This window comes from Amblyomma mixtum, chromosome 2 (assembly GCF_055824585.1).
Source record: "Amblyomma mixtum isolate Tamu chromosome 2, ASM5582458v1, whole genome shotgun sequence".
Classification (NCBI taxonomy): domain Eukaryota; kingdom Metazoa; phylum Arthropoda; class Arachnida; order Ixodida; family Ixodidae; genus Amblyomma; species Amblyomma mixtum.
Window position 1 is genome coordinate 104731274 of NC_143013.1, and position 60948 is coordinate 104792221.

At 46.9% G+C, this 60948-nt stretch overlaps 1 protein-coding gene and 1 long non-coding RNA gene across 2 annotated transcripts; both read right to left on the bottom strand.

Moving 5' to 3' along the window:
• Positions 1 to 31409: 31409 nt before the first annotated feature.
• On the bottom strand, positions 31410 to 37053 carry LOC149360377 (uncharacterized). The gene is made up of 4 exons (XR_016288322.1): positions 36843 to 37053; positions 34588 to 34726; positions 33269 to 33392; positions 31410 to 31491 (listed from the first exon to the last, which is right to left on the bottom strand). It is a non-coding gene; the product is annotated as an uncharacterized LOC149360377 (long non-coding RNA).
• A 15091-nt stretch (positions 37054 to 52144) lies between these two features.
• LOC149360378 (uncharacterized) lies at positions 52145 to 55847 on the bottom strand. The gene is made up of 5 exons (XM_089567848.1): positions 55731 to 55847; positions 54845 to 54996; positions 54459 to 54526; positions 52790 to 52873; positions 52145 to 52281 (listed from the first exon to the last, which is right to left on the bottom strand). The coding sequence occupies exons 1-5, from the start codon at positions 55845 to 55847 to the stop codon at positions 52145 to 52147; spliced, it is 558 nt and encodes a 185-aa protein (XP_089423974.1).
• Positions 55848 to 60948: the final 5101 nt, after the last annotated feature.

The following is a 60948-nucleotide window of genomic DNA, read 5'->3' on the forward strand; positions in this document are numbered from 1 at the left end:
TTACGACCATTTTACTCAGCCAAGTATAGTCATGAAGAGAAAAGGACATCAAACGCCCTCTCCTCCGCCGATTTTGACGGTTACATACATACGGCGCACGATACCCACCATTCAGGAAGATACATCCCACCTCAACTCCGGGACGAAAGAGCATGTCCTGACACACTCCACCTATCAGGGTCACCGTATCACGATTTTAAACTGCTACTGGACTCCCTCCGACTCCAAAACCAGCATCCCACCTTTGCATACGGCCCTTCCTGCCTCTAATGTCCCTACTACTTTCGTCCTTCTTGGTGACTTCAACTGCCCACACCCTGCATGGGGATACGACCGTACTTCAGCCTCCGGACGAAAACTCGACCGCTTCGCTAGTATTCATCACCTCACCCTCCTGAATGACACGTTCATGCCTACACGTCTAGGATGTGGAGCACAATCCGACACAAACCCCGACCTCGCATGGATTCGCAGCGATCTCCGCGCTTCTTGGAGTAATACGGGTGACACGATGGGGAGTGACCACTGTATTCTTCAGATAACGCTCACGTCCCAGCGACCCTCCAGACCACCCGGAACACATCTACCTCCCACTATGCTCGTAGACTGGCCAAAGGCTCGGCCGGCCCTCGACTCCTTATCAGTCTCACTCGAGGACCCCGAAAAATGGTGTAGCGCCATTATGGAGGCCGTCTCCCAACACACCAAACATATCCACCGATCTCCCGACTATCCATACATTGACACACACCTACTTGGGCTATGGAAACAACGTCGCCGGGCCATAAAAGCTTGGCGCAACTGTAGATCTAGCCACGCATTGAAAAGAAAAGTTGCTGAACTAACGCAAGCAGCCCAAGAATACGCTGACCAACTAGCCACGAACAACTGGCTTCAGCTCTGTGATGACATGGTCGAGAGACTCCACACTCCAAAAGTCTGGCACATTATGCGCACCCTACTTGGACAGGGTAAACCTCGTAACACACTTCAAAAGCTACAGTTGGCCCTCTCCGTCTCACAAGAAGAGCTGGTTGAGCAAATCCGAAATCAATTTTACCCATCCTCTACTTCTCCTGCCAGCTCCCCGTCATACCCTTACACCGAAGAAGAAGCAGACGAACAAGGAATGAATTCCGACTTTACATTCGCCGAACTTCAGGCTGCTCTACGCTCCCTTAAGCGAAACACAGCACCCGGCCCAGATAAAATTACCTATGGTATACTCCGTAATCTCCCCGATTCAAAACTAGACGAACTTATCCAGATTATTAATACTGTTTGGCGCTCCGGGAAAATTCCCGCTGCATGGAAAGAGGCACACGTAATTATGATTCCGAAACCAGGAAAATCCTCTGCGCTCATCACTAACCTCCGACCTATATCCATGACTTCTTGCCTAGGGAAGCTGATGGAGAAGATGGCCCTTACCCGCCTCGAATGGCACCTGCATACCAATCGCTGTCTTGCTCCCACTATGGTCGGATTCCGCGCCCACGTATGCACACAAGACATTGGACGGCAAATCTATGAGGATTTGTACGCCTTCCCAAGCAGCGCACAGCTTCGAGTTTTGACCGGCGTGGATATCAAAAAGGCTTTTGATAATGTCGCCCACTCCGCAATTCTCACCAACCTGGCAGACACTCGCCCTGGGGTCCGCATGTTCAACTACATCAAAGACTTTCTTACAGACAGGACCCTCCGAATCATTGGCCCCGACGGCACACCTTCCGCCCCCTTTCCCCTCACCGCAGGTACACCACAGGGATCCATTCTTTCACCTATGCTTTTCAACTTGGCAATGAAAGAACTGCCCCGAAAACTCGCTGAAATTCCTGGCCTACGCCACGCTATATATGCGGATGATATCTCTCTCTGGTCTACCACAGGAAACGCCGGGGAACTAGAATCCACTTTGCAGCAAGGCCTCGACGTCGTTCAGGAGCATGCACGCCGCATAGGTGTGAGTTGTTCCGCCGAAAAGTCGGAATACATCGTGGTTTCTAACGCTCCTCAAAAAACCGCTTCTTCCTACCGCGAGCTCATTCAACTGTCTATCGCGCAAACCCCTATTCCCCGACGGAGCCACATCAAGATCCTTGGCTTCACTTTTCAACAAGATGGCAAGTGCAACGTGTGGCTTAGCCAACTCCTGCAACAGCTGAACCAAATTCGCCACATGCTGTCCCGTATATCTCGTCAAAAGCATGGACTCAGAGAACACGAACTCCGTCGAGTTATAGAAGCACTCGTTTATTCGAGGGTCATGTACGCCTACCCCTATCAACGCCTCACATCCTCTCAAGTAAGCAAACTGGAAGCCTCTCTGCGTCGCTTCACTCGATTAGCCATGGGAGTTCCCATCTACGCCGCAAATGCTCTGATCGCAGACGCCGCCATTTTCAACTCCCTCGAAGAACGCGCAGCAGCACACCACCGAGCCCAGATACACCGTCTCTCTACCTCCGAGCAAGGCAGAGACCTCCTCAGCCTTTTCGGACACACCATTTCCCAACTACCCCCGCTTCAACCATCTGCTCCCCCGTGGAAAAGCCTCCCACGTCTTACTGTAAAACCCATTCCACGCCACATGTCTCCAACGATAAATCCCGGGCGGCGTGAAGCACTGGCGAACCATTTACACGTACTGGGCCACGACACTTACTATACCGATGCCCATATCCTCGAGCACCAAGTAGTTACTGCAGTAGTCGGCCCTCGAAGCACCTCCACACATCTCCACACAGGAGTGCCCTCCTCAACCGACGCAGAAACTCTGGCCATAGCAGAGGCGATTACGCTTCACGACCACCTGTCCTCCACCATCACCATACGTGCAGACTCTCAGGCTGCCATACGCTCATTCGAATCTCAAAAACTCCCTCCCCATATCCTAGACACTTTGCTGCAATACCTAACAGCCCACCCTACGCTCCATGTCCGCCTTGAATGGATTCCTGGTCATCAAGGTATACCGGAGAATGAGCTTGCTCATGCTCTGGCCCGTGAAAAAATACCACCGGGCCCTCCGACTACCTGGCCAGCCCATTATAATCCCAAGGCAGACCGCGCTACACACCGACAGGACCGCCGCGAACACCTTCGCAATTTGCGGCACATGCGACGAACCCTTCCGTCACCCTCCCATTTCCTTTGCCGTGCTGACGCCACTCTAATTCGACAGGCACAGACTAACTCCCTTCCCTGCGAACTGTATTCCCACTATATCCTTCATAAACCGGGCAAACCCGCCTGTCTCGTGTGCGCAGAGCATCCCTCCAACATTCATACATATTGGTTATGCCCCCGCGCAACTAACTCTCCCACCATACCTTCCTCGCATACCTTGCCTCCCCCCTTTCACCTCACGTGGGCCCGATGGACCGCTCCACCAACCTCTCTGCAGCCCACCCTCTGGCCGCTCCTCGCCGCCCACATCCGACGCATCCAAGGGACACGTGGCCCTACTCTGCCACCGCCGATAAATAGCGCCCACCAAACGGGCAACTAAGAAGGCTCGGACTTGAGCTGAAAAATAAAAGTTATCTCTCTCTCTCTCCGTGGCCACTCGTTGCAGTTGCTCAGAGTCAACCTGAATCAAAAACGGCAGAACAGTGCCAGGTGATGCAGACAAGTCGTCGTCGCTACTGCCAAATGATATGTGGAGCTCATAAAATACTATTATGGGCCTTTCGTTTTCAACAAGAACCTTTCTATGCTACGCCGTTGGTCTCGCATTACCGTAGCCCGGTTATACGCTTGTTTCGACAACAGAAGCGCTGACTTGCACCGCGTATAGCAAAAACTTCAAAAGTACAAAATTTTACCGCGCTTCCTGTGATTGCGTAAATGAACTGAGTGCAAATTAGCGCGGGGTGGAAAATACCGGCGGCATTAACACTGCTGCATGTAAGCAGTCACTTGTACCCTGCTATATATCCTTATCAGCGCGCCTTAGTTGCTCTCGCCGAAGGATGCAGTACACGTGGTTTCAGAGTATTAGGCAGGAGTGCACACCCGTGCCGCATTATCGCGCGGCCTTCGTGCATTAAAGGGTACTAATACGCCATGCTTGGCGTGCACCCATGCGGAAGACGCCTGCGGCACTGCGTGCTCTCGCTGTGCGCGGAATCCTGTTCCGAACGCCTTTCTGTGCTATTAAAGGGAACGGACGTAGGCGTACTATGCTGGCGATTTCAGTGGGCTGCAAGAAGCACCACAATCACCCAGGGACACGAGATTTGATAATGCCGAAGAGAAGCAATAATGTACTCAGGAGTAGCCTACCTGCAGAATTCGAGGGCAATGCACACGGTCCACGGATCGCAGTAAGATTCCCAAAGAATCGTGTAGCTGCGTTGAGAACCATCCAGTAGGATTTCCGAATACCCACCCGGGACGATAGTAAAATGCCTAGACCATTGCTCATTCTCATTTGCCGTTACGTTCAACTCGCAGAAATCGTCCTCCTAATGAGCGTTGGGTGCTTGGATATCGCCCCTCTCAAACCGCTATGTACCGCCAACGCTGCTTGGGCGGAAGCCATGCCCAAAAAATGGCGCAAGGCACTGACCATACTCACTGATGATGATTTCTGCTAGGTTGCCGGACTGAATTTTCTTAAGGTCTAATTCCACCCAATTTTCATTGTGACGGTTTTCAAAACGGTTGAAAAACTACTACGTTAGAGAAACAAATTTTTCAACGATCTGATCAGTAAGCCTACCTCCTAATTGGGTTCCTTAAAAGCCGGTCGAGAGAGCTGGTTCTTTTAGCGCACAACGAAATAATCATTAAAGCATTCGAAGGAAGTAAACAGCGGCTCGCCGTATATATTGACCTTTCCAACCCATTCAACTATCTAAATCATCGAACATTTTAAAGCAATTGGATTTAGGTGGCATACAAAGACTCGCACTAGCAATAATTGCCGTATAACTCCAAAATATAAAGCAGCGTGTAGCATTTCAAAAAATATTGATCTTTCAGCAAACACATTTACAGCAGGCGTACCAGACGGGAACGTTCTGGGACCCTTAATAGCTAACTGTTTTATTACTGATACCAGAAGTGTCACCTGTGTTACAAAGTTTTATTTGTGCGGACGACAACACCTTGTTATCTCATAGTCACAGTGACGCTTACGCACAAATTAATGTTAACAGACCTTTCAGTGATTCAAATATATGGAGCGTTACGAACGAACGAACGAGCGTTACGTCTTATTGGGTTAAAGGGGCAGTCACAATATCTCTATGTATAGTTGCCTACAAATCCTAATGTTCTGCGTCTTGGTAAACTTACAACCTTCGTGATGCACATCTTATCTGCCTGTGGCAATTGAAAAGCCTGTGGCTTGGCGTGCACGTCATTGATGTCCTACATGTGGGCATTCCTGTGGTAGAGGGGATTGAGTCTTCAGCCCCAGAAGAGCGAGACGTGGCCTCTCCTAGCTCTTTTCTTCTTGCTTGATACCTTTTCGCTGTGGTCGAGCTAAAATGTAAACAGTGCGAAAGATTAGAACCTTGGATCTGCAAACTGGACTTTCCCGATGGCTTCTCGCAGATACGTCCCGAAGATGGACCACCACTGCCCGTGGTTCAACAACTGCATCGGCTTCAGCACATGCAAGTTCTTCCTGCTCACACTCTTCTACCTGGTGCTGCTGCGTGCCTACATCGCTGCCAGCATGTCTCTGTACATATAGCTCAGGGGCTCCCAACGAACGCAGTATCTCTTACCAGCTGCTGCACCCCTTTTTCGTGCTGGTCTTGGCGGTGGCCATGTTCCTCTTTATTGGCTGCTTCCTGTGCATGCACGTGTCCTTCGTGATGGCGAACTTCGCCACGCTGGAGTCCACGCGGCCAGCCGCCGTCAAGGAGAGGGGCGATTCCTTCGATTTAGGCGTGTACAGAAATGTCGTCGAGGTAAGTGCGCCAGCCGCCGCTGAGCCCGCGATGCTGTACAGTAGAATTAGGCTGTGGAGGAAACGCAGCTCAATACAGTGTTTGTGCTGCCACCCTTTCGTCACCTGGCTTTACAGCCGAAATTTCGGAGCGTCACTTATTGGCCGGATAAAATAGGTACGAATGCAACAGAAAAGATTAATTCCGGTAAGTCTGTGGAAAGTGGACCTTCATCAGCTAGTGCCGCAAAATCGTCTGCATAGTATAAGTTCAAGAAAAAGTGGAGAAAGTAGTTTGCGACCAAACTTAATCCAAAATTGTACTGCAGCCTCTCGCACACCTAATGCCATTGAAATGTGTGAGCATTTTTCATCTGGCTGCAGTGATCATAAGTTAGAACATGGCACATGAAATAATTGCCCGGTACTTTATTTCTTAGGCGGCAAACATGCATATATAGTTTTATCGGACTATTTATTATTTTCTTTGTTTTTTCGTGCGCACACATCCACACATTTCTTGCCGTAAAGGAAAATGGAGCTATAAACTTTCAAGTCAGGTTCAATATCTTTTTTGCGAACAAAAATATATACCAGGCGATATGAACCCCGCAACCCATGTACAAGGCAAACAAATACACGTCTCTTGTACTTTCATCTCCAGTGCTCGGCACGCATGCACAATTTACAATTTATTGCGCAAAATTTTTCATCGGTATCAGAAACCATTACCCGAAACTCAAAATTCGGTTACAAATGTATGGCTCCAGATATTCGCGTCTTTCTTGAGCCTTTCTTTTGAGGGAAAGACTTTAGACTCTACCATCTCTTGGGAGCCGCACAGTTTCTCTCGTACAGCACCTTATGTTGGTCGAAGCTACTGCATTATCTCCCGGGCGATGCGCGCGTCGAACGATGGTATCCCTGGCATGGAGCGTACTCTCACTTCTGTGAACCTCTGTTGCAGCGTACTTTTGTGCGTTATTAATCCATTCACTTCTTTATCATCACCGTTTGGCCATGTAAGAACCTTTCCAAATAAAGTTTGCTACTCCATTGTAAACTTCCACAGTTTTTCTCTGCCGTAAACTATGTTTTCTGCCTCTGCATAGTCCCGACACCACAACTCACCATGAATATTTCGTGAACAAATTGCACAGTAATAAAGAATGCCACAAAATTCTGCCACTTTTACCATATATTGAACCTAACAACATAGAAACGACTATCAACTGTCGGCCACAGATGTTCAATTTAAATGACCCTGCTTTCTCCTCCCTGTGACGAACTGTAAGCGAATGCTGTAATCCTGTTCCTCCTCACTCTTCACACGGGGCTCCATGCTCTCAAAGGCATAGCACTGCAGCCAGGCAAGGCGTGTACTCTTGTAAGGGCTGCCAATTTTTGCGGGATTTTGGCTGCGTATGGCCCTTGCAGCAACGGGTATGCCCCTTCCTGCAAGGGGATGTCTACAAAGGGTACACAGAGGAACGTAGATTACACGTATCCATACCTAGTTTTTGAAGAATACCTAAATTTTTATATTATTAGCACTGGCCGGAAGAGAGCGGGGATGGGGAGGAGGGTTAGAGCTAGCGCATTAATAGTCTGTATAGATAAGCGAATCAAAGATTAAAAATATAACGGTAAATTTTGTGCGCATATTGTGAGGGCATAAAAAATTACCCACTGTACTGACGAAGGAACACACAACACCAATGCTGGCATTCAATCGGTGATTTATTCAGAAGTAACAGCATTCTACACCCAAGTTTCATCGCTGATCCCACCAGGGAAGCAGTTATTCAGGAAAGCATTGAAATCAGGAAGCATCACTACGCAGAACGTAACCTGAAATCCTCACCAGGCTCTATGTAACTTTTCAAACTCCGCGGCTTTCTTTTTGTGCTGTCATAACGACGGTGCCAGTTTGGTGAACTAGCAACAAGACCGAAAAGAGAAGAAAGAGCGAGTAAGAGTTTCGGACGTCATCACCAACTCGGATATGCCAGGCCATCTTTAGTGAGATGCTTATAACGAGGTCAGTGAGACATTGTTTGCGCCTCTTCCGCTTTAATTCTGTCTAGAGAGAGCCTGAAAGATTTTTCTGCAGTACTGATGTTTAAAACTATTCCAAATATGTCACACAAGCCTCACTGAATGTTAACGTTCAAGGGGTAGCGGCAACAATCAACGGCAAAATGGCCACCCGTTATCCTCTACTCTAATGCTACGCAGTGCTGTCGCGATCATTAATAAAGACATCCACCCGTTTGTCCAGTTCAGTTCCCACATAAGTGCGGTATCTTCCATCCATATTACCCGTGCAGCTCGTGACACAAAGCTCCCAGAGCGGTAACATTTTCGTATCTTTATAGAAGCTGCACCGGGGCAACGGGCTGTACCACCGTTTTCGAATAGTGCAATTACTGCGGCTCCCTCCGCGATAAAATTACGTCGTCTTTGAGAACAACCACCGCTTGCATAATATGCTTTGTTCACATGAGTTTCTGTTGAGTGACATTCATGTTAACGACAGTGGGTTCGAATGCCCATAAGCTGTAAACATAGAGCTGTGACTCTGGTTTCATTCACAGACATGATTTGAAGAAAGCGCACCAGAAAAATACTTGTCCGCTACGCGGCTACTCATCCCTAAGTGTGCATGCAGCGCGCATGTTCGGCAGCGAAGGCGCATTGCTGTACCTTTTAATAGCGCACGCTTTGTTCTGCTCGCCCTGTTTTTTTACTGCTAAGAGATGCAAGAAACAGAAAGATGTCCAAAAAATGGCTCTAGCTTAGCCCAGCTAACTGTGGTTATGCAAGCGAAAGTTGCGTTTGCATAACCACCGTGAAATCACGCTGTAGCCTATTCCAGCAGCGCCGCGTCCCTGCAATAACGTTGTGAGCGTTAACACAAGCAGTCCACATCTCTCCATCATCACCGCCACGTAGCAAAGGCGAGACACGCTTTCGATGGAGACGACGCGGAGTTTATGGACAAATTGGTAAAAACGTACGTTGGGGAAATCCAACGTTCCCCCTCCCTATCTATGGTGGGGCGTCGGATAAGGCGCTGAACAGAGGCGGAAATACGGCGGAAATACGGGCACAGAGGCGGAAATACGGGGAGAAATTGTCAGACTAAAAACGAAATTGTCACCGGACCCTGACCGAGTCACGAATAAGATGCTAAGGAATTTAGACAATGACTTTATTAGACTCTTAACCGAATATATCGGAGAAGTTTGGAATAAAGGGAAGCTACTCGAGCAATGGCAGACAGCCAACATCATACTCATACCGAAAGCGAGCAAACCCCTGCAGCTAGGCAACCTACAGCCAATTATGCGTTATGCGCAGCCAAATTGATGAGCACGTGTTCAAACAAGGCTAACAGGCGTTATGGAGGAAAACAACCTCTGCCCGCACGAGATGGTCGGTTTCCGGCCACACTTGTGCGCGCAGGACGTGATGCTCCGACTTAAACACCACATCATAGACTCGCGCTCCAAAGACGCAAAAGTGATTTTGGGCCTACAAGTTTGCGTTTTATGCAAGCATTGAATACAGAGAAGTTGCTTGTAAACAGACAGGAGCAGTTTCTGCTTCTTTTTCTTCAAACGTCATCCTTGTCGTGTCCACAAGACTCCTTCAAGTATGCTTCCATAGTGACGTCACAAATGTCTTCAAGATGTTTCAGGCAATGGTCTGGGACGTTGTCCTTAACACGCTTTGAAACCCATAGCTGACACTCTGGAAAAAAAAAGTCAGGAACAAAAATTTATTTAGGTGGCGCTGCAAGCAGCCGTCTCGAACAGACGCACGGTCGCATCGCTCCGACTTTTTGAAGCTTTTTGGCCCGGACGTTTTTGGGCTTGGCTCCCAAAAATGAATGGGCCACCCCCATCGTGTTCCTCGCCACCTGTGGACGACGGTTTCAACGCTTCCGCGTCAACGACTACCCCAGGAAACCAACCGGATGCATCGGATACGCCTACCGCCGAAGCCGCCAACATGGCTTCGCAGCAGCCTCGGCAAGACGCCGCGGTAACATCGCTTTGCAGCGGCACAGATAACGCGGCCCAACCTGACGCCGTGCTCGGCGCCGACGAAAGCATGGCAGATGACGAAGCCATTCAAGTGGTTGCGACGATACCTGTCTCCAACCCATTCTCTGTTCTTTCCACGGAAAACAAGCCGGGAAGCGCCCCTTCCGAGGTAGGATCTTGCACTTTTCCGTTTTCGAAATTTGCCAAGCAACCTAGGATGGGGTCAGGCACCTCGCGGATGACTCAAGAAAGCACTCGCTTTGAGAACAAACGACACGGCGTAAAACATGCCCACTCGCAGATAGCTATAAATGCTCGCTTCACGGATGCGCATTATCGATCGCTAGGCTGTGCCTCAGCGTCCATAGTCACCCCAATGGGCAGAATCGATCACTTGGCTGATAATGAACATACTGAAGAAGATGACTGGCAGCCTGTTAGGCGAAAGAACAAGGCCGCAGCCGCCGATCCAATCAGTGTTAAATACACTGTGATAATTAAGCTAACCTCACCTGGACAACTAGGGACACTCCCCGCACACTGGCTGCACGAAGCTGTTGCTAATGAGCTTCGGAAAATTCATTTTCACTCTGGCTTTCAAGTACGGCCTCTTGAACGAAGCAATCAGTTTGCTGTCGACATATCGCATATGCATGCCAGAGACCATTTGATTGGACTGCAGTCTCTCCTAATTTCTGGAAAGGAGACACCTATCCAAGCTTATGAAACCATACGCCCCGGCCAGATCCGCGGGGTCATCTATCGTGCCAACGGGTTAACAAGCGAACAGCTCATGGCAAACCTCACGTGCTACTCGTGCAGGATAATAAACGCCAGGCCTATGGGCAAGAACGGAGCAGCTCTAATCACGTTTGAGGGCTCCAGACTTCCCCGAAAAATTCATCTGTACAGCATACTCCTTCCGGTGACACCTTATCACCCGAAGTCTATCATATGTGAGACCTGTCACAAAATCGGACACAGGGCAATTTCGTGTCCACTAGTCGACCAACGTCGATGCTCGTACTGCGGTCGTCTTGCACATGGAAACCTCGAGGTTTGTCCGATAGAACCACTATGCCGCAATTGCAGAGGTCCCCACGTAGCCACGGACCCAAAGTGCCCTGCTCGGCGGCAGGCCACAAAAACCTTGAGGAATGGCATTTTCCGTCGTATCCGAGTATCGCTACGAAAAGAACGCAAACAACAAGCCGAGATTCTACGTGGTAACCAAACGGTGTCGACGACGGCGCACAAGAGCCCTGTCAGTACACAGCAATCAGCCTCGGAGTCAATTTTGCTTGTTAATCAGGACTTCCCTCCACTACAAAGTCAGCCCTTGCAGAAGACACGAGACAGCGAAAATAAAACTAAACGGCAAGGCGCGCACAAGCCCTCCACACAATCTGAGAGCAATAGTCAAAGGAATGCCAACTCATCTCTAACCGCAGTTTTTGAGCATACCGCGACGGCACCAAAGCAAGCGCGCATTCATCGGGTTTACGCTGATACACTCCGTGATACGCAACGCGGCGCGCAAACGAATCTTGCAAAAGATAGTTCGCGTACGCTACACTTGGATGAAAACCAGCTCACGCGCATTATCGAACTGGTCACTGCTGAGGTGATCAAGCGTATGCTCCCACTCTTGGGAATGTCACAGGTTTCTCCGAATCAAGAGCCCGAAATTGGGCACACATCATCTTCACTTCCGCGTACTTTTCAGTTTAATAATGGCAGGAATTAGCGCGAAACCACATGACATTTTTGCTTCGGACTCTCCTATATGGTTCTTGCAATGGAACTGCCGGGGAATCCGTCGCAAACAAGCTGAACTTCAGAGGAGACTGTCCATCACGCCAACGCCTCCTCTAGCTGTCCTGCTTCAGGAGACTGGCAATAATAAGCCCAATCTAATAGGGTACAAACCTTATTGCACCCCTTCCATAGAGCACCGGCGTCCGGGGCCAGGATCGCGATCTGCGCCTCCAATGGCCAATGGGCAAGCATGCGTTCTTGTTCTGTCGCGCACGGCCCACGCTGAACTAGATACTTCCACATGGTGCACGCAGACGCAGGAGGTAGCGGGAGTACGCCTTAGCTTAGATGGCGACCAACAAGCCTTAGTTTTTTCAATCTATGCGCGATCATTCGGTACTACGACATATCGAGTAGATATGTCTTTTGTAGAACACTTCTTAAGGATATATCACCAGGATCGCGTTGTCGTTGGGGGTGATTTTAACGCCATGCACAGCAGCTGGGGATATCATCACTCAGATGCTAGGGGAAGGCACCTTTGGCAGCAAATTGTCAGAGCAAAACTGACCATAGCCAACGACCTCACGCTACCTACTCGCCTAGGCCAGCACAAAGGTCAACAAGACACTTCCCCAGACTTGACACTAGTGTCTCATCCCAGTGAGATCCTGTGGTTGAGGGCTGATGATGTCATGGGCAGTGATCATTATCCCGTGGTTGTCTCATGGGCTCCTCGAGGGCGAAAGTCATTACAGCGGCAACAACGCCGTCGAACAGAGGAGCACGTCTCATGGGACGATTTTCGTAGAATGCTCGGTACGGTGAACGCTCCCACAGGGTTAGACGAGCTCATTACTCAGATCAGCGATGCCAAGAAGAAAGCTACAACGAAGCTTTCAGTCAAGTTTGATGCCCCAAAGCCGGACTCCCACCTTTTGAATCTGTGGAATCGTAGGCTTCGGGCTCTCAAGGCGTATCGTCGATCAGGCCGGACACCCCATCGGAGGCGTGCTCTCACTCGCATCAGTCAAGAAGTTGAGAAGTATACTCTGCAGCTCGCTCTCCAAGACTGGCAGCTGCTGTGCCACTCACTCAATGGAGCAGCTAACTTATCGAAGGCCTGGCACATATTTCGAGCTATCCTTGGACGCAAGAAGCCAATTTCCCCTGCCCAATGCATGGCCTTGAAATTGAATGTCTCCCCGGAGAAGTTAGCTATACAAGCAGGGAAGGTATTTTTTCCCCAACCTGAAAATGCAGATGCCTTGCCTGCGGACCCCGTATCAGGTACATCAAACGATTACGACGTTCCCTTCACATTAGACGAACTGGAGGCAGCTCTGTATGACTCCAATCACAATAGCGCCCCAGGGCCGGATGATATACGCTACTCAACACTTTTGAACCTTCCCAAGTCACATAAAATTGCCCTCTTGACAGAGATAAACAAGTACTGGGCCAACGGTGATCTTCCTCTTGCCTGGAAGAAGTCAGTGGTAATACCAATTCCAAAACCTGGCAAGCCAAGTCTAACATTACAAGACCTCAGGCGAATATCGCTGACGTCCAACCTTTGTAAGGTCATGGAACGTATGGCTCTAAGAAGACTTGAATGGTACTTAGACAAGTACAACGTCCTGTCTCCTATGCAAGTAGGTTTTCGTCGAGGGCTCTGTGCCCAAGACATTCTCAGAAGGCTTTATAACGACGTTCTCGCATACCCTAGCAGCGCACAGCTCCGAGTGGTTGTTGGGGTAGACGTCAAAAAGGCGTTTGATTCCGTGCCCCACTCGACCATACTTCGCCGGCTACAGGAAGTGGGAATAGGCGGCAACCTCTACCGCTTCGTTAAAGCCTTTCTTGCAGAAATAACGTTCTCAGTAAGGGTTGGAGATACTCAGGGTGAATGGCAACATAACCAAACAGGTGTCCCCCAAGGCGCTGTCATATCACCGGCTCTTTTTAACATTGCTATGTCAGGTCTCCCGCCAATGTTGTCGTCGATACCCGGTCTTAATTTTGCCGTGTATGCGGACGATATAACGTTGTGGACTAATTCAGGGTCCCCTGCAGAGCAAGAACTAGCCCTACAAACAGGCCTTAATGCCGTCCATGAATACATCAAGAAGTGTGGAATGGAAACCTCTCCCGAAAAAACCGAGTATGTGGTTTTCTTAAATGGTTCGCGGGTACGGGCCGAGGCCGAACGCAAACTTATCTCTCTTCATTTAGGGCACTCAGTTATCTGCCGGAAACAAACAATCCGTATACTCGGCATGCTTATTGACGAGGATGGAGGAGCCAAAAGCTGGCTTCATAACACGATGCATAGCTGTCATCAGGCTTTACACCTTATGCGCCGCGTCTCTGCGCGTGGATGGGGACTCAAGGAGGTGGGGCTCCGTCAGATTGCCCTGGCACTCATAACATCAAAAATCCTGTACGCATATTCGTACATGCGGCTTAACGCAACCCAACGCCTTCAGCTTGAGCGAATCAATCGCAAGGCGATGCGTCTGGTTACTGGTCTGCCGCAGTATTGCCCAGTAGTGAGCCTACACGCATGCAGCAAAATCAATGCCCTACAGGATCTGGCAGAGCAGCAATCGCTATCCCAGCGAGTCCGTCTCTCCACAACGGCGGCTGGCCGACAGATCCTGCGGGCATTAGGCTACAACGTTGACAACTTAGAGCCACTTTCGTCCGCTGCCCCGCCATGGGAACTGATCGACTTAGTAGATGGTATGCCATTACCAAAGAATATGAGTTCGGCTAATCCTCAAAGGCGCAAAGCTGCCGCCAAACGGCACGAGAAGACATCATACAAGTTAGCCCAGGAAGGAGCCATCCAACTATACACAGACGCCGCTCAGTTTCAACATTGCTCCGCTATAGCTTGTCACGATTCTGTGTCAGATACCTCTGTAGTTCAACGGCTTTCCGAGGAACACACCGTAACCAATCTCGAACTCATTGCCATACGACTTGCCATTACTCGAATAGTAGAAAGGCAAGATCCGGCTCCTTGCACCTACCATGTTTACACAGATTCACAAGCAGCGTACACCGCCTGCCGCGCAGGGGGAGCTGACTATGCCGTTCTCAACACTATTCGAACAGAAGCCCGTCGCCTGCGAGAGGAGGGCTACACTGTCATTATCAAATGGATTCCTGCGCACGAAGGAATCACTGGAAACGAAAAGGCACACCAGGCAGCGCGCGCAGCAGCTCTTTCCGCACCTTTGCCTGGATCCACATTCGTTTCCGCTTCTTGGCCCCCTGATGACGTTGCGCACCCGTCGTCGCCCCATATGGATAGCGCGGAGACATGGCATCGCGCACAACGCTATCGTCGCAGCATACTCCAGCACTTGGCCAACCCTGAGCAACTATATCGCCGTCCACATAGCGCATTCCGGAGAGTGGAGGCAGTGCTCCTTCGCCGAGCCCAGACCGGCCAGCTTCTATCACCAGCGAAGTTGCACCTCATAAACCCGCGCTCATACCCGACTCCTCAGTGCCCGACGTGCCCTGCCAGAGGCACGGCCGAACATCTCCTGTGGAGCTGCCCTACCTTTGACGCAGTACGGGAGAGAGCACTCAAGTCCCTGGGCGGGCTTCGACCTGGAACCCTGCAGGAATGGGTCGATCCGCCATCGCACATCGGGCCATCAGACGCACTCCGGCTCTGGCGAACTTTTATTTCCTACTTCAAGGAAGATGAAGGGCCAGGCCATCACTTCGCGGAGCCGACCTCGGGACGACACTACCTCGAGGAAGAAGCGGACACCGGTCCCCCACCCGCACTCCGACCTTCACCCCCACCCCCATCCTCACCCCCACCCTTAAGCACTCCCCCACCCCAACCTCCATGAAGCACCTTAGTTCTGCCGCAAGGTATCGGCCTACTAAATGCAGAAATAAAGACGTTAAAAAAATTATTTACGTTCAAGGGCACTGCCCACCGTCCCCGTAAAAATGTACTTATGCTATTACGTGCAAAAATGCCTATTAGAAAAAATGTCGCACAGTAAGAGAACAAAGTGCACTTGTGAGAAAAAGAAAAAGAACAGGAAAACTTCCTCACCTAAGTGCTACTGGTTCGATAGCTTTCAGCAAGGTTACATATGAGATTTCTTAGGATTTCTCTCAAAAAGTGTTGTGAAGACAGTAGAGGAATTCATATAAATCACAAAACACACCGCTACTGATATACTGGCATCTGAGCACAATTTCTTGCGCGTGTTGCAAGTGGTCAGGCACTTGGAGATCACACGAGAAGGTGTGCAAGTATGGAGCTGAAAAACATTTCTAAGCACTGTCGGAACCATTATGAAAACATAAATCCCGGTCGCGACTGCAATTGTCCACGGGAAGCGTTACTTCCACGAACCCTTTAAACCACCCACTAAACCGTTAAATAAAAAAAAACCTTCCCGCATTTCTCCTGCAGAATCGGTCAGTAGTACGCTTAGGGACACGTTCGGCCTTTGCCCACGGTGTTGGCGTTTTTTCCCCTTGGTTTTTATTTTATTTCACCAAAATAAAATATACATAGCGAAAAAAGGGGTTAGGAGAAAGAGCCGCACAATAGCAGCTTGACACAGCTCAAACCACCCTGGCAACAATGACAGCACTGCAACAGTTTAATTTCTGTTCATTTCAGAAGGAAAAGAAAAAAAATCACAATGAAAAAGATAGTATCTAAGAATAGTCTCTAGTTACACTAACGGTCGCTAACAAACAACTGCCAATATATAGATATAGCTAGGGCAGTGAACAAACCTCTGCATTTAGCCTTCCTGGGCATAAGCGGTGTGTACAACATGAATGGGCAATACCTGCGCAACATACTGCAAGATGAAGGTATCGGTCATGAGAATATTGATTTTTAAACGAAATATATCGATATAAACAAGGGCAAATCGCATGGAAAGGATGAGGAGTATGACAGCTCTCGAGGTACGCAAAAAATTAAGGCAAGGTTTTCCCTAGCGCCGCTGCTGTTCTTGCTTCATCAATAAGTAGAGAAGGCTACAAGAAATAAATCTTGGTTGTAATTTGTCGTACAGATTAGGTGAAAACGTCATAGAGCTTTTGCTCCCGTTTCAACGTCTACAAATGGCATTCTACTCTGAGCTGATGACCAGGAAGATTTACAGTCTCTGGTTAAATCTTGCAGAGACGAAGGAGGCTCCCTATTCTTCACTTTTTGCGCAGTGAAGGGTGGTCTGATGATATTCAATGATTCTAATGATCAGGTGTTTTCAGTACAAGGCCATGCAATACCCAGAATGGCAGAATACAGATATATGGGGGTGTGGGTAAACGAGTGACAAATATGCATTGAAAAGCACGAACACAACGCTAGGTGAAACGGTGAATATGTGCCGCGGTTAAGAAACATAAGGCATTATAATGAGTACATCAAATATGAAGTGCTGCGAGGTATTTTTAAAGGCATAATGGTGCCAGGGTTTATGTTTGGGAATGCGGTTGTGCGCAAAGGCTACATCATCATACTGCTTCTCATACCGCCGAACTAGAAAGCATCGCAAATAGAGTTGAAAAAAAAAACTCGTACTCCTATCTTACGAACAAATTAACATTGAATATTAAAAATCTCAATTCATAATGTTCCAGTGACGCAAAAAAATCCCTGGATTCAAGTGATATTAGATTGGCTCTTGATCAAACCCAGCATGAATCAACCAGTCTCTTTACGTACTTTGGAGTGACCTTAGATATGATTACGTCGGATTGCTACGCTCTGCATGAAACAGGGGAATATTTTAATGCCAACGATGTGTGAGTGTTTTAATTCCAATTAGTATATATTCGCCTTTCATAATGCATAGAATGGTGGGGTTTTACATATAGTACTTGCCTCGCACTTATTAGATGATCAAAAAGGCGAGCACTAACAAATATCGAGTTTTCTCACAACACTCGACCTGGCAAGGCACTCTTTACTAAACTACGCGTGTACATATTGATCTAATTCGTGAGAAAAACATTGCTGAATACATCCACAAAACAGTTAGTAACATCCTCCCATTTGATATATCTATATTTACTATCCCGTCACAAGTGACACGGAGACATGCCTGTGGAAGATTTAACTTACACGTAAAAATATATAAAACAAAATCGCAAAAAGTAACAAGTGTATAAAATAAAAGATTATGGTGAGCGTATGCTACAGTTTACTGGCGCGAGAATCCGGAATAGTATCCCGCATGACCTATAGCTTGCCAACAACTTTTCAATCGCAATAGAAAATCACTACCTTAGTATGAATGAAATGTCTTTTCTTCACAGCTGCACTTTCCTCCCTTAACTTTACGTTATTCGCCTCATAATATCTTCACATAAACCCATACATGTAGTCCTATTTAATGTGCATCAATATTTGTGACGTATGATATTACGCATTCTTTGTGATCTGGTGAAGTGTTATTATGAATCCTTACTGATCTGTGTGATGTAATATAATTTGTGGCCATTTTCGGGTGATATCATGCATTCGTTTTTCATTGCTCTCGTCCTTGTGTAAGTTTTACTCGTTTTTATTTGAGTTGTAAGTATTTAGAGTATATTTTCTTTGACTTCTCTTGACTGGTACCTTCAGGAATGTTTAGAGCGATAACTAACTTCTTCACGTTTCCTGTAGTTTTTTTTTTGTACTGAACTCTGTAACAATGGCTAATGGTTGCCTTCAATTCATGCAATTTTCTACATTCGGTCCAATCCTAGCCGCTGGCTATGGTTCCAGGCAGTGTGTCGACGTATTTCTTATAGTGTACCAAAGAACTTCAAAAGAACGAAAGCAGAAAGTTCCGTCGGGACTACAAATAATTTAGCTGTTGGAAGATGCCCACGGCAAAAACTACAATCCAGGCAGTACAGGGAACATGGGCTGGGCACCGTTCGAAGCCCGAGGAGCAGAGAGCAAAGAACTATATGTAGAACGCCTGAACAACTTGGACGGAAAGAGATCGGTAGCTAAGGTATATAATTTACATTACGGAAAGAGCTTTGACTCACAGTGGCGTAAAATGACTGAGAAAGTAACCAGTAAGTAAGCAGGAAAGAGGATCGGAGATTCACAAGAGCAAGATGTCGGGCTAGTTGGTACTGCATACCTAGAAGACCAGCGCTCAGAACAAGGCGACAGACGAAAGTAAGAACAGAAACTTACGCTCACTACGCCTCTGAGGTGGCTCAGTGGTTATGGCGCTCGGTTACCGACCCGAAAGACGTGGGTTCGACCCCGGCCGTGGCGGTCCAATTTTTATGGAGGCGAAATTCTAGAGGACCATGTACTGCGCAATATCAGTGCTCATTAAAGAAACCCAACTGGTCGAAATTTCTGGAGCCCTCCACTACGGCGGCCCTCATAGCCTGAGTCGCTTGGGGACGTTAAACCCCTTAAACATACACGGGCACACTAACAGCTAAGTAGTTTTAGTCTGGAGTGCTGTGTTTAGCTTCATAGCATGTTTTCGTGCAGGCGGCCGTGCCACGAATGATTTCTGATACAATATCGCCCATGCCAGTTTTCTAACAAAAACTCACAAAGACATGTTATGCTATGTACCGTATTAATTATTACAGAGTCTTAGTATAGGGTCAACCTATCGCTTTAGGGCGTAGAGGAATAGCGGGGCGCTACTGCGCATGCGCAGAACGCTAACGGCCCTTCGGAGAGCGGGCGACGCTAGCGCTACATCGGCGAAATAGTATGCGCCCCAACGCCGCTTTACGTTGGGTCAACATGGCGGCGCCCATCGAAGCGAAGCCTCTCGCTTCATCACCGATTCGTCGTTGCCGCTACAGAAGCGGCTCACGTTCGCCGCAAACTAAAGGCGCACGAAGCTTTCAGTTTGACTGGAGTTGCCTGAACTACAATATTTAGATGATAAAACACGCCAAATTTTCAGCTTGCTTACTTGTTTACAGATCTGCTAGGCTTAGCGAGTTCGCGTCGATTGACGTCAGAAAGCGCGGGAGATGCCAACTACTGATCTCTACAAACAGGTTTGAAATTTTGATTCAAAAAAGGGTCCCAAACAATTGGCATCCCGGTGCACACTTTTCTTATTTGCGCACTATATATTACTCGCACGGACGTAAACAAAACTGAAAATAATTACATTTGCAAGAGTTACCGTTGCGGGTTCCGCCCTGGATGGTGCTGCACGTCGCAAACAATAAAAATATGCGAAAAGCATTTCTCGTTTGTAATGATTGTTTTAATTATTCTATGCGAATTTAACGCTGCGGAAAAGGAACCAAATATATGAAACAAAAAATATTTTCATTCGTCCATTTTCATTTTTTTAGCATTTCTCTTCTTGGCCGCAGTGGTGCTGCAGTCAACGAACCCAAGCTTAGCGTCACTGCGTAGAGACGGCCCTATTCGAAAATCAGCGGTGTACGCGTCCGTACAGTTGGAGCGCGCTGCCTTTTAGGGTCCCCAATCCTTGGGGCCCCCTGTTCTAAAACTCTCTATTATTCGCAAAGTCCGCCACGTACTTCTCAGATAGAGACACGGCGCGTATGGACAAAACAGTAAGGTTTCGCTGTTCTTCTTTGCGAAAACAAAATTTTTCAAGCGCGAGTGAAAATTTAAATTTATAAACATATTTCTCCCTGTTGATATCTTGGATACCAGAAAACGCTACACACTGCTGGTCGCAGTATCAGAAGCAGCCTGCTTCTTTCTTCGCTCTCTCTTTCTCAGCTGCGAACGCCATCTGAAACGCGGCTGCAGTGCCGGGGGAAAAAAGAAACAAGGAAACGACAAACTCGCAACCGTCGCGCGAGGAGGCTATCAGGCCTCACTAGATTGCTCTCCTTCTTTCGTCTCGCGCTGTCTTCGCATATGCAGTAAATTTGATACCACTAGATACCACTTTGTTCACTTATTTTTACTTTTTTTTCTAGCGGCTATGTACTAATTGCGCCACGTTTCTTGATGGCCGATTTTCCTCTCTTCGTTGTTCCCTGAGGTTATACGTGAATGGTAGGCGAAAACGCTTAGCTCGTGAAAGCAAATTCTGAATTTACACAAAGAACGCGCAGATAGAATTCAACCAATCATTTCTCTACTCTTAGTAGGGCAAATCATAATTCCTACTTTTTTGCCGCATTTTCTCTAAAGGCGCATAAATCCTGAGAGCGCTTTCAAACTTCACGCTGGAGTGAGAAAAAATTTGGTCCAGACTTCAAATTACGGGTTTCCTTTAGTCTTCCTGACACATATGTATAGAACAGAAACAAAGCCCTCTTGTGCGTTTTCATCCGCGACATTATTATTTTATCGCATGGGTGCAAGACAAACCAGTTGCCTCAAGCACCAAAAGCCATCCTTCACCAAAATTCCCCAGTAAGGAACAGACGAAGTTTCTATATTTCCAATGTGGACGCGGCAATTCGCAAGAACTAAAGCGATAAATAACAGTACGCAGTTTCAGTCTAGCGGACACGGACATACGCGAAGAGATAGCCTAAGATTATGTGTATTGTCGTGCGCATGCGCCAAACGCTATTTAAACTCCAGCCTTAAAAATATTCCTACAGACCATGCTATACGAACCGTACATAACGCTTGCGATGCATAACGGTAACACCGTTAAGTACGCTAACGCAGCAACATTACGTGCGGTAACTCATGAATTACGAACGCTATTTTCCAATTTCAGCATGCGTGACTCTTGCATACCCCAAAATACCGTTTAAAACATGCCGGCGCACATCGGAGTGATGTCGTCTCTGATAGCCGTTATGCAGTGTATTCAAGGAAAATAAATGAAACATCGAGCTTTCACTTCTGTCTTCTCGGCCATAAGAATACCATTCACATGTTTTGTTTTTTATTTAGGGTAGCCATTCTGCAGCGCTTACGCTTAAACTGGGGCGTTAGTTGGTTGACAAAACCTTGCTTCCGTTCTGAACACCAGATAGTACCACTAGGCTGTAGTTGCAGTTGCGTCCTCGTTCGCCTACGCTGAACTAAAGGCGCAAATAAGACAACAACGTAAAGTGCCGCAAACCGCTTGCCGTGGGCACACCTAAGCGTGGCAGACTCACTCTAAAATTGCCTAGTGTCCAAAGTTATCCGTCGCGCGAGGAGGAAGCCTGTTCCAAAAGCGTTGTCAGTACGGTGCCTTTCGTAGCTGGAATTTGGGAGAGCGGTCGAGTTCACTCATTTCGTAAACCACGTAGCGCATGAGCTTGAGAACTCAGTATATATGCGCCAACACAAGTGATGACGTTCACTCAAAAAAGCAAAACGGAGAACAAATAAGCTGTTATTTCAGCTTTTGCTCGGTGCACAAGGTGGCCAAAGATCACCTCTAAAATTTCTATGCATCAGCAAGGGTCTGGTCCCTAAAACAGTTATTGAATGTTCCGATAGAGGTGATTCTCGTAGATATAAAAGAAGACAGGCAGACCAAGCGCGCTTGCAGCCTCGATGAAGGTTAGCACGTCCAGCTAACCTGACCAATACTCAAATGTGGCTGCCACCAAATTTTAATCAAGCCAGAACGTGGCACACATCGCCCGTGCTTTTCCATGCCATGCTATGCCCGTCATTTTTCGCTTACAAGGTCGACGCCGGTGCCGACTACGTCGACAGCGGATTTTGTGCTGAGCGGGGCCTTTAACGTTATCGCGTTGATACGACGGAGTGCGAATTTCCAAATTCGGTGCACTCAACCTCAGCTTGCTTTTTTTCACTAAGGAGCTTGGTAAGGATAAAATTAAAATACATTGAGTCAGCATCCTCCATTCCTCTTCCATCCTCCCTCTCATTTATTGTAATAGCATGTCAGAGATGGATTTTATGTTGCACACAGTTTTGATAATCCAGTGTACTAGAACATTGCCTTCTTTACTTTTTCTTGCCGCAGACTTTGCTTGAACCACGTTACTTGGAGAACTTCACGCGCTTATGTGCCAGAGGCGGAGGGTGACAGGGAGGCGACCGTTCAGAAAGCTTGCCTTATGTTCCACCTCGCTGTCCCATAGAGCCATCCTCGAGGCGACATCTCCTGAAGAGAAGGCACGCATCAACAGTATTAACAAGACTAACGCAGTGCAGGTCCCAGCAGCCTGTCACTGTGCGTTGGTATATGGCTCGTCAGCACCCCAAAAAAAGTAGACAGAAACCGCATTTTCTTTTATTCTAGAAGTGTGTGACAAATCATGATAGCAGACCCCAAGCGCGCCTCAGCCGTGAATATTTTTGCATGAAGAGAAGTAAATTTCTCTAATATAAGTAAAATTTTATTGTACACATGGCACTCGACTGAGTGTTTCTTTTTTGCGATAATGCCCCTGGGAGGTGCAGGTAAATAATATCGCCAAATTATGGCACCACTGTAACACAAAACGGTCAGCGGAGCGGTCTATTCCAGGTTCACACTTCTGTAACAACCGCTACATTTTCTTTCATACAACCATTTTTCACGGCTTGTCTTTTAAGACTCAGGAGTACCGGCCCCCGTTCAGCAGATACAATATTTCTCCTGAAATAAAAGTAAAATGTTGAATAACGGTTCCAGTTAATTAGGTAAAAAATTACCGACGATTACGTTACTTCCTAATGCGAAATATGAGCGCAGCAAATAAGCTGTTTCACCTTTTCGATAGATTGAGGCAAAGAAATCGAGCAACACATGTATGCGCTATCACAGAATTTTTTTTTTATTTTTCACACGTATTCCTTTAACAAAGACTCCACTAACAGTTCTTGACAGTCATGAAGGAAGCTTTGTGGTCGGAGAAATAGACTGATATATGTTCGAATTGGTACACCAATGCTTGATTCTCAAAGACGAGATCTATACAAGTGCCTCGCGAGGTTGTCACAGCCGTGGGACGCGTTACGAGCGAGAGGAACGGGATGTTCTCCCGCATAAGTGTTAGGAAATTGCTGTTTGTCTTTATGTGAACATTAAAGTCCCCCACTACTAACATCGGTGTGGATCGATGGACGGTTAATGCGAGTTGCAGGAAGTGCACGACGTCTTTCGTGAGTGCGGTAGGGGCGAAGTAGGCAGCTACTACCAGCAAGCCGTTGGGCAACTTTGCGGCGCACAGTTCGCCAACTTCATGTGACGTGCCAAACATTTCAACTGGTATTGCAGAGAGACCTGTGCGCAAGTAGATAGCGACTCCCGCCGCTCTGTTGTGGTCTCTGCGAGCACCACAGCAGTATAGGAAATCTATGATTTCGAGAGGCTCTTCGGGATCCATCCAGGTTTCAGCAAAGCAAAGTACAGAGGAATGGCGCAGAATGTGATCGTGGTGTACGTCCTTGGCATGTGCGGCAAGGGAGCGTACGTTAAGAATGTGGTTGTGAATGATGAATCAAGTGCTGCCAGCGAATGACGCGTCCATTGGCTGTCTGCGTGTGTTACTGATGTGTGGTTAACATGTTAAGCTTCGCCTGTAAGAGTGGAACGCGACAGCGTCTTGCAACGCTGCCAGGGAGTCCACAGAACGGCATCGCCAATTCGGCTGTACGCCTTGCTGGACGGTAAATTTATTTGTTGAGGAAAGGAAATGTATCTCTCTCGCATATCTGGGTGGACACCTGCACCTCGCCGTAAGGGAAAGGGGGAAGATGGGAGTGAACGAAGACGCCGTATTAGCTAGACGCGCCTTTGTTCATTCCAAACCATTCAGCTGGCATTACGGAGTGGCTAGCGTGCTCGTATCGCACTCCGGAGACCCTGGTTCGATTCCCCAACTCGACCAATTTCGTTCTCGGTTTTATTGATTTATGCGGTCTAACTAGAAACGTTAATTAGGCTATTTCATATTTATATTATTGAATTTCTATCCTCGTGTTCTGTCATTAACCTGTCAAGTGTTGGAACTGTCTAGGATGTTCGACACAACGTATATGAAACGAGCAACGTCTTACTGAGTGGGGAAGTGCGTGGTGGTGGAGGGAACGCGGCTTCGTACTTATCTGTTTTTTTTTCAGCAGCGTCTCCTTCCGCGGACGCTGTTGTCGCTGCGGCGCGCGTCTTTCTTTTCTTTTCTCGTGACCTCTTCATTCTCCTCTATATTAATTAGGCTAATTGATTAATTAAGCAATTAACTAAACTCAGTCGAACTTAGTTGCAGCATCACTATACGATCCCTTTGATTGGTTGCATGGTTATTAGCCAAAGTACAATTGGCCCCATTTGAAATTCGCGCACTGTGACGTCACGAGCATTTCGACCAATTGAAAAGCGTGACATTGGGGGCGGAGCTGGTTACGAGGCCGACGCCGACGTCGACGCGAAACCCAGGAACGGACGCCAAAGAGCTGCGCTCTAAAATAAAACATTCTGCGTGTCTCATGGGACCCGCAGCAGCCGCTATGTAGGCCTAAGAATAAAATAAATACGCAGCGAGACTGTTTTATGCGAAGCATATTAACGTAGGTTTCGGGCCTTCGTGCGACGCCCGGCGGTGGCCACCATTGACCTTGAAGTGCGATCACATGATGTGAAATCACGTGATGACGTCACACCGGCTGCAGATGGGGCCTCATATCGCGCCGTCGGACGTCGCCCGGCGGAGGCCTCCACGCTTCGGTTCGCGCCGTCGCGCGCGACGCGGCGGCGGCGCCACCATCGCTGCATCACGTGATATGTGACGTCACGCCAGGGATGAAGCGGCGCGCGCCCCCCGTCGCGTCAGTCTCTGTGCCCGCAACCGCGCCAGCGTCTTTGCGCCGGGCGTGTATGCGGTCAAGATGCCTCCAAACGCTAAGGACGTTAATAATAAGAATGCAAAACGAAGGCTGCTTCGCATCCACTGGGCTTAACCTTTTTTCCTCAAATTTTGTCACATATAAAAAAACACCCTGCATATGTTTGTAGTATAGTGCGCAGCCAAACTCATCACATGAATGCATTTATTGCCTCTTTAAGTAATGTGTCCTCAAACCCGCGTTTCTGTGCTTCGGCTGGCGCTGAAGGCCGGACAAATACGTAAGGTGTCTGCTGCTTTAGGAATCGGAACTACAATTTTGAAGCGAAAAGCTTCACTATGCTCGTCGACACCGGGTCTGGCGTGCGCCGTGATCAATTTTAGCCACTGCTGCGCATGCGCGAAACCGAGCGACGTCACGCGGAGCGCAGGTGGCCGCTGCTGCCGCAGCCGTCATCGCCGCCTCGCGCTAACTCCGTCGTCTGAGCGTCGCCGCTTCTCCTCCTCGCCACCGTTTTACAATTCGCCAATGCCGCGCGGTCGCCGCCGCCTTCCCAAGAGGAGAAGGTTATTTTGCAAGGCGTTGCGAGAACGCGTGAGCGGCGGCGGCGGCCATAGAAGAGGCGGCCGTCCTTGCCACCGTTTGACATTTCGCCGCAGCCGTGCGCAGTGCACATTTGAAAGGAGGGGTATATAAGGCGCGCTTGCCCATAGAACAAGCGCAGACACTCGCCATGGAAGGAGAAGCAACAGACACACGGCGCAGAAACATCGATCCAGAAGTGGTAGCTTGGGAGTTGGCTGAAAAGCAGCGAGAGCTTTTCGCTTATCCAGGCTTAACCTTAGCTAAGCCACAGCCAATTTTTTTTAGATAAAGAGCACCTCGCCGAGAGGGGTGTGTGTATTTAAAAGTCGGCAAGCGCTTTATCTACCGATGTAGATCCTAAAATCAACTCCATGCTTGATGGCTCGGAGAGCACGTAATCACTGGTGACGAGTCTTGGGTGTACGGGTACGATCCGGAAATCAAATCCCAGTCGTCACCGTAGAGGCATTCCGCGTCACCAAGACCAAAGAAGGCCAGCCAATGCGCAGCAACATCAAAGTGATTCTGCCTGCTTCATTTGACTCCCGCTGTGTTGTACACCACGAGTACGGACCACAGGGTCAAACAATCACCTAAGAGTACTACCGGGATGTCCTCCGTCGCCTACTTGATGCTGTGCGGCGCAAGAGACCGGACTTGAGGTCAACAGGAAATTGGCGCATCCATCACGACAATGCTCCTGCACATTCTTTGCACTTGATTCAGACTTTTTTGGCGAAAAACCACACTCTAGTTCAATAGGCTCCTTACTCACCTGATTTGCCCCCTGCGACTTTTGGCTGTTTCACAAAATCAAGCGGCCATTGAAAGGAGCGCGATTTCAGACGAGAGAGGACATTATGGCTGCAACGACAGCCGAGGTAAACTCCATTCCGAAAGAGGCATTTTCGGAATACTTTCAGCAATGGCAGCATGTCTGGGAGAAGTGTGTGGAGTCCCAAGGAGACCTTGAAGGTGATTAGGTTTCCAACGCTCCAGTTATGCCAGTTCTTTTTCTTCGGCCAAAGGTCGGATACTTTTCTAATAGACCTTGTAGATGCACCGCTTCTGTTAACACTTACAGCGTTTATGTTCGGTCATTAATATTACTTTTCTTGTACTGGTACTTGTACTTTGTTTTGTATGTTGTGTACTGTTTGTGGTGTTATGTTATGTTGAACTGTATATCGTCAGACCAAGTGATTTCTACGAATTAGTGAAAGAGTAGCTGGAGCCGCTATGCGGCACTAACCTCTCCTTTATTGTTCATATAAATAAAAAAATACCGACGATTACGTTACTTCCTAATGCGAAATTTGAGCGCAGCAAATAAGCTGTTTCACCTTTTCGATAGATTTAGGCAAAGAAATCGAGCAACACATGCATGCGTAATCACGGAATTTTTTTTCTATTTTTCACACGTATTCCTTTAACAAAGACTGCACTAACGGTTCTTGACAGTCATGAAGGAAGCTTTGTGGTCGGAGAAATAGAGTGATATATGTTCGAATTGGTACACCAATGCTTGATTCTCAAAGACGAGATCTATACAAGTGCCTCGCGAGGTTGTCACAGCCGTGGGACGCGTTACGAGCGAGAGGAACGGGATGTTCTCCCGCATAAGTGTTAGGAAATTGCTGTTCGTCTTTATGTCAACATTAAAGTCCCCCACTACTAACATCGGTGTGGATCGCTGGACGGTTAATGCGAGTTGGAGGAAGTGCACGACGTCTTTCGTGAGTGCGGTAGGGGCGAAGTAGGCAGCTACTACCAGCAAGCCGTTGGGCAACTTTGCGGCGCACAGTTCGCCAACTTCATGTGACGTGCCAAACATTTCGACTGGTATTGCAGAGAGACCTGTGCGCAAGTAGATAGCGACTCCCGCCGCTCTGTTGTGGTCTCTGCGAGCACCACAGCAGTATAGGAAATCTATGATTTCGAGAGGCTCTTCGGGATCCATCCAGGTTTCAGCAAAGCAAAGTACAGAGGAATGGCGCAGAATGTGATCGTGGTGTACGTCCTTGGCATGTGCGGCAAGGGAGCGTACGTTAAGAATGTGGTTGTGAATGATGAATCAAGTGCTGCCAGCGAATGACGCGTCCATTGGCTGTCTGCGTGTGTTACTGATGTGTGGTTAACATGTTAAGCTTCGCCTGTAAGAGTGGAACGCGACAGCATCTTGCAACGCTGCCAGGGAGTCCACAGAACGCCATCGCCAATTCGGCTGTACGCCTTGCTGGACGGTAAATTTATTTTTTGAGGAAAGGAAATGTATCTCTCTCGCATATCTGGGTGGACACCCTCACCTCGCCGTAAGGGAAAGGGGGAAGATGGGAGTGAACGAAGACGCCGTATTAGCTAGACGCGCCTTTGTTCATTCCAAACCATTCAGCTGGCATTACGGAGTGGCGAGCGTGCTCGTATCGCACTCCGGAGACCCTGGTTCGATTCCCCAACTCGACCAATTTCGTTCTCGGTTTTATTGATTTATGCGGTCTAACTAGAAAGGTTAATTAGGCTATTTCATATTTATATTATTGTATTTCTATCCATCGTGTTCTGTCATTAACCTGTCAATTGTTGGAACTGTCTAGGATGTTCGACACAACGTATATGAAACGAGCAACGTCTTACTGAGTGGGGAAGTGCGTGGTGGTGGAGGGAACGCGGCTTCGTACTTATCTGTTTTTTTCAGCAGCGTCTCCTTCCGCGGACGCTGTTGTCGCTGCGGCGCGCGTCTTTCTTTTTTCTTCTGACCTCTTCATTCTCCTCTATATTAATTAGGCTAATTGGTTAATTAAGCAATTAACTAAACTCAGTCCAACTTAGTTGCAGCATCACTATACGATCCGTTTGATTGGTTGCATGGTTACTAGCCAAAGTACAATTAGCCCCATTTGAAATTCGCGCACTGTGACGTCACGAGCATTTCGACCAATTGAAAAGCGTGACATTGGGGGCGGAGCTGGTTACGAGGCCGACGCCGACGACGACGCGAAACCCAGGAACGGACGCCAAAGAGCTGCGCTCTAAAAGTGCGTATGTTTCTTTCAAAAGCTGTAAATTCATACTTCGCGCCACAAGCTACATGCAGTACTCTCTACGGTTGCATTTTAGGCTCGTTGGCTTCACACAACAAAGATATGGCAAAGCTTCAAAGCATAGCCAAGGGTTGGAAAAGCTTTCCACAATGACGTTACCACAATAATACAATTTCCTGCATTCAGTTGGTTTTCCAGCTTAGGCAAGTAATTTTGTCCGATGTAAGTTCTCGCACTTTCCTGGCTTTCATGACCTTGTCTCTAACTCTGTGCTGTCTCTTACACGATGTCTCTCTTCAGTGTTCTCATTTCAATGAAGTCGAATATTTTTCACAAGGACTATTTGTTGCAATGAAGCGTTACATGGTGGCAGTTCCTCCCGTTATTGCAGCTTTTCGTAAATCAGGCGCTTTGCCTTAGGCTGAGCACTTCCTACCGTGCCGCACAGAGCGCAGTTTGACTATGATCTAGAATTAGGTGGCAGTTAGCCGTGTTTAGAGTGCCGCCAAGATAGAGCAGTGCATCGGTGCAGCTGCGCGTTCTTGGCGACGTCTCAGATTGGTCTAGATGCCGCCTGACACTAACCTGTGGACACAATACGCCAGCATGAATCCCTAATGATCTAGTCTCTCAAAGACTACAGACTGGATTTACTTACCCTCAACAATGACGCCAAGGATGACGAAGTATCTCACACACTCAGCTTGCGATAGCCGTAGACCCGCAGAAGAAGAGAATCCACAACAAAGAACTGCAGAAACGGCCGCAAGTTACAGAGAGCACATTTTATGCTATGCTGAGAAGCTTCGAATGCAATGGAAGCGTGTATGTATACATCCCCTAACTTAGGAAAGCTCTTTCCACGGCGATTTCGTTGCAGACACCAAGAACGCCACATATCGTAAGCATTCTTACGATGAAAGTTGTTTTTTCAGCGCTTTCTTCATTTACACTTGCGTAATGGAACATTATGTGCGGACTGCTCAGTCCCTCGCCGCGGGAGCTATTCGACGGCTGTCACGAAATTCGAGGCATTTTCGGAATCAAAAACAGCGCCGCTTGGACGCTATCTCGTCAGCGCGGGTCATTAGAAAGGGGGAAAAGAAACCCCGGAGAGCGCCTAACCTTGTGTGTGTGGCTGCCCTTTCCCCCCATACAGTGTAAAAAAATTTGCTCAAGTTTACGTAGAAACCTGGAGGCAATGCGTTGCCGAGCACTTACCGTAATTCATAAACGGACACTTTGAGAAACACGGCAAGTCCTTATGAAGGACTCAGTGCGTACATCAACCGTAAAAAGAAATTAGTTTACGTATTCCTACGTTTAACTCTTTCGGACCCTTCTCTGTGTACTCATACGTAAGCCAACCGTAAAAAATTTGTTTACGTATTCTTACGTTTAACCTCTCTTGGACCTTTTTCCGTGTACTCAAGTGATGCGGCTTGTCGCCAATGGCTTGAACAAAACTTTAAAGCCAGACGACCATACTGGCAAGCCCTCTGAAGTCATACTTGCACTGCTTGTGCATGGTGCGGCCAGAATGATGGCATGGAGTGTTAGGTTGAATATAAGCTGTCAACCGCATACAGATTCTTAATTTGTGTAACTGATCAACTTGTCTTGACTCACGTTCAATCATGTACAATAGCAGTCCAGGTGGAGAAGAAATGAAGTACTATTACACAAGCTCTTCCTTTATGCATGTTGTGCATTGCGTACATACCGCGTGTTCCGTATTTATCTGTCCCTGTTACGAAAAATTCCGCTGCGCAATCTACTGAACTATATGGGCTCAAAACGCCGACTACAAGGTACCTTATGATGGTCTTCGTCTTTCGATAAGTAATTTAACATCTAAAATTGCCTGCATTTTCGGGAATCGGCGAAAAACTGCATTGAGCTGCGGCAGAACTTTTCGTCCAAGCGAGCAAAGAGGCCACTTTGACAGGTTGCGCCATCTGGCGAGCGGTGAGGCAACCGATGTCACGGCTTGGGGCTGGAATGCGCACCTCGCGCGGTTTCTTGGGATGTGCGTGTCGTCTGCTCCTTGAAATTAGCACCGCTCGCCAGATGGCGCAGTCTGTCAGACTGGCTTCTTTGCTCGCCTGGACGAAAAGTTCTGCCGCAGCCGAATGCAGTTTTTCGCCGATTCCTGAAAATGTAGGCAAGTTTAGATGTTAAATTACATATCGAAAGACGAAGACTATCATAAGCTACCTTGTAGTCGGCGTTTCAGCCCATACAGTCCAGTAGTTTGCGCAGGAGAATTTTTTCTAACACGGACAGATAAATACGGAACAGGCGGTACAAAGCATGTGGCTTAGAATGAAAGAAGAGTGTTTGGGTGAGTAAAGGCACATACGTTTTATTTTCATGACAAATTGCATACATTGTACGTCTGCATATTGCTGTCAGATTCATCTGAAAAGCATAAGAAAGACCTCACTTAGCAAACACAATGAAACTATTCACTATTGACCAACTGGCTTTTGTAGGGCCTTGCAAAAATATTTAATGAGACCCAAACCATTACGTTTCATTGACCAAATACACTTTTTCTTTATAGGAAAGAAAGTAAAATCCACAGGACCAGGAAAAAACACACAATGTGCTTACCTGGACAACACTGTGTGCATGAATGCCCTGAGCTGCCGAAAAGAAGGTAGCTCAGGATGGGTGCCAAAAACAATTCAATGCAGATACCTTCTTGCTGTCCATAGTACTCACTGCAAATCTTAGTGAGCAAGGAACAATGGCAACATCTTAGTATGGCCGAAAACTTGCCCACAAGCAATGTGCAAGTGCACTTCCCCAAGTCTCATGCTCGCTCACAGCTTCCATTATCTCAGCACGGGCAAGAAAATGTACAGATCTCCGATTTCGAATGAAAATGCAGTCATAGATACCGGTCACTGCCCACTGAGGTATTCCAATAAGTCTGCAGTACGCCTTACAAGGAGCGTATCCTCATGCTTTCAGAATGGGCTCTTTACAGGAATCTAACCAAATTCTGTTGCCATGTGGATCTTAATTTGTACTTGTTAACGTTTTGTTTGCCCAAGTCCGGCAAATGAATCACATAGCGCCAGGATCGAAATGACCCAAAAAGATGAAGTGTCCTCATGTTTCTGGTGCAAAAAAGGGCTAAAACGTGAGTCTTTCTGCTTCTTCATCAGCTGTGAAATGTTCTTTATTCCTGCTGCTTCGCACAGCCTCAAAGTCTCTTTTTGTCTTTTTGCAAAACCGTTCTATATCAGCAAAACATCTCCCTCACAAACATTTCAGCACCCATGAAGAAGCAGAAATACCCACGTCTTAGGCATTTTTTCACAAAATACATAAGGAAGGCTCGCCTTTCTGGGCCATTATTTCGAAAAGGTCCATGTGGCAACAACCTTTGGGACATTTTCTGCAAAGAGCACTATAAGTTCTGAAGCCTGAGAATTCATTCCTCATGAGATGCCTGTTGATATGACAGGATACCTCAATGATCTGTTACTGGGGCCTGTGAGTGCACTGGCACTAAAATCAAGGATGTGTACCTTTCCTCGCCACGTGCTGCAACAATGTATGTTGTGAGCAAAAGCATTAAAGGTATCGAAGGACTGTGCTTCCAGCTTGCTTGTGGAGGGAAGCGCAAGAGTCTGGCCATGCTCAGCTGTAACCTTTGCTGCTTGTTCATTGAGTTCTGCAGTGAGTACTAGGGACAGAAACAAGGCACCTGAATCAGCTCGTCTTTGACACCCATCCTGCGTGACCTTCTTCTCGTGCAACATAGCAGGCAACTCCATAAGGTCCTTCATGCACATGGTGTCATTCGAGTCAGTGTGTTGCATCAGCTATTTCTTCCCGGTCGTGTGGTTTGTGCTATTTTCTAGAAATTCTTTAAGAAATTACTACTTAATCATCCACTTCCTGAAGACAAAGTGCTCGACAGGGCAGTTCCACATGATGTGCAGCAACCTATCTATTTTCTCATACGTCAGAGGCACTTAGCTATCAAGCAGTGCTTACTGTATTCAGCAGTGAAGTGTACATGCGAGATATCATTTTCAAGTTCTCGCAGTGGCATCTCATGCAAGAATATCGAAATTCTCTTCAATTTGTGCTGATATTTTTAAGGATACGCACCCTTATTAGGTAAAAACAAAAGCTGGTCACATACGAAACAGCAGAAGCAGAGCACCAAGGTACTCACCAATTGCTTGAAGAGCTGTCTGCCAGTTCTCGTAACATCCCAAATATGGGTACTTTTGAGTGCACTCCTGTCAATGTCTTCATCACGTCAAGCCACTCCAGCATTTCGGTCGAAAGATTTCCCTCTAAAAAAAAGGAGTTTGTTTTGTTAGACTGGTCATATTTAATTTTACTTTGCACTAGGTGCATGGCATTTTACTGCCCTAGACTAAACAATACCAATCATGAATCTCCTTTTGAATTTTGTCATATATGATCACAAAATTTGGTGATGCGATACATTCTTATAAATTCTGATCAAAATAAAGCTGACATAGTTAAGTATCATTTCTAGAAATGTGGTATCAAGGAAGGAGGCTAACCAGATAACCTGTATGAATGTTTTTAGATGGATGCAAGAGTCGGCACTCTAGCATACAAAATGTAAAGGGTCATCCACTCTTACTGCGAACACATGGCCGCTCTTTTCAGACAGCTACTGCAAGTGACACAGCCGCTCATCGCAGCAGTGTGGCGCTGGAGAAGAAGCTGAATGTGGTGTTTCGCCTCATCTGCCACTTCGTTTCGATGGCCTTCCAATGAGCCTTTCAAAGAGCACAGCCATGCGCTCGCGTGTTTGCACTAAGAGTGGATGACCCTGTACAATATGGCAGGTTTCATCTTCTAACATGTAACTTCATGCTCCAATCACGATCTAATTATGCAAAAAAAATTTCAATCTTCCATTCTGCATAAAGGAAAAAAATCCTATGGGCTCTGTTCACAAGCCTCTGCAAGTACACGCGAACTGTGCACGTTTTGCATTCAGTTTTGATAGCTTTGATCTCTATATGACATCTTGTAGTATAAAAGAAAAAAAAATGAAATTAATTTTTCATATTGCCTGAGCTACTGAGGAGGTACAGAATATAAATGCAAAATGCCTTTTGTCCCTGCATAAAATTGTTATACAGATACAGCTGTGCTTAACTGAAAGAACTATTGTGCAGAACTGGGCTATTTGGCATTAATTCGCTGAAGCCAGAAAATGTGTGTAAAATATAGAAAATCCTAGTTCTTTCTCGTTCTTGTGTTCATTTTTCCTACTCGTTTCAACAAACCAAGGCTGAAAAAGCATTAAAAGAGGGCCATGCAAAATAGTATAAGTGTAGCAATTCATACGCCTTTATAATGTGGCCATATATCATTATGTTATAGCCAGAGAACCATATCTATTCACCATGCCGGACCACTGAAAAAAGGTGAAAGAAGTACTAAACGAAGGTTTGCTAATCCCCTAAGCACGTCGCAGAAAAAATGAGGCTGGGTGTGATGTCTCACCTCTGTAGAAATCCAAGTCATGACATTTGCTTCCCCCATGATGAAGGCTCAGCACATAATAAGGCGACAGAAGGTTTGTCAAAAGGATCCATAAATACTGCTTCCTGCTCATAAGACAGAGCGGCACTCATTGTAGATTCTACCTGCAATGCAAAAAGCAAAGTTTGTTTGAGTGGACTAAACTAGAAAAAAAGCATAAAATATCTATGGCCAAATGTCTGAACTGAAAGAAATCGAGGGTATTGTAATAGTGAATATGTTAATATATCGCATGCAAGACATGCATGATATTCAACTCAGCTACCATTGGCTTAGCTACTATCTTGTACATTATTATCACAAAAATACTGATATAGTACTATCAGCATTAGTAGTAGCAGTGAAGATTTCATGGAAATAAAGGAAGGGACTTAGTGTTGGCTGTCATTTTCCCAGCAGGCACCGGACCAATAGTTAGTGCAAAGGAAACAGGAGAAATGGCCGAAGAGAGGACCAGGAGGATGGCAGATAGCATAGGAGGCCATGGAGGACATAGGATACAACAGGAAGGCAAGGCTTGCATAAAGCAAAATTAAGACATTAGTAAAGATGTACAAGACCAACCACATCACTGTACAGAGTGGAAGACTTTCATTAACCATATTTAGCTCACAATGTGCTCTCATATATCCTTGTCGTAAAATTGGTAATTATTAATACCATAACTCAAGGAGTGAAACCAATACAGGGGTGAAGGGCAGTGAATTAGCCATGGGCGTGATGCTTGTGCCTTCCTAGCAGGAGACAGATTGATGATTCAGTTGAATATCAGGTCTCAGATACTAATAGTTCAATATTAGCAGCTGCACATTGTTTCACGCACCCTTCTAAAACATATGTGCAGCATTTTTCACAAGACAGTGCATGCTTCAGTTGGGGTACCTGCTGGGAGAGTAGTGTACAGTCAGGCTGGAATGAAATATGAGCCACGTGGATGAACAAGACAAATTATTGTGCCTGTGTGCTTTCAACTGCAGTATACAGCTAGCCTAATTCATGTTTCAGGGTAAAGAATCTACTGAAGTACTCATTTACAAGCCTTTTCTAAATGAATATCTCGCTGTAAAGTAGAAAAGTACGACATATGTGTGTTTGCATTTCATTCCGCCCTGACTGTACATGCAGAACATGTCTGTAATAAGTATTATCATCAGTGATGGCTGTTACTTCTAACACTAAGCAGATAAGTGAAACCTCCAAGCCCTCCTTGAAGGCAAGAGTCTATGCAGACAAGGTGCTAAACACGCTTTGAAGTATGTAGATTTGATATTCAGCATGGCAAATACTGCTACATTAATAGCGAGCACTCCAGGTCAATACACGGTGCCTTTGAAACTTCTTGCCTAACATTTGCTCGCGAAAATGCAAAACGCATGCAAAAGTGCAATCTGTAGGCACAATTCATGCTGTGCAAGCAACAAGAAAAAAAAATGAAGGCAATGCTGTGATGCTTTTTCAGTCATTCAAGTGTAAAAATGATAATGCATGCTGGCTGATGTTGCTACTTTAACAATGAAAAATAGCGGCTACTGCTCACTTACAACAAACGCTTTCTCTGAGCAAACAATGAAATAAGCAATGCCAGTCATGCAGCCTCTAGTCATTCCTTTTACGAAGACAGCCTTTAATGCATTTGGAATGCAAGCCTCCCCGCCAGTGCAGCGACACAAATACACGGAGGTTCGAATGCCAACGATATAAGAGTTAATTTACCACGTCGTCATTATAACGTAAACGATTCACACGCGCTCTGCACCAGGCCGCCAGTCAACGCCAATTTGATCACGTACTGCCTTGATGCGGTATGTACATGATAGTTTGCACCGAGTGTGCGACGCTACCAAAAAACACGAGCAAGCAGTGTATCCAAGTGTGCGCAAAGCAGATGTAGCCAAGCACATGCAGCAGCCGATGAGCAGCCTAGATTATGAACACGGGCGCACTAAGCCGCGCGTGAAATGGAAAGGAGCGCGACAGGCGCGCACGCCGAAGGTCCCTCTTGAAAACAATACAGCACGGCGATAATCCAGGCGACGATAGCTGAAGCAGGCTGAAGCAGGCGATAGCTGAAGCGAGCTGGCACGCTAAGGTGCGCGCGGAGCACAGCACGGACAAAATCCGACGACGCAGAAGAGTGCGCTGAGAACATGTCGAGAAGAGAGAAGAAGAAGAACCGCGGCAGAGGCATGGGGAGGGAGGCGAGCGCTTCGAGAGACCTACCGCCATGGCCGACGTTGTGTCGGGCAGCCGGACACCCGGCAGGAAGAAGAGCCACTCGGGCCACTACAGGAGCTGCGGTGAAACGTTGTCGGCGTAAGACGCGCGCAAAAACAGTTGAGGGTTACTCTGGTTGCGCGTGGAACGAAGACTGGAACGACGAAAGTGGCGCAATGGCTGGCGTACGCCGGCGTGGACCACAAAACAACCACCGGCCACCGCCAGCCATGGAGGAAGAAAAAGAAAAGTTTTTTTACCTCCATGCCGCCAGCCAAACATATACAGTGCTTGGCTTAGCTTGGCTTGTTCAACGAACGCGACAGCCGACAATAGAGGAAGTCGCATGGTACGGTCAACCTTGGAATGCAGGGGAAAAAAAAAAAAAACAGACCGCGGACATTCACCCCGAGGTTGAGAGGAGGATGCCCTCTCGCGAACGGCGCGGCGTGCTCTCTGCTCTCTGGTATTTGGATTGGAAAACGTTTATTGTCAGCACTGAGCACTAGTGGGCATTATACTAGGTGGCTTCGAGCCCATGGCTCTTGGCGACCTTGTGAGCCCACTCAGTGGCCCGGACTTGCGTCAACGGGTCTGAGCTGGCCAGTATAGCCTCCCACCGCTCTAGAGAAGGGACTGGTAGTAGGTCCGCCGGTGGCGGCGCCTTTTTGCTGCTCCATAAAATGTGGTCATATCCGGCTATCTCGCCGCATTGTTTGCAAGTAGCGTTGTATTGTGTTGGATACATGTGTGCTAGTCTCGACGGGCTAAAGAAGGCTCGCGTCTGGAGCCGACGCCACGTTACCTCCTGGCTTTTGTCGAGCTTTTTGTCTGGTGGCGGATAGATCCTCCTTTCCAGTTTAAACTGATTGGTGTATTCGTGAAATGATATGAATGCATCTCTCGTGAAATTTGGGGACTCGACCCGGCTCACTGCTCGGCTGACATAACCTCGAGCTATACTGTGAGCCAACTCGTTTCCCCTGTTCCCCGAGTGTGCCGGCACCCATATTAGTTCCACCTCTCTTTGGTCCCAGTCTTTATGTCTTAATATTCGTTCTGCCTCCTGGGAGATCATACCCCGCGCAAAATTGTTGATAGCCACCTTGGAGTCGCTAATTAAGGTGACTGCTTTGGTGCTGGCCATTGCCATGGCGATAGCCGCCTCCTCCGCTGTCCCTGAGTTTTTTGTTTTGACCGAACCGGCCGTTAATGTTTCACCTGAGTCGTTCACGGCCACGACCACAAAGGAGTCGCCTCCTTCGTATTCCGCCGCGTCTACATAGGTTGTGTGTTCCGAGCCTTCGAGCTTGGTTTCAAGGGCCTTTGCTCTGGCTCTCCTCCTGCCTTCGTGAAAAGCAGGGTGCATGTTTTTTGGAAGTGGTTTAATAGTGAGTGATTTTCTAACTTTGGTCTGTAATTTTGCCTGCGCGTTTCTTTCCGGAATTTTATCATGTAATCCTAGGTTGCTCAGGATCTTTCTCCCCGGGGGTGAGGTCGCAAGCCTCCTTAATTGCGCAAATATATGTGCCTCGCATAGTTCCGTGGTGGTGTTGTAGATCCCCAGTTTAAGAAGTCTTTCCGTAGGAGTGCAGTGGGGCAGCCCCAATGCTGCTTTATATGCCTGCCTTATGATCCCATCTATTTTGTTCTGTTCCGCCAGCCCTAGCTTGAGGTAGGGAACGGCGTAAACTATTCTGCTTATCACGAAAGCCTGAACCATTCGGCAGAGATCTTTCTCTTTGACTCCCCGTCTTTTGTTAGCTATTCGCCTTATGAGCCTGGTTGTCATGTTAATTGTGGACTTAAGCCTGTTTATTGTCTCTGTGTTCTTTCTATTGTCCTGTATTATAAGTCCTAGGACCCTGATTTTGTCAACTCTGGCTACCGGAGTCTCATTTACCAGTACGTGAATGTCTCCTGCGTTGGTATCGCGTTTCCTAGCCCTCCGGATCACCAGAAGTTCGGATTTGCTTGGCGAGCATTTTAGTCCTGCCCATTCTGCGTATTCCTGGACAATATCGATCGCGTGTTGGAGATTTTGTTCTATTTCCCCATCGTTTCCTGTATGCGTCCATATTGTTATGTCATCTGCATATAGCGTATGGTTTATACCTTCGACAGTCTTCAATAGCGGCGATAGGTTCTTCAACGCCAGGTTGAATAAGAAAGGAGAGAGCACTGAGCCCTGCGGAGTTCCCCTATCTCCCAGCTTAATAGTTTCTGACTGGATGTCTCCTAGATTTATTTCTGCGGTTCTGCCGGTTAGAAAGTCCCTTACGTAATCGTAGGTCCGCTTTCCAGGGGTAATCTCCGCCAGATTAGTTAGTATGACCTCGTGTTTGACGTTATCGAAGGCTTTATGTAGGTCTAGGCCCAGTATAGTTTTGGCGCCCCCTTTGTTGGGCGGGTCTATGATGTCTGCTTTGAGCTGGAGCATGACGTCCTGCGTGGACAACTTGCTCCTGAAGCCTAGCATCGTTTCAGGAAATACCTCCCTTTCCTCTGCGTATTCCTGGAGTCTGTTTAATATGACATGTTCCATCAGCTTCCCCAGGCAGGACGTTAGCGATATCGGCCTGAGGTTGCCCACTTCAAGTTTCTTCCCGGGTTTTGGAATAAAGATTACTTTGGCATGTTTCCATTGTGAAGGTAGACTACCTCGTTTCCATATCTCATTTAGGTAATCTGTGACTGCCGTGACCGAGACTAGATCTAGGTTCCTTAGCATTTTGTTGGTTACCCCATCTGCCCCCGCTGCCGACGTGGTTCTTAGTTGACTCATTGCTCTCCATACCTCCGCTATCGAGATGTCCTCATCTAGCTGTGTGTTCTCTGCTCCTTGGTAAGCTGGAGATGAACCCCCTTTGTCTGTGTTAAGGTACCTGCTCTTCAGTTCCTCTATTAGGTCCGCGGCTGTTCCCTGGTATTTGTGAATCAATCGTTTAAGCTGCCCTTGTGCCGCCGACTTTGTTTGTCCTGGGTCTAGTAAGTGGCGAAGAAGATGCCACGTGTTCTTGCACCCTAGCTTTCCATTCATTTCATCGCAAATTTGTCCCCAGTGTTGACGCTGAAGCTCGTTTGTGTAGTCTTCTATCTGTTTTTCGAGTGCCGATATTCTCTTCTTTAGCCTTCTATTGTGTTTCTGTTTTTTCCACCTCTTCAAGAGGCTCTCGTGGGCTTCCCACATGTGGGCCAGCCTCGAGTCTGTGATGTCATGTTCGGTGGTTGGGGTCTGTCTAGTGTGACTGTTTACGTCTTTTTTGAGTGTCTCAACCCATTGATTTAGATCCGATATCTCCCTCGGAGCGGTTCTGTCCCGTACTTTTCGGAGGGTGTCCCAGTCTGTCAGCTTCGTTTCGCGCAGCTTCCCCTTCATCGGCCTGGTTTGTGTTTCAATCTCTATGATGTAGTGATCGCTACCCAAGGTGTGTCCTGTGTTTGACCATCGTTCACCCTCGAGGTCTTTGCCTAGCGTCAAGTCTGGGGACGTGTCTACGCTGACGCTATTGCCTATCCTCGTGGGGTCTTGCGGGTTGTTTAGTAGCGTGAGCCTTAAGTTTTGGATTTCTGTCCATAGTTTGTTTCCCTTAGGGGAGGCCGTTCGATATCCCCATGCCGGATGCGGGGCGTTGAAGTCCCCCGTGATTACTAATCCCTTCTTATAAGATAGTCTAATGGCTTTACGTAATAGGTCCGCCAGCCCTGTGCCCCGGTTTTTCGGTGAGTTGTATATATTCAGAATAAAGAGACTGTTGTCCCCCTTTCTGTTTGGGATTATTTCTAACATCACGTAGTCCTCGCTTGTGTTTTCGAGTGCGTGTTGTGTTGCCGTTAGATTTCTGTGCACTAGCGTGGCCGTGAACGACTTGGGTTTGTGCTCTTTTTGCACTTCTAGCGGGGTGTACGCGGTGTAGCCATTTAATTTGACCATGCCGCTTGCCTCCTGCAGCGTGATTACGTCCGGTGTGGTTATGTTTTTTTGAATGTATGCCTGCAGGTTCCATCTTTTGGACTGGAAGCCTCTGCAGTTCCACTGCCAGATTCTAATTTGTTGGCTAGGGGCCATGATGTCCTATAGAGGCTGCTGCTGCGGTTGCAGCGAGGGGAGGGTGTTGCCGGCAACAGGGGGAAGCCTGGCTTCTATGTTTGCTAGTTGTTCCAGAATTTGCTGGAAGCAACCCATGGTTCGTTCCCTGAACGTGACGAATTCCGCCGTCAGATTGTCAGCACGTTCGGCTATTTTGTCTACCCTAGCGGTAAGGGCATCAATTCTAGCGTCTTGAGCGTCAACCCGCTTCAATAGTGTGTTCATGTCCGGCCTAACCTTGATGTGGGTTTTAGCCGATGCGTCCTCGTTAGGACTTTCTGCCGCCTTTTTGGGAGTACTGTCGTCTGTGTTTTCCTCTCTGGGTAGAGGTCTTTTCAAGGGGACTCTGGTGTCTGTATCCATTGCGTTTTGAATGTCTCCCCCTTCATATGTGTCACGCGGGGGCGCCTGACTCGCGTTTTGTGATTGTTGCAAAGGAGGTTTTTCGACCACCTTCGGCTGTTTTGTGTTAGCGTGAATGAGTTTCCTCAGCTCCGCCATTTCCTTCTTTAAGGTGTCTAGCTCTCTGTCCCTCTTGGCGAGCTGCTCTACCAGTTCCTTCTCCCGAGCGGTTTCCCAAGAAGAGGCCTTATCTGGCCAGCTCACCTTTTTGCCCGCGTCTCTGTCCTTGCTTGAGCCTCTTCCTCTGCTCGAGCTGCTCTCTCTGTCAGGACCCGAGCTGGCGCCTCCGGTCCCCGGTAATGGTGGGAAGGAGCTCGATCTGCTTCTCCCCCGGTGGCCTTGGCGGGTGCCGCTGTGGTCCCTGGTGTTCGGTCTTGGTTGGTGTCCGGAGTCAAGTTGCCCCAGGTCGTTCTTGGCTTTATAAGGTGCTTTCTTTGCCAGCCGATACTTGCAATTCCGGCTGCCGGTGTTGTGTGGCCCCCCGCATACGATGCATTCGGGCTTGCATGTCGGCAGTTCTCCCTCCGGTGGGTCTGGATGGTCTTCGCCGCATCTGCGGCAACGCTTTACCCATGGCTTATAGCACACATCCGTCCTGTGTCCCGTCTTCCTGCAGTTGTAGCAGGTCTCTACCCGTTCTCGGTACGGGTAGACGATGAACACTGATCCCCAGTAGAAGACTTGTCTGGGAAGCTTTTTCTCTCCAAAGGTGATGAGAATAGATCTGGACTTGCCAATTCTTCTGGCGTTGAGTACTTCGATGTCCGGGTTGCGTTTGATGAATCCTTGACGGACTTCTTCCGGTGTTCCGATATCATAGGCGTTGTATACCACGCCCTTAATTGCGTCGTCGGGAGCCGCGACGTAGGGTGCCATGGCGAGGGTCTTCTCCCCGATAACTATCGTCTTTATCCTCGCGTAGGTGCTCGCGCGTTGACGATTCGGTGTGCTGATCGTGTACGTGTTGTTCACGGAGTTGATTCTTGAAGTGTCTTCGTCCAGGACATCTCCGTATGGTAGTTGCGCGGCCGCGCAGGTGGCCTGCAGTAGGTGACGTGGCACGTAATCGTTCAAGTTCCAGCCTCTGGGCCTGAAGATAATTTTATAGTCGCTCTCCGGGAGCTTCGGCATTGGTGCCCTTTTTCGGATGTTCGGGTCTTGCCTCTTTTTCTGAGTGGCAGTCGATTTCTTCTCCCCGGCGCCGTGATCGCCAGCGTTCCCGCCGAAATTCGCGGCGGCGTTCGAGCCAGCGTTTCCGCTGGCGTTTCCAGGCTTCCCGCCTTTTTTCTTCATGCGGTCGTGCATGCTGAGAACGGTCTCCCACTCACCGTTCTCAAATTCCGAGGGTGCCAGTTCATCTCCGTCGACGGCGTTGATCATCGTGGTGGTCACGGGGCCGCCCCAGGGGCCGGCTCCCGTCGATGCACGGGTAGCTACGCTAGGTCTGGGCGTTAGGCCTAGCTAGCTCTCACGCGTCCGAGAGGTGAAAAGTCCCATGAAATGTGAAATAGTCCACCGTTTGCCCGAAATCCAGTGTCCCCTTGCACGGAGGGAGAATACGGATCTGTTCGCGGTAGTTTCCGGCCCGCAGGCCCAAGTTGAACGCCGAAAAACAGCTGCTTGGCGGGAGCGCATGCGACGCACGTCTGCACCGCTCTGACGCGGGTGGACGCCCTGCTCTCTGGTAGGAAAGGTTCCTTTTCACAATGGGCCCATTCCTCCCTTTCTGCTGCCTCTACCCCTGCGAAAAAAAGAAAGCTTTACCCAAGGAGAAGCAGAACGGAACTGGACGCGCACCCTCCAAAGCAGTAGCATGTAACTACTGCGAGACGCCTCAAAGAGCAGTTGTAGTGAGCAATTCTCTGCGTACTGCTTTCTTGTTTTCCAATGTGTTAACTAAATCAGTTTGTTAAAGTTTAGTCGTATTTATAATTGACCTAAAGCGAACGAAACATCTTTGCGTTACGAAAAAAAAGGTCGTTTTTCGAAGGTTGCTGGAAGCGGCTGCAAAATAAAGTTGTTTCTCTCTCTCTGGAGGCTGCTGCACTCTGCTCGGTAATCTACGCCACGCATTAGGGCATTCCGTAGTAAGCACTAAATGAACGCGAGATTCTTGTGGGCTAGTGACAACGCTTTTGCATACCTGGGACCTGGAATGTCGTTTACGCAGGAACACCGAGCTGTGCGCGCTTGAGACAGCACCTGTCTTCGCAGCGAAAGGTGAAATACGACTCCGGCACGACAAATCGTTTGATGCAGAGCAGTGAAATTACACTTACCTTTCACACATCGGTCTTCCGTGCGTCAAAGCGTACTTGCGCCACTGCGTCCACAAGAACGCAAATTGTCGTTGAAAAGAGAAGCAAAGTGGGGCCGCCACCACAGCAGCGCAAGGGGTATAAAGGTGACCCCAAGGCACCTACCGAGTTCAAAGCGAGTATCTCTAAAATTTCGGGGGAGGAGGAGGGTGTGGGATGAAAGGTGTATGAGCACCAGCACAACTTGCTTGGCTGCGCACATCCCCTGGCCTCCCCCATTTCGTTCCCAGAGATCGCAAATGTAGCAGACATGCAATTTTTTTTAAACACCAATTTTGCAAAGAAAGTGTGCTGCGTAAGCCCATTTTCACATCTGCTGTCAGACCGTAACGCTTTGCACCCCCTGGAAATGCGGCACCGTGCAAAAAAAAAAGCTGTCAGTTAACAAAAATGCTTCAAGTTATGATTATCGATTTCAGAGGCAATATTGCATTTGTAAAATAGAATTGATATTGAATTGAATGTGTCGTAACCCAAACACCACTTTTCAAGTCTTAGTAGATGCTACGGCCTGGAGTATTGCTGCTCTGTGGGCAGCCCTGAACCGAAGCTAATATTAAAAAAGCGCGCCAGTGACTTCTCCCGCTCATTTGCAGCGTTTGACAAATGCTCTAAAAAAGAATTTAACAGAAATGTCATTAACGTTTGACCAAAACAAAAACGTAACGCTGCTGTGATGGTTCCCGTATTAGCTGGGACGGCTCAGGGGCTCACCGAAACAGTGAGACAGATATTGCCTCCTTTCCAATAACAAATTATTATTGATCATGCAGGCATGAAAGTAAGCAGCGGCGTCAAATCATGACAACCTTTGCTCTGTTTCTGTTGTCGTTAATTAAGTTATTAATGCGTTTGGCGGTAACACAATGTCGAAGGAGTCAACCGCTGTGTGGTGGTAAGCTTTGCTGCCTAACAGAATGTTCAAGTTTTCTTCCCTGCAACGCCTACGGGTAAATAATGACGATTCCTCCGTTATTGAACTGAAGTACGGTCTCCTCCTCCGTGTTTTCTAAAAATGCAAATGGTCCTTTTTTTCCACGTAGTAAGTCTCCGTAAAGTCACGGAATTTTTTTACAGTGTAGCTCGCCGGTGCGACGCCAAGGGGATTGCGTCAGCGCATGTCGTTGACTTTTCTGGAATGTCGGAGCCGTTTCTACTCGATGCAGACTGGGAGGGCATAGCCTTGAGTGTGCTAAGTGATGCCCTCTCCCTCTTCACTAGCGCGTCAGCGGCGGCGCCACGCCAGAGAGATCTCGAAGCTCCTCGAAGCCAGTCTCAGCGCCTGACTAATGGGGACGCGCGCCCGGCACGAGGAGATTGCACAGCCGATACTGTGTGTATGTGCGCGCTTGCCTTGGCGCGCAGAACGAACAGACGCGGAGCTCGCCGATATATGAAGGGTGTTGACAGGTGTCTGTCAGCCCGAGCCGCCGTTTAAGCTTCAGTGTAGCGCGCCCGCTCGACTCCCGGGACATCACTCGCCCAGCCACGGTCCAATGAGGTAACGCGCACCAGACTCCTGGACGGCACCGTCGTGAACCTCTGGTCGTCGGACTGTCGCAGTGCCCGATCGAAATATTGTGTTTTTTTCTTTGCCTCTCTCTTTTGTTAGTGCACTTTAGGTGCAATATTTATTTTTTATTCTAATCTCTCTAGATTGTAACTTTGCACGAGTTGCATTGTTTTTAATCACTTTGTATGTGCTCGCACGAGTGATTGTGAAATCATTTGTATCATCTCTTTGCTGTATAAAGTTTGTTTTGTTTGTGAACCTCTGGCTTCGACCCATTTTCTGGCTAGCGACCAGCGAAAGCTGGGCACCAAACGATCAAACCCCTTGTCACTTGGCAGCTGGTCTCTTTTGAGCTTGGCACGCTGAGTCGAGGGCATCTCCTTTGTGTCCGAGACCGCTACCCCCCACGCTCTAAGGGTGTCTGGGAACGCACGCTAAAGTGCGTGAAGTGGTGACAGCAGCCCATCTTAGACAAACTGTTTCCAAAAACGTGCCACACACTTGGACTAAGGTCAAGCTTATCACTCGTTTATTGCACGGTGGTCAAGTTCATTATCGGCATTCTGTCCAATGTTGCCGGAATTTAGCTTGGTAGCCATACCTTTTTCTACCACGCTGGCTGCTGTTTTTCTAAGCACATTGGAAATCAACCTGACTCCCACTTAACTATCGGCCCATTTCCTTGACCAGTATACCATGCAAAATTTTTGAACATATCCTCTTTTGTCAGATTGCCAACTTTTTAGAAGCGAACTCATTTTTTTCACAATTTCAGCACGGCTTTCGCAAAACATACTCATGTGAAACCCAACTTGTCTGCCGCCGCGGTGGCTCAGTGGTTATGGTGCTCGGCTGCTGACCCGAAAGACGCGGGTTCGATCCCGGCCGCGGCGGTTGAATTTCTTTGGAGGAGAAATTCGAGAGGCCCGTGTACTGTGCGATGTCAGTGCACGTTAAAGAACCCCAGGTGGTCGAAATTTCCGGAGCCCTCCACTACGGCATCTCTCATAGCCTTAGTCGCTTTGGGACGTTAAACCTCATAAACCAAACCAAACCAACTAGTCTCGTTCACGCATAAACTGCATCTAATACTTGATCACTCTTCTGCAGCTGACTTAATATTTCTAGGTTGTTCCAAAGCATTTGATAAGGAGTGTCATAGTTTATTAATCTATAAATTGCATCGACTAAACCTTGATACCAAAATTCTGTACTGGCTTGAGGTTTTCCTGACTAACCGCTCACAGTTCGTCTCAGTTAATGACGTAACCTCGGAGCACTGTCGAGTTCACTAGGGTGTACCTCAAGGCTCTGTGCTTGGGCCCCTTTTATTTGTCATTTATATTAACGACTTACCTTCCTGCGTCTCCTCCCACATTCACCTTTTTGCTGATGACTGTGTAATTTTCACCGAAATAACTTGTGATGACGATGTAACCAGACTACAATCAGACCTTAGCGCTGTTTCTCCATGGTGTAAGTTATGGTTAATGGAATTAAATGTTAACAAGTGTAAATTTATGCGTGTGTCAAGAAATGCTAATGAACTTCCTGTGTATTCTCTTAATAACGCACCTTTAGATCCGCTAACTACTTACAAGTATCTTGGCCTTCACATCACCTCTGATCTAACATGGGCCGTTCACATCGCGCATATAATATCCAATGCTAATCGAATGCTTGGCTACTTACGACGCAATTTTTCTAAAGCACCATCCTCTTTAACATTACTCCTTTACAAAACTCTAATACGGCCCAAACTCGAATACGCCGCGTCAATTTGGGATCCCGGCCTAACAAACCTAACACAAGCTTTGGAAATGGTTCAGAATAACTCTACTCGCTTCATTCTTTCTAACTATACCAGAACAGCAAGCATCAGTGCCATGAAAACTAGCCTTAACTTACCATCCTTATCATCACGTCGCAAAATTTTTCGCGTTTCCCTTTTTCACAAGTTATTCTATCACCCGCAGTTTCATACCAAACTTATCTCACCCCCTCAGTACGTATCATCAAGACTAGATCACATTCATAAGGTTGGCATCCCTTTCTGCAGAACAAAAACTTTTTTTCAGTCATTCGTACCACGCACATCGAATGAGTGGAATCACCTTCCTTCTTCGACGGCCACCATCACCGATCATCATTTATTCAAGAATGTCATAGCTAACATTGTTTGACATTGGTGAAAACAGCGCGAAAGAAGAATCCCGAAGTCTAAACGAGGAAGTGACAGGAAAGACCGCTGACTGACAACTGAATTTATTGAGTGAAACTCGCGCAATATATAGGAAGGCAGTGGCAAAGATAGTCAGATGCAGTCAACGTCACATGGTGCAAACAGCCATAAAAGCGATAAAAACAAAACAGGGTGATAAAGCTAACAGTGAACTGAATCTCAAAAGGGATGGTAACAAAATGAAAACTACACTCAATGACTATACACAGTTTATGTCACATGGTGTAGAGTCATAAAAGCGATAAAAACATAACAGGGTGAAAAGGCTAAAAGTCACCAGAATCTCAAGGGGATGGTAACAAAAAAAATTAATACATGATGACATAAACAGTTAATGTCACAAGGTGTAAAGAGCCATAAAAACCGATAAAACATCCATAGCAGGTAACAAGGGTAAAACCGGTAAAAACTGGCGAAATAGAATTGTGGAAAGAATAAAAACTAACTGAATGTAACAACGTATGGCTAAAAACATGCACAGACCTTAACAATAAAACGAAGAAACAGTGACACTCAATGATTGAAACACGCGTAGTCAACAATAAAATTTTAGCAATGTTGTTCCAAAAAGGCAAGTTCACTCCTGTACAATGATTTTGACGCGTCACTGACACATTCCAAGCCCTTTCTTTTTATAAAGAAAGCCTCCTTCAACTCCCGGGTTACGCTGTCTCTACTCCTATCAAGAACAACAGTTTCGCGTAATCGAGGCATGCATTTACACTCTTTGCAATGAAGCTCTAGATTAGAGCCAGTGCCTTTTTCAAGTGAGCGCTCATGTTCCCTTAAACGTTCGTTCAGGCACCGTCCATGTAAGCGGAATCTGGTAAATCACCCCGTCCCTACACCTGACGAACATGTTGGCATGCTTTACGCCACAGGTTTGCAGTCTTGGCTTCTCGTTATTTATCCTGTGACACAACGTAGCTAGCTTGCAAGGGGCAGAAAAGACTACGGGAATCTCATACTTATTTGCAACCTTTTTCAAATTATGTGCTACCCGGTGGGAATACGGGATAATGGCTGGCCTCACCCTCCTATTGCTTTCCTGAGTAACGTTTTTCTTCTTGCCTTTAACTTTCTGAAGCAGAGCTTCAGTCACTGCCGAAATCACAGTCTGCGGAAAACCTGCCTGTAGTAACCTTGCGGTCTGCAGTTGGAAGCTCTCTTGCATGCAATGCTCGCATGGTTTTGTTAGTGCAGATCCTAATCCTGATGTGGCTATGGCTCGTTTAACGGTTTTTGAGTGAGCTGACTCGTAGGACAACCGCTCTTTTTGACTTCGAGGCTTGTACATCCAACAGAATCTATCTCGTTCCAAGGAGAGTTCCAAGTCCAAAAACTGTAACTTGTTGTTTTGTGGAAATTCACAAGTGAATTCCAAACCATGGCTCAGTTCATTAAACGCATCTAGAATTTCATTTACAGTGGCTCTGTAAGCTGGTTCGTCTTGCTTGGTTAACACTACTAAAAAATCGTCGACATACCTGAAAACCTTTCAAACTTTGCTCTTGTCGAACCTATCGTCCAGATTTTTGTCAACTGCTGCGAGAAATATATTACTCAACACTGGCGCTACACAGGACCCTATACAAATTCCTTTCTTCTGTATGTACACCTGATTGTCAAACTCGACCACAGTAGCACTAAGGTAGAATTCCAACAAAGAAAGAAAAGTCTCCATTGAAATACCCGCTGAATTTTGAAACAACACCTTTCTTTTCAATGCAAGACTGAACAACTGAGAACAACTCTTTGTGCGGAATCGAATAGAAAAGGTCCTTGGCATCTACCGAAAACACACTTCCAATGCCTTTGGAGGATTGAAAGAAAGCAATAATTTCCGTCGAGTTCTTCGGCTGGAAAAGCGTCCCCGGAGAATCGTGAGCGCTGCTTGCTGGACGGAGTGGATGCTTTGTCAAGAACAGTATCGAAGAAATCCCCAAGCGACCGGTCCGGCATCAACACCGTCGTCACTTTTTTCAAAGATAGACATCTGCGGTTACTGCAATCAGACAAGGAAGGAGGGTTTGTCGTGGTGCCGCCCGGAATCTACGGAGGAAAGACCCGCTGTGCGGTGGAAAAGAACTTCACTCACACGAGCCTCAAGCCGAGTAAAGTGAAATCGCGAGCTGTCGCCCTCTGCAAGAACTTGGAACTGGAGCAGTTGGTAAATATGATAAGTAAGTGCAAAGAAAAGACTCTTAGCATGTTTTTTACTGCAAAGACCCATAAAGAGGAGGTTCCGTTCCGATGTATTGTTAGTGAGCGCTACACTTATCAAAGGCTTATTAGCCAATACCTGTTAAGGCATTTAAACTCGCTTGTCGCTGATGATCCCTTCTGTACAAAGAACTCGACGGAAATTATTGCTTTCTTTCAATCCTTCAAAGGCACTTGAAGTGTGTTTTCGGTAGATGCCAAGGACCATTTCTATTCCATTCCACACAAAGAGTTGTTCTCAGCTGTACAGTCTTGCATTGAAAAGAAAGGTGTGTTGTTTCAAAATTCAGCGGGTAGTTCAATGGAGAGTTTTCTTTCTTTCTTGGAACTCTACCTTAGTGCTACTGTGGTTGAGTTTTACAATCAGGTGTACATACAGAAGAAAGGAATTTGTATAGGGTCCTGTGTAGCGCCAGTGTTGAGTAATATTTTTCTCGCAGCAGCTGACAAAAATCTGGACGATAGGTTCGACAAGAGCAAAGTTTTAAAGGTTTTCAAGTATGTCGACGATTTTTTAGTAGTGTTAACCAAGCAAGACGAACCAGCTTACAGAGCCACTGTAAATGAAATTCCTGATGCGTTTAATGAACTGAGCCATGGTTTGGAATTCACTTGTGAATTTCCACAAAACAACAAGTTACAGTTTTTGGACTTGGAACTCTCCTTGGAACGAGATAGATTCTGTTGGATGTACAAGCCTCGAAGTCAAAAAGAGCGGTTGTCCTACGAGTCAGCTCACTCAAAAACCGTTAAACGAGCCATAGCCACATCAGGATTAGGATCTGCACTAACAAAATCATGCGAGCATTGCATGCAAGAGAGCTTCCAACTGCAGACCGCAAGGTTACTACAGGCAGGTTTTCCGCAGACTGTGATTTCGGCAGTGACTGAAGCTCTGCTTCAGAAAGTTAAAGGCAAGAAGAAAAACGTTACTCAGGAAAGCAATAGGAGGGTGAGGCCAGCCGTTATCCCGTATTCCCACCGGGTAGCGCATAATTTGATAAAGGTTGCAAATAAATATGAGATTCCCGTAGTCTTTTCTGCCCCTTGCAAGCTAGCTACGTTGTGTCACAGGATAAATAACGAGAAGCCAAGACTGCAAACCTGTGGCGTAAAGCATGCCAACATGTTCGTCAGGTGTAGGGACGGGGTGATTTACCAGATTCCGCTTACATGCGACAAAGTTTATATTGGACAAACCGGAAGGTGCCTGAATGAACGTTTAAGGGAACATGAGCGCTCATTTGAAAAAGGCACTGGCTCTAATCTAGCGCTTCATTGCAAAGAGTGTAAATGCATGCCTCGATTACGCGAAACTGTTGTTCTTGATAGGAGTAGAGACAGCGTAACCCGAGAGTTGAAGGAGCCTTTCTTTATAAAAAGAAAGGGCTTGGAATGTGTCAGTGACGCGTCAAAATCATTGTACTGGAGTGAACTTGCCTTTTTGGAACAACATTGCTAAATTTTTATTGTTGACTACGCGTGTTTCAATCGTTGAGTGTCACTGTTTCTTCGTTTTATTGTTAAGGTCTGTGCATGTTTTTAGTCATACGTTGTTACATTCAGTTAGTTTTTATTCTTTCCACAATTCCATTTCGTCAGTTTTTATCCGTTTTACCCTTGTTACCTGCTATGGATGTTTTATCGGTTTTTATGGCTCTTTACACCTTGTGACATTAACTGTTTATGTCATCATGTATTAATTTTTTTTTGTTACCATCCCCTTGAGATTCTGGTGACTTTTAGCCATTTCACCCTGTTATGTTTTTATCGCTTTTATGGCTCTTTACACCATGTGACGTAAACTGTGTATAGTCATTGAGTGTAGTTTTCATTTTGTTACCATCCCTTTTGAGATTCAGTTCACTGTTAGCTTTATCACCCTGTTTTGTTTTTATCGCTTTTATGGCTGTTTGCACCATGTGACGTTGACTGCATCTGACTATCTTTGCCCCTGCCTTCCTATATATTGCGCGAGTTTCGCTCAATAAATTGAGTTGTCAGTCAGCGCTCTTTCCTGTCACTTCCTCGTTTCGCCTTCGGGCTTCTTCTTTCGCGCTGTTTTCACCAATGTCAGAATGGACCAACTAGCCCAGCAAAAAGTTCTGCTAACATTGTTTAACTAGGATGTATTTTATACTGTGTTATTGTTTTTTTTTCTTTCCCTGAACGCCTTAGCTAACAATGTATGTGTAGTAGTCATGTTTGTATTTTTGCCTGTTTAATTAACTCCTGTTTGTTAAATTTAATTTTTTGTAGCCACTCCCCTCTGTAATGCCGTAATGGCCCTGAGGGCATAATAAATAAATAAATTAATTAATTATCATTGGGTATCGGCCAATGCTGTTTTTGAAGTTTCATTATGCTATAATGATTGCATCTCCAGATGTGACACACATAAAGACAAAAAAAAAGGAGCCTCTTTAACGTGATCGCGTAAGTTTGCGTTCTATTCAAGCTTTCATTACATAGTATTTGCTTGTAAGCAGTTGCAAGCAGTCTCTGCTTCTTTTTCTTCAAAAGTCATCCTTGTCGTTTTCGCAAGACTCCTTCGAGTATTCTTCCACACTGACGTCACAAATGTCTTCTAGATGGTCCAGGCAATGCTGTGGCACGTTGTCCTTAACACGGGCTGAAACCCACAGCTGACACTCTGCAGAAGAAAAAAAAACAGTGAGGCATAAAAATTTATTCATGTTCAAGGGCACTGCCTACCGTCACCGTAAAAATGTATTTTGCTATCACGCGCAAAAATTCCCATTAGAAAAAATGTCGCACACTAGGTGAACTAAGTGCACTCGTGAGAAAAAGAACAGGAAAACTTGTTCGCATAAGTGCTGCTTGGTTCGGCAGCTTTCAGCCAGGTTAGCTATGAGATTTCTTAGGCATTGGCGCTGTTGAATTATGTAAATATTTATCCGCGCTGATTGAAAAAGTCCGTAGCTTATGTCATCGTGGTATACAAGAGCAAAATCTCTGGAGTTTGCCTGGCGATAGTGACAGTGCGTTATTTTTTTTTTTATCAACAAGTTCGACCTAAACTGCAGTGACGCCAGCCAAGGCGAGAAAATACTACTTTGAGGTGGTTTTACTTTGTAGCGGCACAATGACGCAAAATAATATCAGAAGATAAGTCAATGTTGGAGCGCAGCTCCTCTTACGGTCTCCGCCGTACGGAATCTCGTTGATCGCGCAGTCCTTGTAGTCCGTGTACAGGAAGTGGGCCACCCACTGCTCCATGGAGTCTGGAAAGGAAAATTTGAATTCCATTGTACGCAGTTCCTCCCGGCGTAACGTATTTTTTTTTCTTTTTGGGGGGAGAATGTTAAACCATTTTCTTGTAGTGATAGCGGTACAGCAGCGCTTTAGTTTTTGTGAAGTTTTGCAATAGAAAGTATGGTTACCCGGCATCAGCACAACCTTCTCTGTGATGTTTTGCTCCGGAGATTATAACTTTCTAAGGAAACATCAGGAGTCAAATTAGTCGCAAAGGGCATCGTTCAAGAGTTTCAGGGAACCTTAAGAGCGGAAAATTTCTGACTTTTCGCAGGTTTCAGCATGTTTAGAGCTCATTCAGAACAAATAGCCAGGCTTATTAATATCTGAGATCAACTGAGCGAACCTTCTGTTACAGCATGGATCATCACTGATTCTTGTGAGGGTAGTCATCGCTGAAAGGCTGAGAAGGTATATCGCTGATACGATACGCGACGAGTTTCTTTGGACAAAGCTCGAAATGGGGCTAAAAAGCTACGTTGGAGTAGCTTTTACCTTAGGTGCCAAGAGAGAATTGTCAGCAGATTGAGATTCTCCAGTTGGGTTCAATGCATCGCTTATTGGGTTGTTTGTTTCCAGAACAACTGGTTGCTAACAGTCCTGACGACCACAGGACAAAGCTTGCGCTCTGTTTGCAATACAACCACCTCCTTTCTCGCGAGCAGCTGTTCGTAAAGTGAGAATTGTGGGATTGTTCTCTAAAATGGTATCTGATGACTCACATGGCCCATGAGCTCTACTATCTTGGCTTCGAAGTTTGTTAATGGGGCAGAAACCGTATAATGAATTGCAGCCTCCGAAAGCGGACACACGCTCCGGTTTTGAGTACGAAAATGTGGTTTATGATTTAATCAGCAAAGCATTCACTTATTCGGCTGACCTCATTGAATGAAGAGCGAAGCTGTCGAGGGCTAGTTTGAGCTCCATTATTCGCGCTTCATAAGGATCTCGACTCACACAAAGCGCGCCAAGCTGCACGGTATGGGCGTGTACAGGCGACACCCAAATCATATCGCGGAAGGCTAGAAAGTGACTTCAAGCGATCATGTCAAATCTGCCAATGAGAAGATATTGTTTTTCTGAGGGCAAATTTTAGTGCCCAGCGTTGGTGCAGCTTTCACAAACGAAAACTCGATATTGCAAAGCGCTTTCTGCGAGGCGCGATTGAAATTGTATTTTAGTGTGTGAATTTTGTTCTAAACACTTTTTTCAGAACTTATGCCCTGGATCTGTCGGATAAATTTAAACTAATTTCTATTTATTTTCTAAGTATTTCAGAGAATTCAAATTTACAAACTTCTGCTCAAATCAAATACAATACATGGCATGTTAAATTCATTCAAAAGGAATTCTAACACCTATACTCCTAAAAGCAAATGACTGTACGCCTCAGAACTATGAAAAATGTGCAGTGCCACTGTTTTCGTTTTTAAAAAAGAACAATACATATTTCATTCATCTAGGACTTTAAGCTTCATTATTCAGAATGATTGAGTGTTTAGAATGGGGCTAAAATATGGTTTACTTTCTCATAAAGAGAAAAGCTCTGTTTACCGTCGTTCAACGTGAAGACAACCTTGTCAGGTGCGTCCCCAGCTGACAAATGTATAAACAAGTTCTTTCTGAAAATGAACAAAAGAAAAATTAGTTGGAGAACCCTTTCGCATCACATCGCCGGTATGTTTACTGGTTTATAGGGGCTCAACGTCCCGAAGCGACTCAAGCTATGCGGAACGCCGTAGTAAAGGGCTCCGGAAATTTCGACTACCTGAGGTTCTTTAACGAGCACTGACCACACCTCTAAAATTTCACCTCCATCGAAATTCGGCCGCCGCGGCCGGGATCGAAACCGTGTCTTTCGGGCCAGCACCCGAGCGCCGTAACTACTGATCCACCGCGGCGGGGTGCACCGTCGGTATGTATCTCATAGTCTAGCCTACTTCTCGGTCCCCTGGTGGCCCTTGAACATCCAGACGTAGGTGGCTGTCTTGGCGTCCATGTCCAACTGCACTCGCTTGTTGGTCAGGCATTGGAATTCGGGGTCGTCCCCTGAAGTGTAAGCTAGTACGACGTAAGGGAAGTGGGCGAACACCTGCAACAGAGTTGAAAGAACGGGGCGCTTCGCAAAACCGTTTCGCAAAAGCACCAATATCAATCTGGAGCGAGCTTCGAGAAGTGAGGCAGTTTCATTACTGCTTTGGTAATAAGTAGACGACCACTTTCACGCCACCCACTACGAACATGAGGCTAAGAGAAATCAACCGGCATATGTGTGAACTCATTAAGCGCGCTATATGGCCAGTTCCTGCTGTGCAGTTTTACAGAATTGGTTAGGGCAATGTGTATATAAGCTGGGCGCCTTGAGTACGTCCTAAGCATTTGGGCCTCACCCGCGTTTGGCGGGAACCGTGTCTGCGGTTTGCTGTTCATTTTTCTGGAATGGCCTTTCTTCCACCAAACCTAAAGCTACCCAGGGTCAGTTCTCCTGGGGCTTCCTCAGAAAAGCCGCGCTATGCACAGAAAAACTTCCGGGAAGGAAATGCTCTCACAAACTTTCTGCTTTAGGACGTTGGTGATGTCCATTGACAAAATAATTATATGAAAAGTTAAAAGGGTACTGTCTCGCACATTGGTGAACGTCAAATCAATGGCGTTGTACATGTCGCCAATAGGTTATGTATCTCTTTATCTTCCGCAGCTCACCACAGTGGCTTACGAGCTATGGCAATTTGCTACTGAAAAAAAAAGAAACAACATGCTACCTTCCCTCCTGTCTGCACTTAACCCTTGGCAGCACACTTCTCCTCTAAGCAGTTCTCAACTCACCTGAAATACGTCCGTCACGTTACGAGCGAGGCGGTGCGCTGCCTTGCCGCTAGCAGGCGCAAAGAACAATGCAACCTGGGCTGCTGCAATAGCGACTGCCGCCGTGGCGAACCTCATTGCGTCTTCGCGTCAGAACGGTGCTGTGAAGTTCCACTCTTAGTTCGCCAGTTAGTACGCAAGCGAGTGGAATCTTCCGGGTCACGTGTTTGGTCGTGCGTAGGAGGTATTGCAAAGGAGGAATCAATCATATAGTTCGTTTATTGGTTTCTTTTTGCGATAGGAAATGGAACTCACTGTTGCACGCAAACAGCTGGTGTCTTTGCAATAATATGATATGAAATATTTGCAATTAACGTGCGCAGTTTTTATCCAGTGTCAGAAAGGTAAAAAAAAACAGCCATAGGCTGTTCTTCCTTTTTTATGTGCCACTTGTACAGTGAAGTGGAAGAGACACGAAATTCCATTACGCGCCCCCGCTTGAAGGTCAGAGATCTATTATGGCTGTCCGATTCACTCATATGTGATTTTTACAAGGACTGCAGAGAGAGGCCCTTGGAAATAGAGGCCAGTGGTGGCAGCGTTCCGTGGGTAATGTCTTCTTTTGTTTCATCATTGTGGGAGTCATTAAAAAAAGAATAAAAATAAAGCGTACCGGCCCATTCCACCTCGTCATTACGGGCTTAATAGTGTGCTTTGTCCTTCCTTATCACCAGACAGTTCGGACAGATACATGGAATGCCTAGAGACTTCATTTCACAAAGAACACGAATCCCAGCTGTGTTGGCGCTCTTTTTGAGTGATATTTATTACTGGCTTTGAATACACGCTTCATCTTCTGGTTCCAACTAGAGACCTAACGTTATATTTGTGTTCCTTTGTGGGTTGGAAGTGTTTCCAGACACATTTACATTTCGGTTTACTGAAACATGATTTGCGCCAGAAACTGAATGCAACCAGGCAGGACGTAGAATACAACCGTGGAAGGCAAGCGCTCACGGTCCTAAACAAACAGGAAAATTCATGGGCAGTCAGTGCGATTGATGCGTAGTCACTGCGTTAGCGAGTGCACTTAGATTTCGTGAGCCTTTTTTGCTGATGAACTGAATTCGATCGTGCCAACGAAGTTTTAAGCTCTTCGTTTGAACTGCTGCGGTGATTCAAATCTCCCGCCGTTCCGTTTCACCTTCTCCACGCTCGTCAAACGGTGTTGGTGCTAGAAATCCCGGATTTGAATTAACATAAATTTGGTTTATAGAGAGAAAGGAGATAGGACGAACACAAAATCCTTCAGTACCCTTGCAATAATATCTTGTATATGCAGGCTTGCAATGCAGGTGATGAAATTAAAAATGCAGACATAGATAGAACAAAATAACTTACTCGGAGAACTTCAGAACCGACCCAGCAACGGTGTGCGCTCAAATGATTGTCTGTTTGTGCTCATCCAACATATAGATATAGCTAAGGCAGTGAACAGACCTCTGTATTTAGCCTTCCTGGGCATAAGCGGTGTGCACAACATGAATGGGGAATATCTGTGGAAACCCCGCCGCGATGGCTGAGTGGTTACGGCGCTCGGCTGCTGGCCGGAAAGACGTGGGTTCGATCCCGACCGCGGCGGCTGAATTTCGATGGAGGCGAAATTCCAGACGCCCGTGTACTGTACGATGTCAGTGCACGTTAAAGAACCCCAGGTGGTCGAAATCCGAGCTAATTCGCTTGCAGAGGCGGAAGGAGCCGCTATCGCCCTTGCTCTGGCCCACTCCACCATTGACACAAACATAACCGAAATTTGCACAGATCCCCAGGCCGCGTACCGCCACTACCTAAAGGGCGTGGCGGCGCCGGCAACACACCGTATTCTTACCACGGCCACCTCCCTCGACCGAACGGTTACTCTGTCGTGGGTCCCTGGGCATGCCTCGATCCCTGGTAATGAGCGCGTTCATGCGCTGGCCCGAGAACTCTCCTCCCGGACTCCGGATGATCAGGCACCCAACCCTGCACAAGAAGTCCCATCGGTCCTCTCTACATATAACCAAATCACCGCATTTTGCAAGTTCAGCCGCATGACACTGCCACCACCCCACAGTACCTTGTCGCACTTATTCAGCGCCACATGGCGACAATTACAGACAGGATGTTTTATTTCACCCCACCGTCTCTCATGCTTCCACCCCACTTTTCATTCTGATTTTAACACCTGTGGCGTGCCCAGATCCACACTTTTCCACTACCTTTGGGAATGTCCTTCCCCAAAGGCAGTACCCCCCATCCCCAATCCCACTCATTCTTCCTTGGAGGCTGCTTTACGGACCATTCAGCTCAACGGCCAGAAATGGCTGGTGGATCGGGCTTTACGTGTAGCACAAGCCCGTGGACTCCTGGACCAGTAGGGGACCACCCTGGAAGATTTTTGTTTTGTAATACAGTTGTTTCCATCCATCCATCCCTCATAGCCTGAATCGCTTTGGGACGTTAAACCCCAATAAACCAAACCAAACCAAATATCTGTGGAACATACTGCGAGACGAAGATATCGGTCATGAGATAATTGATTTTCCAAAAGAAATATATCGAGATAAACAAGGGCAACTTGCATGGAAAGGATAACGAGTGCGACAGCTGTCGAGGTACGCAAAAGATTAAGGCAGGGTTTTACCTAGCGCCGCTGCTATTCTTGCTTCATAAATAAGAAAAGAAGGCTACAGGAAATAAATTTTGGTTGTAATCTGTCGTACAGACTAGGTGAAAAGGCCGTGCAGCTGTTGCTTCCGTTTTAATGTCCACAGACGGCATTCTACTCTCAGCTCACAACCAGAAAGATTTACAGACTCTGGTTAATTAATGCTTAGACGAACAATGCTTCACTTTTATCGCAATTAAGGAAAGTCTGATGATCTTCAATCACTTTACTGATCATGTGCTGTCAATGCACTGCCATGCAACACCTAGAATGGCAGAATACAAATATCTCAGGGTATGGGTAAACGAAGGACAGACATTCATTGAGAAACACGTAAACAGTGTTAGGTGAAAGACTGAATATGTGCTACTATAATGAAACGCAGGACATTATGATAGGTAATTGAAATATAAAGTACTGAGAGGTATTTGGAAAATAATAAAGTTGCCAGGGTTGACGTTTGGGTATGCGGTATTGTGCCTAAGGGCACATCATCATCGTACTGCTCATCATAATGCCGAACTACATAGAAAGCATCGCCAACACAGAAATGAAAAAATCTCATACTGGTCTCTTACGAAAAAATTAACATTAAATCTTGAAAAGCTAAATACATACTGTTCCAGTCACCAAAAAATAAATAGATTCAACTAATACTAGCATAACCGTTAATTAAACCCAGCTTGAATCAACTAACCTCTTTACGTACCTTGGAGTGACCCTAGACAAGATTGCGTCGGGTTGCTATGCTCTGCATTAAACGCAGGAATATTTTAACGCCAACGTTCTCCGAATCTTATGCTTCCCGTTAGTACATTTTCATCTTTCATATTGCATCGAGTCGTGGGGTTTGACATATAATACTTACGTAGAGCCCAGTAGAGGATAAAAAAAAACGAGCACTAAGAAAAATCGCGTTTTCTGGCTACACTCGACCCCGGCTCTTGACTAAACTAGACTATACTATTTACTGAACTACACGTGTTACCTTTTGATCTACTTCGTGAGAAAAGAACTGCTGTATATGTAGCAGGAGCAGCGGCCTTACGCAGCAGGAGCAGCACCAACCCCCGAAGACGATGACGCCGAAGTTCCGCCGAATGGAGCTCGACTCTCGTGCCGGCGAGATGCACCGTTCGGCTGCACGCCATCTTACATCCTAGCACTCCGGCCAGTAAATCAATCATTTCCTTCATCGTGCCGGCCTCATACTCTCACGACCGACATCAGACATGTGCAGGGTCTAGACAATGCCCCTGCGGACGCTCTGTCGCGTGTTAATGCTTCCCTCGCCTCTGCTGCCCCTTCAACGAACATCGACTTTGCCGCCCTCGCCACAGCGCAGTACCTAAAGTATGACTCCAGGGAAATATTTATTAAAGGGGGGTCGTACTCTGAAAGCAAAATATTTTACATAGGAAAGCCATACTGAACCTCATTATCTCCATGAAAAAAGTCCGACATTTACATGTTTCACATGGGACTGCCCCATCTAAGAATGACCGATAAATCCACCCCTGTAGCAGTTCAGCGCAGCATGTTTCACATCCACTGATATAATAAGTAAAATCGTAGCTTTTTAGACTGCTGCTAGAAGTTCAGGAGTAGGCATTGTCCGCAGTTTAAGTTTCACTGTGTCATGTATTATTTCAATGCCATAGTTCATTAACGAGCCCACTACTTCAGCCGTCCACACCAGTTATCGCTACTTAGTAGAATACTAGCTTGTAATGTTACTGCGTAGTAACACACTTCACTTGTGGTCCACAATACAGGCAATGAAAGTCAATTTCTAGTGCCTCATGAAAGTTTTGCATTAATTTTCTAGCCCTAAATTTAATAGCCTTAAAACTCAATGCACATGAGCATTCTCTTTTCCAAAAGCACTTTTTCCCGTAAACAACAATATCACAGGACATGTCCACAACAAACGCTTGTGAGAAGTGCCTCCAAACTCAACTTTAGCTTCACTACACTATGAGAGCTCTGAGCAGTAACCTTCATTTTCTATTCGAAGGGTTGCAAACGAAGTTTAGGACCAGTTTGGACGGTTAAAATATTTTCGGTGACATAGAGTGCAAAAATTCTTCGCCTTTTCGCGCTCCTTCACTTAGACTTCAACCAGAAAAGGAATTGAAAAGCTCCGCTACGATCTAAAAATACCGCGCGACCAAAAATACTTGACCTCATTATGAACGAATACACATCAGCCTGGCACATGCCAGGGGCAAATAGCTCGCCAGACGCTTCAAACGTTACACGCTTCAAACGGACATGCAACTGTAAAGCAACTCTCTATATTCTGAAAGCCAGCGCAGCTGCTTCCTTTACAATATGGCTCGCCGCCCATGTCATGTCCAAGGCCGTTAACACTGCCGAAGTGTCGAAAAAGAAAAATGGCAGTTACAGTACAATAAACGCCAGTAACGATCACTGGAACATTGCAAAAACACGCCTATGTAGCAACGAGATTACACTGCCTATCGACACGCACAAGGCACAAAACATTCGCACAATAAGCCGACGACCACT

Bases quoted from the DNA above. Each gene is read 5' to 3' on its own strand.
- LOC149360378 (XM_089567848.1), bottom strand. From the start codon at position 55,847: ATGAGGTTCGCCACGGCGGCAGTCGCTATTGCAGCAGCCCAGGTTGCA. The intron at 52,874-54,458 runs GTAAACAGAGCT...TTTCCTTTCCAG, and splicing joins TGTCTTCACGTTGAACGACG to ACTCCATGGAGCAGTGGGTG. The intron at 52,282-52,789 runs GTAAGAGGAGCT...TTTCTTCTGCAG, and splicing joins GATTCCGTACGGCGGAGACC to AGTGTCAGCTGTGGGTTTCA.